This window comes from Molossus molossus, unplaced genomic scaffold (genome assembly GCF_014108415.1).
Source record: "Molossus molossus isolate mMolMol1 unplaced genomic scaffold, mMolMol1.p scaffold_m16_p_13, whole genome shotgun sequence".
Lineage (NCBI taxonomy): Eukaryota > Metazoa > Chordata > Mammalia > Chiroptera > Molossidae > Molossus > Molossus molossus.
In genome coordinates, this window is record NW_023425348.1 from 18,501,351 (window position 1) to 18,573,439 (window position 72,089).

Genomic DNA, 72,089 nt, shown 5'->3' on the forward strand with positions numbered 1-72,089 from the left:
GTATTTTTAGAGAAAGAGGAAGGCATAGGGAAAGAGAGACAGAAACATCGATATGAGAGTGAAAATCAATCAGCTGCCTCTTGCATATCCCTCACCAGGAATCGAACCTAAAACCCAGGCACATGCCACTAGCAGGAATTGAACTGACAACCTTTTGGTGCATGGGATGACACCCAACCAACTGAGCCACACCAGCCAGGGTGGGGTAAAGACTTAAAAATAAAATAAAAGTCCTCCAGATGTTGCCAATAACATTGTTGGCTATATGACAAAATGATTAAAGGAATAAACTTTTACTTCTGACTAAGATGGTAGAGTAAACCTTATGCTCACCTCCTCCCATGACCACATTAAAATTACAACTAAATTATTAAACAACCACCATGAAAATCCCAGAGTTGAACAGAACTCCTATAACTAAGGATATAAACAAGAAGCCATGTTGAGACTGGTTGAAGGGGTTAGGGAAACAAATGGGCTGGTTCCATACCCAGATATAACCATTAAGAATTGTGAAGAACGTCTTGGCTGCAGAAGTCTCCACCAAGAGCAAAGGGATGCAGCCCCATGGGCTTCCCCATTGGAAGCACTTGTGCTGGGAAGAGGAGTGCCCATAACAGCTGGGTGTGAAAATCAGCAGAAATTCTGTCTAGGTGAGACAGAGAGCTGCCATGGACCCAAGTGTCTTGTTAAAGGGCCTGAACACAGGGTCACTCATTCCCAGACATTCATCCTGAACTCCAGAGAAGGGACAGGAGCTCAAAAAGTACCAGGGACCTACAGGGAAGCACTGCATTGTCTGGCTGAAGTGGCAGCTCTCTCTAGGACTAAAGTGCTGATATGCACCATTGTTTCTTTGTTGAACCTTCCCTATACCCAGCCTACAGGCACAGGCAAGCCCCAAATCTGAGTCTCCATTAATCTAGCTAACACTGCTCTCACCCCACCCTGGTGATTCCCTGAGACTTCATGTCACCCAATTCATGTGCCTGACTTGAACCTTTTTCAGAGGCTAATCCACATAAGCAGCAGGCCTGGAACCATGCTGCAGACTTTACTGAAATCTCTCAAAGGTCTGCAAACCCTAAACAAGCAGTAGCTAGCCTCATCATGCCCTGTGCCTCTTGCTAAGTGGCCCCATACCCGGGATTCACAGCATAACTACACATAGGTATCTATAAGCCCAACACAGGCAGCTACCAACTGCAGATAATACTGTAGCTCCACTATGTGGTCCAGGTAGGACACAGTCGTGGCTGACGTTGGCCTGCACTAGAACCCCTCCTAAGAGACCCCAGAACTAGCACACCTGGTAGCCAGCTTCAGATCACACCAGAGCACCACCAAATTAGCACCACAAACAATATACCCAAAGGGTGGACTCAGCAGGCACCAGAGCCCCACTAAAGCTAGTCCTGCTCCATGGGGTGAGGGCCTATACAACAGCTAGGTTACCATAGTCCTCATAGCCAGTCAGCCTGAGGGTTAATCCCACCCACAAATGTGCCAAGAGCAATCAAGGCTCAACTGCAACAGGAGGGCACACACTACCTACACAAGGGACAACCCTGGAGCACCTGGCTCAGGTGACTAGGGAAATTGTGTCACTGGGCCCCAGAGGACACCTACTACATAAGGCCACTCAGCCAAGACTGGGAGACATAACAAAATTACGTAATACATTGAAACACAGACAGAGAGGCAGCCAAAATGAGGAGACAAAGAAAGATGTCCCAAAATGAAAGAAAAGGCCAAAACTCCAGAAAAAGAACTAAAAATAATAGCAAGCACTCTACCAGATACAGAGTTCAAAACACTGGTTATAAGGATGCTCAATGAACATGAGGGAAGAATAGATGATTTCAGTGAAAACTTTAACAGAGAGATAGGAAACATAAAAGAAGAGATAGAAAACATAACCATCCAGAAATGAAAAATAGTATAATTGAAATGAAGAATATATCAGATGGAATCAACAGCATTTAGATGACGAGAGGATCAAATCAGCAACTTGGAAAACACCTAATTGGAACAGCAAATAGGAAAAAAAAAAAATTAGGATAGTTTAAAGCACCTCTGGAACATCAGTGATAACAACATTCACATCATAGGCATACAAAAAGAAGAGACAAAGCAATAAATTGAAAACCTATTTAAAGAAATAATTATGAAAAATTTTCCTAACCAGGTGAAGGAAATAGACATACAAGTCCAGGAAGTGCAGACAGTCCCAAACAAGATGAACCCAGAGAGGCCTACACCAAGACACAGCATAGTTAAAATGGCAAAGGTTAAAGGCAAGAGAGATATTTAAAAGCAGTAAGAGAAGGACAGTGAGTTACCTACAAGGGAGCTCCTACAAGACTGTCAGCTGATTTCTTTCTTTTTCTTTTTGTTAGATAGAGTGGGAGGGAGAGAGAGGAAGAGAGAGAGAGAGAAACATTGACATGAAAGGGACACATCAAATGGCTGCCTCCCGCACAACCCAATCAGGGCTGAGAACAAACTGCAACCAAAGTACGTGCCCCTAGTGGGAACTGAACTTGGGTCTCTCTGGACCACAAGCTCTAACTGCTGAGCCAAACTGGCCAGGGCTCAGCTGATTTCTTAACAGAAACGTTGCAGGCCAGAAGGGATTGGCATGAAATATTCAAAGTGATGAAAGCAAGGACCTACAACCAAGATTAATGTACCCAGTAAGACTATCATTTAGAATTGAAGAAGAGATAAAGACCTTTCCAGACAAGAAAAAGCTAAAGAAGTTTATCATCACCAAACCAGTATTACATGAAATGATAAAGGGTCTTCTTGAAGAAGAAGAAGAAGAAGAAGAAGAAGAAGAAGAAGAAGAAGAAGAAGAAGGAGGAGGAGGAGGAGGAGGAGGAGGAGGAGGAGGAGGAGGAGAAAAATATGAATATAAAATATTGCAAAGAAAAACATTCTCACTGACAAAGGCAAACACATTAAAAGCAATAGATCAAACAACACTAAACTAGAACAAAGGTTAAAAGGCAAAAGTATGAAAATAATGTTTAGTCACAACAGTAAATTAATGGATACACACACACACAAACACACAAAAGTAGAAAAATAATGACAAAACATAAATGTGGAGTGAGTAAAAATGATAGTGATTTTAGAATGTGTTTGAACTTAAGCTGCCATTCACTTAAAACAGACTGCTATAAACATAGTGTGATGTATATGAAGCACATGGTAACAACAAACCAAAAATCTACAAGAAATAAAGGGAAAAGAATTTGAACACAACACTCCAGAAAGTCATCAACATACAGGAGACAAGATCAAGAGAATAAGAAACGATCAGAGAATTACAAAAACAAGCAGAAAACAATTAATAAAATGGCAATACCTACATACCTATCAATAATTACTTTATTTACTTATTTGTTGAAATTCTGTTTTTTTAACTCATCTTTATTGCTGAATGTATTACAGTTGTTCCCCCCTTTTACCCCACTGACCCCCTCCTCCCCAATCCCACCCCCCTCCTGCCTTCCTTATACTATTGTTGATGTCCATTGGTTATGCATATATGCATAGAAGTTCTTTGGTTTATCTCATTCCGCCCTCCCTCCCCCCTTCCCTTTGGAGGTTCATCAGTCTAACAACCAATTTATACTTCTTAATTCCTTCATCTTTTTCACTCATCCTCCCAGCCCCCGCCCATCTGGCAGGCAACGAAAAATTCTCTGTTTCTGTTCTGCTTGCTCATTTTGTTTCTAGATTCAATTGTTGATAGATATGTTTTAATTGCCATTTTATTATTCATATTTTTGTTCTTCTCCTTCAAGAAGACCCTTCAACATTTCATAAAATATTGGTTTGGCGGTGATGAATCCCTTTAGCTTTTTCTTGTCTGGGAAACTCTTGATATGTCCATTGATTCTAAATGATATCTTTGCAGGATAGAGTAATCTTGGTTGTAGGTTCTTGCTTTTCATCACCTTGAATATCTCTTGCCACTACTTTACAGCCTGCAAAGTTTCTTTTGAGAAGTCAGCTGACAGTCTTATGGGAACTCCTTTGTAGGTAACAAACTGCTTTTCTCTTGCTGCTTTTAAGATTCTCTCTTTGTATTTGACCTTTGGCATTTTGATGATGATGTGTCTTGGTGTGGATCTCTTTGGGTTCATCTTGTTGGGGACTCTCTGTGCTTCCTGGACTTGTATGTCTGTTTCCTTCATCAAGTGAGAAAAATTTTCTGTCATTATTGTCTCAAACAGGTTTTCAATATCTTGTTCTCTCTCTTCTCCTTCTGGCACCCCTATGATGAGAATGTTGGCATGCTTGAAGCTGTCCCAGAGGCTCCTTATACTACCCTCATTTTTTGGATTTTTTTTTTTTTTTATGTTCTGATTGGGTGATTTTTGCTTCCTTATATTCCAAATCGATGGTTTGCTTCTTGGCTTTACCTACTCTACTATTGATTCCCTGTAAATGATTTTTTATTTCAAGTTAGTGCCTCCTTCATTCCTGGCTGGTTCTTTTTTATGTCGTTGATATTCTCACTAAGTTCCTTGGAGGTCTCCTTAAGTTCCTTGAATGTCTCACCAAGTTTCTTGAGGAACCTTATAATCAGTGGTTTGAACTCTGCATCTGATCGATTGCTTATCTCCATTTTGTTTTAAATTTTTCCTGGAGTTTTGTTCTCTTATTTCATTTGGGACAATTTTTTTTGTCTTTTAATTTTGGCTGCTTCCCTGTGATTATTTCTATGTATCAGGTAGAGTTGCTATGTCTCTTAGGCTTCATAGGGTGGCCTAGTGTTGTAGGTGTCGTGTAGGATCCAGTGGCACAGCCGCCCTGATAACCCCAGCTGGGCCCTCGAGGGGCACCACTGGTGTGGACTGTGCACCCTCTGTTGTAATTGAATCTTGATTGTTGTTGGCACATAATGGGAGGGATTTATTCAGGCTGATCAGCTGCAAGGGCTGGCTATGCCCACTAGCCAATAACCTCTGACTACCTTGGAGGATCAGCTGTGTAGGGGCCCACCACATGGGGCAAGACTGACTTCAGCATGTCTCTGGTACCCACTGAGTCCACTCATTGAGTGTGTCACTTGTGGGATGGTTGGGTGGTGGTGTTTTGATGTGGTCTGAAGCTGTCCCCTGGGTGTGCTGGCTCTGGGGCAAGGTCAGCCACTACATGTGTTCTAATCCAGTGCCACCAGGCACAAGCTACAAAGTGATCTGCAGATGGCTGCTTCTTGTGCTGGGCTTGGAGGTGCCCAAGAAATGCCAAGCTGTGAACCAAGGTTGGTTGCTTCTAGTGCCAGGCCTGAGGGCACTTAATGAGAGGTATGGGGCTCACTGAGACCAGATGCTGCTTGTTTGAGAGATTTTAGGGAACTCTGAAGCAGGATCCAAGACAGGTGAATCCTATGGTGAAGCCTTTGGAAAGGGCTTGGATGGGCCTGAAAGTAGGGTGGGGCAGAGCCTCAGGGAATCACCAGGGCGGGGCAAGCAGTGTGAGCCAGGTTGCTGGTGTCCCAGATATGGCAGCCAACTGCCACCCCAGGGAAGGGCTCACCAAAGGATCATTAGTCTCCACCAGTACATCTGTCTAGAAGAAAGCCGCCTCTATAGCCCTCGTCCCGAGGCCAAACAGCTCAGTTCTTGTCTGTGTGTCTCTGGCGCCCCTCAAGCTGCCACCCCTCTGAGGTTAGAGGGAGCAAGTCTGGGTAAGTCTGTGCATGGGCTCTTTAAGAGGAACTGCCTGGGCCTCTAGCAGCCTCATCCTCCCTCTGCCTCAGTTCCCACTGGTTTTACAGCCAGAAGTTATGGGGATTCTCTTCCTGGCACTGGAGCCCTGAGCTGGGGGCCTGGTGTGGGACGGGGACCCCTCACTGCTCTAAGAGGACCTTCCCAGCTGAGGTGTCCTCCTGATTTTATCTCCACACGTGGTTGCGGGACCAGCCCCTCCGCACCTCCTACTAGTCTCAGTGTGGCAGCTGCTTTAATTTCGTAGTTGTAGGACTTCCATTCAGCTCAATGTCAGGCAATTCTGAATGATGGTTATGTTGTAGTTTAGTTATAATTTTGATGTGGTTGTGGGAGAAGGTGAGTACCGTGTTTACCTACGCTGCCATCAGTCCCAATTCTCTGTTTTTAATGTTCAGGTGTTATACACACAACAACAAAAAGAACATAAATTACAGTAAAATATAGACAGCATTTGGAAAAATGTTGTAACTCAGATGCACTGATGCCTAAAGGCCCTATGATAACAGAAAAGTACAGTTCAGGAACATCTATCTCATTCCTAGTCTCTCTCTCTTTCTTTTTAAAATGTTTTTATTGATTTTTTAGAGAGAGATAGAAACATCCGTGAGAGAGAAACATCAGTTGGCTGCCTCCTGCATGCCCCCTACTGGGGATCGAGCCCACAACCTGGGCATGTACCCTGACCAGGAATCAAATCAGGACCTCTCAGTCAATGGGATGATGCTCAATCCACTGAGCCTCACTGGCTGGGCCCTAGTCTTTTTTTAGATTTTGTTTTCCTCACTCAAGGACATTTTTGCATTTATCTTCAGATAGAGTGGGAGGCAGAGAAGGAGGAAGAGAGAGAGAGAAACATTGATGTGAGAGAGAGACATCGAGTGGTTGCCACTCACACAACCCCAACCGGGGCCAGGGACAAACTGCAACCTAGGTATGTGCCCTTAGCGGGAACCAAACCTGGGACTCTCTAGTCTGCAGGCCAACACTCTAACCACTGAGCCAAACTGGCCAGAGCTCTAGTCTCTTTTTAAAATAAGTAGGTACAACCTATGAGACATTAGTTATTTCTCTAAATGGGTCAATTAGAGAAATGTATACATTTTAGTCTCTACTTCCCATGAAAGAAAACAAACCAGGCATCTCATGTATGACACAGTACTGTTGCTCCCCTACGTCACATGGCTGTCTCAACACTGAAATGTGACAGGGTCACATGATCACTCAAGTCTTCCTGAGAATGAAATTTTTCCCAACTAACCCTCCCAACTAACACTACTGAAGGAACAAAGTCAGGCAGAGATTTCAAGTATGCACCTGATCTAAGCTGTTCCTCATGAAAATGTAAAAGAAGAAAAACTCAATATAACTAAAGTGATGGGGGCTATTTTAAAGTTAAAATGTATCTATTCGTCTACTGATGGACACTTGGGCTGTTTCCAGATATTACCTATTGTAAATAGTGCTGCTATGAACATGGGGGTACATATATTTTTTCTGATTGGTGTTTCAGGCTTCTTGGGGTATATTCCTACAAGTGGGATCACTGGGTCAAATGGAAGTTCAATTTTTATTTTTTTGAGGTAACACCATATTGTTTTCCATAGTGGCTGCACCAGCCTGCATTCCCACCAGCAGTGCACTAAAGTCCCCTTTTCTCCACACCTGACAACCCTCAGAAGAGGGGGTGGTGGGGGGTGGGAAGAGATGAACCACAGAACTTATGTGCATGTATGCATAACCAATGGACATGGACAATAAAGCCAGGGACGGGGCGGGAGGGTTGGGGAGGAGGGTGTCAATGGGGTAAAAAAGGAGAAACATCTGTAACAAAAATAAAATTAAAAAGAAAAATAAATAAATAAATAAAGTTAAAATGTAGCCCTTGTAATGTTTAACAAGTCTAAATTTAATTTTGATATCAGTTATAAATGTAAGAGAAAGACGCTGAGGACTCACCTTCAGGATGAAAGACTGCTCTCAAATATTACTCACTCTGCCAGCTCAGAGAGGGACTTACTTCAGAGATAGAAAGCCTTGGTGTTATAAATCAATCTAAATTATTCTGAGTTGGCCAGAGTGGTGTTTAATAATTAAATGTAAATGGATTAAATGCTCCATTCAAAGATGAATGGATAAAGATGTGATACATATATATAATAAATATTATTCAGCCATAAAAAAGAATGAAATCTTAAAACATGGATGGACCTAGAGGGTATTATGGTGAGTGAAATATGTCAAACAGAGAAAGACAAATACCACATGATTTCACTTATATGAAGAATCTAAAGAGCAAAATAAGCAAACAAAACAGAAAGAAACTCGTAGATAACAGATGGTGGCCAGATAGGAGGGTGTTAGGGACTGGGTGAAAAAGTTAAGGAGTTACATGCATTAGCAGTTACAGCATAGTCATGGGGATGCAAAATACAGCATAGGGAATATAGTCAACAATATTGTAATAACTATGTCTGGTGTCAGATGGGTATTAGACTTAACAGGGGAATTACCTCATAAGTTGTATAAATGTCTAACCACTATGCTATACACATGAAACTAATATAATATTGACTGTCAACTATAATTGAACAAAATTTTTAAATTAAAAATCATTAAAACCACATGTGTTATAAAAAAAATAATAATGAATAAAGTAATTTATTTTAAAAAAATGAACATTGAACAAGTGGTGTTTTTGAACACCAGCATGGCCATTAACTGTTTCTTCCCTCTATAAATGGACATTAAAATGGTGCATTTCTTATTTGCTTTTTGTGAGGATTCAATGACATAGTGATAACATCTTCTTTAGCAAACGTGATCTAGGTAAAACACCTGTGTTTATATCTATCACTCTACTTATTTTACTACATTGTAACCAGCAATTTTTCCCACTAACTGAGTTTTTTGTGGTCAGGGCTTTGCCTGACTTTTCTCTGAATTCCCTGACAGCACCCAGCAATGCCACTGCACGTGGTAAGTGAAGCGAGGGTCTCCAGTCTTATTCACCAGAAGTTGGTGACAACCTTCCTCAGGCTCTTGGGAGCCAAGTCCTCCAGCTCTTTCAGGCCTTCCAGACATCATATCTTTTCCCCCTGAAATATGTAGAATCTAAGACAGCAAATAAGGACGTCAGGCATGGCTTAGTGAATCCCTATTATTGGAATAAGCAGATTTGTCCGTCCTACATTCTTCCTTCTTTACAGTTTGATTTGGCTTGGATGTCACAAAGTCCTCTGACCAAGAAGGCCCCTGAGCTGACCACAGCAAAGGCTTCAACAGAGGAGTCTACCACAGTTTCTGTCTCCATTATCTTTTCAGCTGGCCCAACTTGCTCCATATTTGAATACAAATCATTACCGAAGTTTAAAAGTACTCAGGTGAGACGAGGGGGATAACACTCCAGCATTCTGCTATTTTCTTTATGTTTTATTCTTGCATTTGCTTGTGAGTATACACAAATTTAAAGAATATCCTCGTGCTGTTGGATAAGGGACATTTTAAATCACTTTAACTGCTGTCTCTCAACCAACACCACCACTGCAGAGGCTACCTCTTCAGACTGCTGCCATCATTGGGCTTTCACTTTCCGATGAAGAGATGATGCAATACAAACTCTGCCTGGTTTGGTAGGAACACAACTATAATTAAATAGAACAGTATCAATTCTATGCACCACACACAAGTAGTATCTGAGATCTCTTTTTCAGCATTCAGACCAGACAACAATCCCGATACACTGGAGGGGAAAGGGAAATGAGCAGTGGTTCTCGGCTTCGGCTGAACTTTGGAATCTCCTGGAGAGCTCTAAGGACTCCTCAATCCCAGCAATTCTCTTTTCATTGGTCGGAGGCATGATCTGGACTCAGGGATTTTAAAAGCTCCCAAGTGATTTTAATGTGCAGTCAAGGTTCAGAACTGCTGTTACAGTTTCTCACCGAATTGAATTAGGTGTGAGAAGACGGCACCTTGACCTGAATACTGTATGCTATCTCTTATATGTGAAACCTTAAAAAAGCCAAGCTCATAGAAACAGAGACCAGAATGGTGGTGGTCAGCAGCAGGAGGGTGGGGGAAGCAGGGAGATGTTGGTCAAAGCACACTAACGTCCAGTTATGAGATGGATGAGTCTGGGGACCTAATGTACAGCATGGTGACTATAGTTAACAACACTGTATTATATGCTTGAAAGTTGCAAAGAGTAGCTCTTAAATGTTCTTACCATAAAAAATAAATGGTGAGGTGTTTGCTAGCTATGACAGCAATCATTTTGCAGTATATAAATGTATCAAATCAACATATTGTACCCCTTAAATTTATATAATGATATGTTGATTATATCTCAGCAAAGCTAAAAACATATATGTGTGTATATATACATGTATATATATGTGTATATATATATATATATATTTTTTTTTTTTTTTAACTGTATTTTCTTCCTCTTAAGATTTTCCTGGATGAGTTGACATTATCATATTAATATAGGTGTTGCTTTAGGACCAGGCTGGAGAAAAAAAGCCATTTGTGAGAACTTGACTTCAGTTCTAGGAAGGCATGTAATGACTGTGTATCCGGTGCTCAAAGGAGAAATACCAAGATCACACACTTGGAGAACCTAGGCCTCCTGCTGCCTCAGGACAATCAAGGCAGGGCTCTTCAGGCCAGAGCCAGCTTCTCTCCTGAGGTCCCCAGGGGGGCTTTTAGTAAGAGTCCTGGCAAACAAGATTCTCTAATATGAGCTTCAAAATGAGGTGCATGTATCCTAGGGATCACAGGACAAAATCCATTGGGGTGCAGAAAGAAACAAATTCATAAGAAAAAAAGAAATTAGGATTTACTTATATTTAATATGTGGACTGAGATGACCAAATGTCCCGGTTGGCCCCTGACTGAAGGATTTACTGGAATGCAGGATTTTTAACGCCAAATCCAGACAAGTCCAAGGCAAATCAAAACTAATTGATCACACTAATGTGGACTAACTTGGTCACAAATGACTCATGGTTCTGAGAGTGTCCCAGGGACCAGAGAAGAGTTCTTCACAGGAGGAGGTATGAGGATAGAGATGCCCTCTCTTAGTTCATTGACTTCTGGAGCTGAGGTTTACAGGAAGATTATTAGTGTGATTCATTTTATGGGCACAATTCCTTTAAATAACACAATCTTTATAACAGTAAGAGACTCTTTTGCACTGAAAAGAGACTCACTGACTTTCTCATGAAAAAAGACTCCAAAGAACTATCAAACTTAAATATAAATTACATATTTTTTAAAATGCAAATATAATTATACTAAATTTGCTGATCTTTTTTGGTTGATAAGTTGACTATCCAAAATATGTTAGTTACCTCCAGATATTTTAAAAACAATAAACACAATTTTAATTTAATCTGGCTCATCAAGGTAAAGATAACATTTTAATGATAACTTCTAGAAACCCATGCAATGAAAGAAAAGATTAAGAAAGTGGAAGTTTAGGGGATGTTTAAGAATGTTTGTTTTTATGAGATATTTTTGCTAAAAAGAGTATAGGTGTATGACACCCATAAAAACTCTCAGATCTTCACACTGTTTTTTAAAAAAGTAGTAGCTGACTTTTTAACTTGTTTAAAATTTTCTAAATAACTTAAGTGGCTTTGACTCAATGTGTTAAACATATGAAAAGGTGACACATTCCGTCAATTGTAAGAATAGTTGACTTCAGCTAAGGTGAAAATTTACCAGCCAAATTTTAAAACATAACCTTTGCATAATTGATGGAAGGAATTTTAAAATGATTTTTGTAATATTTAGCACAACCAATGATACACTATTCTCATTTGGACCTGAATGGCCTTGTGTTGCATCTTTTTCAGCTATGACAACCATTCAAAATACTGATATCAATTGAACTTAGACCCAGATCTTCAAATTGGTGTATCACAAAGATTTTTAAAGTAATTAGATATATTTGATAACATTCCTTCTTCTAAATATTATTTATCATTAATAAGGTCAAAGGATTTTTCTACCATTAATAAATGAAATAGTTAAAATATTTTCTTCCCCTTCCTTTTCTTTTTCTATTTTAAATCAGAGAATAAAAATAGTTAAATACTGAAAAAATAAATAAAAAATAAAAGAAATAAATAAAAATATTACTGTATTTTATATTCACTTTATATTTTTAAATTTCTATTATTGTGAGTATTTTATACTAGATATTATATTAATAGAGTAGTTCAGAGATACAATTTATAATCATCACCAGGGCCTACTCACCATCACTAGCAACAAAGATTTAAAAAGTCATCATTTGAAATGCTGTCTTAAGTTTTTATATCTAAAAATTAAGTCTGAATATATATAATTCAAGATATTTACATTGGGGTTTTAGTCAGATACTGAGAAATTTGGGTCAAAATAAACCCAAAGCAGAAAAAAAAATTTTTTTAAGGCAAATTTCTTCTGAGTTTTATATGAAATGGCAAAATACAATTTTTAATAATAAGTAAAAATTGTACAAATACTAAAAATAAAAAAATCACTGAGGTAGAAAACTGTTTCAAAGCAGAAATGTATAATAATTCATGATGCCTGCCAGCCCAGAGTTGGTGCTCAATAACATGTTCAGTCAATAAATCCCTTCTCAATTTTCTCAATTTTCATAGTTGTTGTCACATATTGTAAAATTTCCTTTGTTAAGGCTGAATAATATTTCATTACATGTATATACTACATTTTTTTAATGTTTTGAGAACATTATTCTGTGAAGTAAGCTATTCCCAGAAGGACAAAAACTACATGATTCTAATTATATGATGCATCTAAAATAGTCAAACTCACAGAAGCAAAGAATAGAATGGTGGTTACCAGGGGTAGGGGTAAGGGGTGCCAGACAACAGGTACAAAACTTCAGTTATGCAAGATGAGTAAGTTCTTCTGATCTGATGGACAACATTGTGCCTATAGCTAAAAGTACTATATTGTACTTGAAATGTGATAAGTGTTCTTACCAACATTCAGAAATTTTTAATTTAAAAAAATGTGAAGCCCTTCCATGGCAATGATAGTTATGAATGGAAAGCTGACAAGTGGATTGAGAACATCAGTTTATGAATGTTTTCTACCCAAGCAAACATTCAGGAAAAAAAAACAAATCTGAGAAAATCATGTATCTCTAACTCTAGCAAAGGAGAAATCATGATAATCAATTGCAATCATCCATATCAGCATTTCCTAAATGGAGTGTAATAGAGAATCTCCCAAATCAACTCAATTCAATGACGAATTATAGAGTGCCTCATATTTGACTCACAAATGAAGTACGTTAATATGAAATAAGTGTCTATGATTTCTGATTTCTAAAAATTCATGTTTACCTTTAGTACATGTCTTTAAACGTCCACATGGAGATGGGTGCAGGCTAATGATCAGAGAATGTGAGCCACTCTGTGTGATTTCATTCTTTAGTAGGTATCCAGCTTCTTCATCTCACCACAAGCTTATCTCTTTCTTGCTCTCCTATTCCTTGATGGAAAGTACATACTCAGGCATTGACATCTGGTAAAGCACCAATCTATGCTAAGCTGGTCACCCTCCTCACGTTGCTGATCAAGTGGTCCACACTTCTTTAATATCTTTAAAATAACTTTTCCTATAGTCCAGCCTCAGCAAAGCTAGGGAGGCCCCATCCAGGTGGCTCAGTTGGTTGGAGGGTTGTTTCATACACTGAAAGGTTTTGGGTTTGATTCCCAGTCAGGGCACATACCTGGGTTGTGGGTTTGAACTCTGGTCTAGGTGAATAGGTATGGGAGGCAACCAATCAATGTTTCTCTCTCTCTCTCTTCTTTCCTCTCTCTCTAAAAATCAATAAACACATCCCCAGGTAAGTATTTAAAAATGAAAAAGCTAGGGAGAAAATAGTCTTAAGTCCCTTTTCTTCCATGTTTTTTTGTTTGTTTGTTTGTTTTTTTCTGGATTATGATCAACATGGAGAATAAGCAAAAAAAGAAAATTCTGACCATCTAAAGTGAGCTAAATAACTGATGTACTATCATCCAGAAATCTGAAAACAAGACATGAAAGAATAAGGTGGATTATTAAAAAATAATATTAATTACCTAGTAAAGATTAATGAAGACAATGAGCTCAGAAGCTCTTAGTAAACTCAGAAAATCACCAGGAAAAGGAGATCTCTCCAAACCATTATTCAGATTAAGGACTAGTGTTAGAGGGAACTGGCTGGAACTGGCTGGCTTAATTTTCCATTTCATTGTGATGTCTGGCCCAAAGAGATGGCTTCCTTTGAGCATAGTGTTCTATAATGTCACATGCCCTTGGGTTCTGACTGATGGACTCTAAGAGCCTGCTGTGGAAATGCCAATGATTGAATTTATCCCTGTAAAGTCAGGGTCATGAGAAGTTACTCATGTAACATGACCAACAGGAAGAGCAATAGGGTTAAAAAATTTTCCTTCCTCTCCTCAAACCCCTGCTCTCCTGGAGACCCACCTACTGGCCTCATATATTCTGCATGGGAGAACTGGGCTGCAGCACAGTGGGTCTGGCTTTATCTTCCTTTGCAGATCAAGTTGCAAAATCAACAAGACTGGTGTAAGCTCATTCCTATAATGACACTGCCAAGACATGGGACTGCAAGCTAAGCGGGGTTGGGGTTAATTTGATAAGAAATAAAACACTTTGGCACAGAAAAGTCTGAGCAAGTCTTTATTGCAAATGTTTCCAACTTAGCAGAAAACACCTTGAAAGAAACCTAGATGGACTGCTGCAACCAAAATATTTTACCTCAAGATAACAAGAAAAAAAGACACCATTTAAATCTTAGTAAATACGTAAAGTACTTTATTCCTTCCCCAGTTTTTGCCAATTTACACTCTCTTATGGAAATTGCTTCTGCGTCCTCTCAAACTGTCAAACACTAAGATAAAAAAAATCTTGCATAGTGTTTTTTCTAAAAAAACAAGGCTTTTAATCATCACCAGGGCCTACTCACCATCACTAGCAACAAAGATTAAAAAATCATCATCTGAGATGCTCTCTTAAGCTTTTACATCTAAAAATTAAGTCTGAATAAATATAATTCAAGGTATTTGTATTGGGGTTATAGTCAGATACTGAGAAATTTGGATCAAAATAAACCCAAAGCAGAAAAAAAATTTTTTAAAGCAAATTTCTCCAGAGTTTTACATGAAATGGCAAAAATAATAATAAAAAAAAAGTGTCAAAGAAACCATCATTTCCCAGAAAAGTACATCATTTCTACATGGATTCCACCAACAATGTGTCTGCCTAACAGTGACAATGACGGCACTAGTGGATGGCTGCACCAGTTTCCAAAGCACATAGCCACTGTCAGGAGCCCAGCACCCCCAGTGACAACTGTGTCCAGGCCCCTGCAAATCTGATGTTTCTCCAGCAAAAAGAAGAAAGAAAATGAGAATGAAATCTACCTGTACTCTGGCTGAAGCTCCTGGGAAGTATGGTGCTTGGGGAAACATACTTGGCTTCACATACTGGTGGCTTACGGAGGCCTTTTTAAAAAATACATCTTTATTGTTGAAAGTATTACAGATATCCCGCCTTTTGTCCCCCATTGATCTCCTCTGCCCTGCTCCACCCCCCATCCTTCACCGCACTATTGTCTGTACATACATATATATCTATATGTATATATGAATATGAGGCTTTTAAGACACTGCAGAGCACAGGTGACAGCATGCAACAAGGCTGCAGGCACCCGGCCTCCACTGGTCTTGGCTGACACAGCACCATGGAGGGTCTGGACACGGGAACAAATAGCCTGACACTCTCCTCATCCTGTTTAGAAGAGCTCAGCTTTCCTTGCAAGTATTCTCAAAGAGAGTACCAAAACCACCTATTAAGACAATTTTATTGTCCTGGCTGGTTTGGCTCAGAGGTTAGAATGTCAGCCTTGATTCTGGTCAAGGGCACATGCCTGGGCTGCAGGTTCAATCCTGGCCCCAGTCGGGGTCTTTCGGGAAGCAACTAGTCAATGTTTCTCTCCCTCTCCCTCTCTCCCCCCTCCCTCCCTTTCACTCTCTCTTAAAAAAAAATCAATAGAAAAATATCTTGGGGTCAGGAGTCACAAAACAAACAAATAAAAAGACAATTTTTCTTAAGTTTATTGAGCTAAACCATTCTTTAGCTCCTCTACTATCCCCTAAAACCCAACCTTTCCCTCCCCCCGACATTTCCCTTTGCACCTTATACACACACCCCATATACACACACCATGTGCCCATCACTCCTCTGTCCCTCTGACCAGGCCCCAACCCACTCTGGAGATCCTTTTTCTCCCCCACCCCCACTCACCATCCCCTGGGCCCTGGGCCCTGAGACTCTGCTGCATAGACTGTAAATCCGGCCAACACTGAGAATGGAAAACAAAGGAGCAACTGTGGAACTGACAGCTCAAGAACTGGGGCATTGGGTCTGCCTTTGAAGGCTCTGGCAAGGCCAGTTTTCCTGCAGGGCACCCCATATAGTCAAGACGACAGAGTGCAGTGCCCAAATGAAGCTGGCTCAGCAGGGCTGCTCCAGAAGCAGTAGACACTCCAGAGAGGGGCCTTCTCCAGGAATGAAAGCACCTGGACTACAGATTTGCAACACTTGCCATCAAATATTCTGCCTGAAATCCTTATAAATCCTTCCCCAAAGGGAACAGAAATGGGGGCAGGGGAAATAAGAACAGGAGAGGAAGAGAGAAAGGAAGGAAGGGAGGGAAACAAAGAAGGAGATGGGGAGGAAGGGAGGAAGGATGTCAGTTTACAATTCTAGTTTGCAGTAAAAAGTGTAGTTACGAAAAGGCTACCCCATACAGATATAAATCTGAGGTTCAGTCTCAGTTTCAGGGAGCAGGATTCTCAGGTGGGAGCCAGGCCTAAAAGCCTTCCACAGAGAGCGTGTGGTTGAGCGCGTAGGCGTCACTATCCTCTTCCTCCAAGAGCAGCTTGTCGATGGTCAGGGAATTGATGGCTGGAAGGACTGGCTCAGGGACAGAGATGGGGAGCTGGACAAACTGGGGCCCGGGCAGAGCTGGGGCTGGAGGCTGGTATTGCAGTGTGGAGGTGGGCAGTGTGGACAGAGGTTGAGGCCACGGGAAGTAGGTGAGGGGTGCCTGGTGCTCTGGGCCCTCCAGCTGAGGCCCCACTGTGGGTGTGGTGGCGCTTCTCGTCTGTGAACGGGGAGACACAGGATCGGGGTTAGCAGCCCTGAAGTAACCACTGTGCACCCTTGTCCTCCAGGGGATCTGTTTCTCCTCAACTAGGCTCTTTCCTGCTGTCTCACTCCAGGGGGCTCCCTTCCACCTACTCAAAGTCTCCTTGAAGGGAGAAGCCAGACACAATTCTGTATCCCTGACTGCGTGACTCACAAGCTCTACGTCCTTGCTACTTCCCCATCTGAAACCTATTTCATTGAATATAAAATGCATTCCAATTTCAGAGATTTTAAAATCAATGAAAATACTGCATGTTAAACAATAAGCCTGTCCCATAGCATAGTAGCTGTGTCACAAAGGTAGCCACAGTCCTACCCAGAGATAAAGACAGCCTTGTCTCCACACAGCAGCTTTAGCATTCTGAGGACCCCTTGGGCTAACATAACACGCTCCACTCACCTCTCATGACCTCATCATCCTCTGTCTCTGAGCTGGGCCCCTATGGCCATTGCAGGGACCTCCAAAGGTCAGGGCCGTGCCCCCAGGTATTCTACAAACATCACCCCTCACCGCCCTACAAACCCGAGGTCAAGCCTCAGAGACAGACAGGGCCTGCATCTTACTTTCTCCCGCTGTTGAGGAAACAGGTGGAAGAGGAATGTCTGTGCATGGAATGATGTGTGAGGGGTCAAATCTCACCCTTCCACCCCCGACTTCCCTGTCATACTTCTCTCCAGCTGCCACCATGTCTTGAGACAAAATTATTATATTTATTTAGGAAGAACTTATGTCAATCACCTGGGGACCCTGTTACAACAAAGATTTCAGTAAAGGAGCTCAGGGGTGGGGCCTGGATTCTTCATGTCTAATCAGATCCCAGGTGATGTCAATGTGGCTGATCCAGGGATCACAGATTAAGCAGCAAAGCTTAAGGGCTTTTCCTATGGAATGGGAGCTGGAAATTGTCTCAGAGACCTTCCGGCTTCCCTAAAAGGCTTTACTACTTTCACTATTTCAAAAATCTAATGAAAACCCTTCATTTTAGAGTTATAAACCTGTGCAGGTCAACTGTAACTGGAGGCTTTTTCTCAGGGATAGAATTTCATCAACCAGCACCATAACAGCTCTTATCTCCTGCTGATCAAGAGTGCCCACTGGGTATCTCTAACCAGCTTTGATGAGTCAATTTACAATACAGCAAAACAAATAAATTATATCTTAATAAATATAGTTTGTTTGATACACAGAAACTTTCAAAGCAGGAGGTTGGAATGATGAAAGGATAAATAATAAAAATAATCCTTGGTCATGAAATGGTAGGGAACCATTAAGTCTGCCACCCCTACCCACAACCAAGGCCACTGATATGCAAATAAGTTAGTTGCCTGGGAGAGGTGTTGAATTAACTCCTTTCTATCCACCGCCATTCAGGCCTCACAACGGGTGGCCACATGGGTATGGGGTGGGAGGGCTCCTGGATGAGGCTTGAAAGGCAGGATGACACTGAACGCCTGAGGGAAATGCAGGGGTCTTGGAGAACCAAAGCAAGCTTCATGGTCAAGGGTGGGCTCTGTGACTACTCATGAGGCTCCGGCTCCACTTCCCAGTTTTCCTGGGACTAAAGTTGGACAGAGCTGCAAGCAGAGGCCTTTGCTTCCCTGAACACTCAGGGGATTTCCATTGCTTTGATCAAACAGGTACCATTCACATCAAACTATCTCTATACCTTCCTCCATTCCTGGGGAGCAGGCCATTCCTTTCCTATCTGGCACTTGAAGGCAGCCCTTGGTTAATGGTGTTGGTCGACTTTGAAACAATTTTAATAACTAGTGTTTAGAGTGCAGTCTGCATGCCAGGAACTATGCTGAGACCTCTACATGCATCATCCCATTGATCCTGACATCAACTCTCTTGTTAGTATTCCCATTGTACTGATGAGGACACCGAGTAGTAGACAAATTAACTCACTGAGCCCAGAGTCAGGGATTTGAACCCAAGCACTCTGATACTAGAAGCATTAATTCAAAAAATTACCCTGCAGGTGGGTCAGATGCTATCAAAAGTACAGTTTTCTAAAAGTGTTTATCACATGTTGCTCAGCCTAGAAATCTCTGGTAAATCCCATTGTTAAGTGAATGATCACCCATTAACTTACCTGAATAGAAAGAAAAAGCTGGCTCTGGCAAGAGACACCATGAGGATCTCACATGGTACCCCATTCACTAAAAAAATTTAACTTGTAACCAAGACTCACTGCTTCCAGAGCAGCAGGGCTGCTTCAGGACAGAGAAGCAGAATGTCCCGACCCCGAGGAGCATTGGGCAAGGGAGGCTATAAGCCCTCTTTGTGGAAGATATTCTAGGTCAATGGGAATAAGAGCAGGCCTTCTGGGAGGATGAGGTGAGCTTAGATGACCTAATTATCCTGGGAATCAATAGCAAGAAAGATCAAGACTCAGGAAGCCAGCCCACGTCCTAAAACGTTGCCCGAGGCATGAGCCTTTGTGTGACATACCGTGACATTAGTGATGAGTGGCTGGGAAGCGTAGGTCAGCACGGAGGAGGGCCCCACAACTGTGTAGCTGGGGCCCACAGGCTGCACATACATGTCTGCTGAGTAAGGGCAGCTGACAGCTTCATGGGACACATACTCGGAGTAGGGTGTCCACGGGGCCAGGGGCTGGAGGGTGGCAGGGGCAGGCTGAGAGAGCCAGCCGGCACACAGGGCCCCCTCCTCCGTCATGGTGGAGGTGGAGACCTCCATGTCAAGGCAGGAAGGACCTGTGGAAAGAAGGAAGTTACGGAGCTGCAGGTGCCACAGATGAGGGGCCTGGAGGAGACCAGGGTGGTTGGGAGCTCTTACCCACTGTGGTGTAAGTGGCCAGGGGCTGATGGGGCAGCACCACCTGGAGGGAGAAGAAGATCAGCATCAGTGTTCAGCCATCTCCAGCTACCCACTGTGGAAAATTTGCCCCGAGGGCCCGGGGCAAGACAGTATAGGGGAGAATCTGCCTTGTTAGAACAAAACACACACCCTCATCCCAATCTACAATTTTGAGGGATTCCTGTTTCCATTTAGCAAGAAGGCTGTGCGCCTAGGGAACTGGTGTCATCCTCTTCCCGAAGTCCATTCTCCAGCAGCCGTAATCACGGCAGTGGGTTGCCTTGGTGCCCTAAAGCGCACCCCTGGGGCGAGGGAGCACAGTCCTGCTCACACCCCGCCCCACACTCCGCAGCAGAGCCTCACCGCAGTCGGCGTGACGGTCGCCCCGCTGCTGGCATGGCCACGCTTCCTCCGCAGCAGTTCCTTCACCGGCTCCTTCACGCGCACCCCCTGGTAGGGCCGCGGGGGGGCCGGGGCTTGCTCTGGACCTGTGGCTGTGAAGAACGGTGTCACTTGTGCTCCTCTCCCTTCTCAGACAAGTCCCCCCTCCAAGTGCCCGCTCTCCTCAAGGGCCTGTCTGCTCACCTAAGTTGTGTCTGAGCGCAGAGGACCCCATGACAGGTCCTAGGATATTTCTCCCAGTGTTGACACTCCTGCTCCCAGCCCCTATGGCCCCCTCCTCCCAGACATTCCTGAGAAGCTCCTGAGTCTAGCACTGAAGCGCGCCACAGGGTGATCTCTTTGGGGATCCCTTTTCCCGCCACTGCGCACACTCACTGTGACCGAAACCCACTCCAGCCAGAAGGTCTATCTAGACTTCTCTACGTGTTCTTTGCCGGTCTCACCTCCTCATCTCTACTTGGGATTTCCCCTGGTCAGGACTCCTCACTCCTCTCAACTCTTTGATTCTTCCTGACCCACGACTAGTGCAGCCTTCCTGGCGGAGCCTGCAGCCCACAGAATGTTTCTTCCTCCTGTCTCTCAAACACTTCCAAGCCTGCCAGTGTCCATCACAGGGGGCAGTAGAGGAAGGCAATCAGAGCGGGGACTCTGAGTCACATGGCACAGGCTTCTAGCTTTCCTCTGCAACATTCTAGCTGTGTGCTCCTGGGCAAGTTACTATACCTCTCTGTGCCTCTTAACCTGCAATTTCTTATGAAAGGAATGTATTCAGGAGTCAATGACATAGTAAATGGGAAGCATAGTGTATGCTTAGCATAAAATCAGATAGAGTAAGCATTCAATAAATGTTTAGTCTGCTATGTAATAAGTAGTTATCTTTTTTGGTGTAAATTTCTGATGCCCCTAACTAGATTATAAACTTCTCAAGATCAGATCTCTATACCTTCCCAAGTGGTATTTCATAATAAGCTTAGTAAGTAATTTGTTGATTAACTGATGGGATGATTATTTAAAATGTGCTGTCTTCCATCCATCCTCTCTGCACCTCTCCTGGACCTTCACAACAGACTGGAGCAAATGGTTCCCACGTTCTCCTTGCTTCCCAGGACACACGACAAATCCCCATCTATGTGATCTATGTGTCCTGGGGTGTCCAGCCTTGCTGCTGAGAGAAGGTTCCCTTTGCTTTTTGCCACCAAAGCTGGGGAACCAAAGCATGGAACTAGAACACAGGGCTCCTTCTGTCCTGGCAAACCAAAAGCAGCCATCACTGGGCAGTGACAACCTGCTTGCTCAGACAGTCTACAGCAAGGGTGACATGTAGCACTGGCCCTTAGGACTCACATGGGGAGTTCATTATCATCCACCGATAAGGGCCCCAGGAACTGGGCTCCAAATCAAAGCCCGGAAGCCTGGGTATCTATTAAACCCGGATCCACAGCACTGTGCTGGCTGAACTTTGCTCAGCAAATACCCAGTTGATAAGATCCCACGGCTAACTCAACACCAGACCTCCATCTGTGCTCCAGGCACACACATGGCCTGGCCTCGAAGCTCAGCAGGCAGAGAAGGCAACAGGAAGTGGGAAGGGGTGTGCAAAAGCCCCAGAAACACATGGTGCAGAGTCAGAGAACCCCAAACTTAGATGCATATGCGGTGGCTTCTTACCCTTGCCAAGTAGCCAAATCCAAAAAACAGATACCTAGGCCCCACACTGAGGAAGCCTTACTCTGGGGATCTAATGTGGGTGTAGGAATTTAGGACTTTATGAAAATCCCTCAGGAAATTCAGAAACTGTGCTGAGATGAGAACCACTAATACTTCATTTATTACAAGAAACTTCCTCAGTATCCTGATAGGAGATTAATGATTCTCTTTTTAATTTCCCCTGTCATAACAAGGGATCGCTACTGGTATTCATCTGTTCTTTCAGATAACCCTAGGCAGGAGGAATACAGCACTGAACAAGAAAGGTGTGGCCTCTGCCCACAAGCATCTTGCAGTCCAGTGGGAGAGACAAGCACAGATAAAACATTTACAACTTGTCAATTTCTACTGACGTGGGAATGTATAGCAGAGGGAGCTAGCCTGTTACCTGTGCCCCAGGTCCACCTGTGCACCATCACCTTTGTTCCAAGTAGCAGTGACAGTGGACCTCAGAGCCCAAAATGCCTGTCTTCAGGTGATTTATTTAACATCCCTGGGCCTCAATTTTCTCATCTGTGAAATGAGATAATAATTCCTGTCTCACACAATAGTTGTGAAGATAACTAAAATAATACATGGGAAACTCCCAAAGCCATATCCAGCGTATAGTAAATACTCAAAACATGTTCTTTTTTTCCCCCTCCCTCCACCCACGTCTACTCTCTTCTGGGGAACTGCACCATTTTTCCTCACATTACCTTCCAATAAAACTCACAATTTATAATTGATTAATGGCTTCTTCATCTATAAAATGAGGATCATAATGATATGTACCTTGTAGGGTAATTTGAGAATTACATGTAAATACTTAGAATAGGGTTTACACTGAATAGCATCAAATCAGTGTGAGCTAATACAGGGTGGGGCAAAAGCAAGCTTACAGTCCTGAGCATGCAAAACACAGAGTATATTCTTGTATTGTTACGTATTAATTATTGTACTATTTTCTATATGAACAACTGTAAGCCTCCTTTTGCTCCGCCCTGTATATTCACTGGTAGTAGTAATAGTAGCAGCCTTTTCCAACATCTGTAGACAGGTACCAGGTCCCTACTGAGTCTGAATGAACATCCCTTTCCTTCAACTATTTCTTAACAACATGTTTTAAATTCCTCCAACCATCTTTCTACCTGCATTACTCCTGCACAAGTTCCATTTTCCACTTCGCCTAATGAGGGGTGATGCCCAGTGCTGCCCACAGACCCCAGGTGTAGCCTGACATGGCAGAGAACAGGGGCACCTGCCCTCCCACACCCTGCTTACTCATTCTCACAGCCACATCAGCTTTGTTCATACCCATATCACTCTACCTAAACTTGTCTCCAATTGGGTGCCCAGCTATTCTTAGGCAAAATGTGCAACCTGAGGCATTGTGGACTCAGAACAAACTCAGGACACAGTGTTAGTGGGGGTCTGAGCACTGTGGTCACACTCTAAATTTATTTGGGGACGAGAAAGGCTTGATCCCACAGGCACACATCTCAGACCAGATCAAAGAAAGGTATATAGCTAGCCCCCTACATTTCTGGGGAAGAACCGAGGGCAAGCCGGATCCCACTGTCTCCCAAGAATAGACACTTCTAACACTTGGCTGCAAAGTGGCCAGGTGGGCATTTCCAGGATCTTGTCAAGCGAAGGCTTTCTGCCTCCTGTTGTTTTAGAATCAATGAACAAAGAGGGCTTAGGGGAGGTGCTAGGAGCAGAGGGCATCACCCTCTGATGTCTGGAGTTCCTGGAACCCGCAGTGTCAACAGGTGTGCCCTGGCACAGCCACCATATGGAGAGCAGTACCTATTGCGGTAGCAGAACTCCCACAGCTCCCAAGGATCTCCTGACTGCCCACCCGTGAGTCCACCACCAGCTGCCAAAGGATCCTGTAACTGACTCCAGGTGAACAGGCAACAGTGAGGGTGCTTCTGAAAAATCTTTGCAAAGTGACCATGAAATATCAGACTCTGAAGCCTCAAGACAATTCCCACAGGAGCCCAACGGCCAAGTGCATTTGCAAGGTGAAAACTTGCAGTTGGTGCGTTTCCCACCAACCTCATAAAGCAACAATAAACATGTCTAATTCCACAATAAACATTGTAATCCTTCCTGCCACCAGCATGAGAAATGAGGCCACAAACACATATTTGGAAGAGGAAAAGAACTCTGTCCGAAAGCATGATTGCCTTGCCTTGGGGCTTCTGGGTTCTTGCATTGAGCTAGCTTTAAAACAACTATGCTAGGATATTTAAAAGAAAAAGTAAAAGGTGATAAAAATAATTTCTTAAAGTAATAATAAGTAAAAGAAGAGCCAAAGAAAATGAAACAGGAGATTGAAATAATATTACACAAAAGATGAAAATCCAATTTCCCAAAGCAGGGTTGACCAGAGATTTCACGAGCCGCCCGTCAAATCGCAGCTGCAGGTTGTACGCCCTCAGCGCCTGCAGCTTTCTCCCCATTCACCCTGTGTTCTGAAGGCCCTTTGAGTCTCCTTGGACATCCAGGTATCCGTCACCGAGAAAAATCTTTTCACCTAAACACAGCCTCTTGGTCCCCATCGGGACTCCTTGTTCAGGCTAAGTTCAGCCATACTGCCTTTTCACCAGTCACCAGTGAAGTTTTGGGGGGAAAAAACTCATTTACAGAAAAACCTATAAATTTGGCTCCAACAAGGGCTTCCCTTTTCCAAAAAGAGCAACAAAAAAATATGAAGGTATAAAAAGTCAGCGGAAGACATTTCAGTTCCCCCTGCCACACACCCAGACATGCTCCACATCACAAAAATAAGAGTGGTGCAGCTGCTATTCCACTGGAGCGCACACACCATGACACTTGGAGCCCACTGGTCCCCACAGACAGCGATCTGGCTACACGTAGGCTTGCCTTGCACCAAGCTTAGGGAACATGTGGATTCTACTGATTTAAATATACAGGGCCTCCAGTGCCTTGAGAAAGGCACAAAAAATATCACTGAGGAAATATGCAAAATTGTCAGCACTTGTTTATTTAGTGACCCCATGCAAACCACATTTATGCCAACACGAGGAAGCTGCTCTAGCTAAGAAAGTAGGTCTCTCCTAATGGCTCCAAGCAAAGCTGACACCCAGGCATTGGTTCCTGTAACTTCTTCCCTGGGAGGTTTTCAAGGAGCCCTCTTCAGAGAGGTGTTCCCTAGAACAGCTTTCGAGATGCTCTTGAAAGAATACTGTCCTCACAGCCATTGTCCTGTTACAGATTTCCCAAGTGCCACCAGAGCCAGGCACCAGTTGGGACTGCTGCTAGGCCCACATTTCCCTCACCAGGGAACCAGAATAAGGAACCTCGCCCACCCACCTTGACAATCTAGCTCTCTAAAACCGATTTCCATTCACAGCTGACCCTTTGAACTTCAAGGCTGCAGCCAGGCAAGGCCATTTTGAAAGACAAAACCCTCCTTTCCTGAAAGGACACGTGGTCCACTATTAATCACTCCAAGTAACCACAGTAAATATTTTTCTTTTTCTTTTTTTGCTGATGAATCTTCAGTATTATTTTTATCAAAAGACCCATTAAGAAGAAATACAAATAATTTTCTCTTTACTTGTAGCAAAACCAAAAACAAATAACTGAACAATAGGAATTCAAGCCTAGGGCTAACAAACTTGCCCCAGCTTCTAAATGAAAACAAAGTCAGAAAAGTTGTGGACACTTTTCACTTTAATGTGAAGAAGCCTATTTGTGTTCTGGCCTAAGATAGCTGAGGACTCCTGGGAAAGTTCAGCCCAGGTTGGTGAAGGATTATTCAGATCCTTGATGGAAACACTAATGTGAGTGTTCTTCTTATAATGAAGGTCTGAGTGTCAAAGTTTTCAGATTTGTTCTTTCCATTCATGGACAATGGCTGATTTTTATCCAAACAGGAAGAAAGAACTTGGGCTTTGGCCAGAATTGGACTTGACACGCTACAGAAAAGGTTTTCCCGCCCAATTTACACTAGATTGTAGTTTAATTTTTTTTTTTTTTCAATGTAGGCCAACAAAGAGATCCCATATGCATGTCAGTGTGGGCTTTCTATTCACTAATGTTTGAACTGAGAGGCTCCTACAGCCAGGAGATATGAACACTATATATTCTAGCAATCTGGATAACACCCAGGGCAGGGGGAAAAGGTGGTTTTAAAGGTGTTTCTCAAACATATGGGAGAGTGGAACCTCAACTGAATTCCAGTTTGATCTAACTTTAAGACTACTGGGACAGCCAAAGAGGAGTAAGTCATGACATCTTGATGTCTCCATCAGAAGATCTCAAAGACAAAACTGACTCCATTTCTCTGGTCTGATCAGAGAAAGGAAGTGCATTCGCCTCCCTGTGTCTCCATTCTAAGAGGAATATTTCCACCAGCTCCCACAGAGCTCACTCGTCAACCACAGGCAGGTCCCTGGGAATGATTAAGGAGGGCCTCAGACACTGAAGTCCCCAAGAACTTTAAGCTGGCCACAGGGAACATGCAGATAGAGAGGAGACAGGGGAAGCTCCTAAAGCACATTTGGGGTGACTGCAAAGGATTGTTCAGTCTTAGAACCACAGAGCCCCAGACTAGGAGCCAAGTGATCCCTATATAAAGGAAGCCACAACCAGCCTGGAGTGGACACCCAGGGTGATTGCATTGCTGAAATCATGTTGGGCTTGAATAAAGAGCCCACTTACCCACAGCTCACTCTCATCTACCAAGCTTCTGCCTATGGTGTCCTCACTCTTCAGCCTCTGGGTTACATGAATTGTCCCAAATGTCCTGAATATCACCCCCATTTATGACCTTGGGTGGGGTCCACCATGCCAGAGCCTTCAGACTCTTTCCTCACATGCACACACATCCTTCCACTGGGAGTTGTCAACGCCTTTCATACCATGTACCCATCCTCCTTCTAAAGCTCCTGAAGACCAAGAAGACAAGGAAGGCTGTTGTGTTCTGCTCTCTACTCCCAGAGACAGTGTCAGTGTAATGCCTCTTCTCTGTGGAGACTCAAGTGTGTTGAATGAATGCATGTCAAGGGACCATGTGTTTCCTGATCACGACCCTAACTCAAAGCAACTCAGAAATAACCACACTCACCTTTGTGATGTTCATTGCCTCAAAAAGTCTTTGACACAAATGATTTCACAGAGGCCTCATCACAACTTCTGAAATAGACCAGAGAGGTCTTCCTCTCACCCTCTTTTTTACTAATGAAAAAAATGATGCTCAGAGATGTTAAATGACTTGCCCTAGGACGGCACTTGTAAATAACAGTGTCATCAACCAAACCCAGGACCTCCAATTCTAAGCATAATCTGTTTCTGCTTCCCTGCCTGCTTCCTCCCTACCCAGTCAAGTCACATTTATTTTTGTGGGTAACACTGGAGGTCAGTTACAGAACGATTCCCTGTCCAATTCTAACCCTCCTTCCTCCAGTAGGAATCTGAGCTCTGACCATCCTAATTCAGTCTCCTTTGATGGACAAGTCTCCCAAGAAATAATGTTTCTCACCAAAGGAGAACAGAAAACTCTATGAGAAGCTTACCAGAAGTCTGCTCACATGAGCAATGACGAGAACTGAGATACCCAAACAATTCCCCGCAAAGTTTTATTTTTGGTATTTTCGACTGAAATGACAGTGGATAGGTCCACCTGAGAAACCAGATGCACCTGCCTGCCTTTTACAGAAACTGGGATCACCAGAGCAGAAAGGGCTCCTATAGCAGATGCAACATGTCCCAGGGTAGGGGCAAGACCAGGGATTCCTGGCAGAGCATTCATTAAACAAGAACTTACTGAGCAGAGTAAACTATGCCATCATAGAGTCTAGTGGGGTATATAGACTTAATCAAATAATTGCTCGAGTAAACCTACAATTACGAACTATGACAGAGCTGCATCTACCTCAGAGTTGAAGGGTTCTGGCTTGTTTGGCTTTTCGGGCTGATTTCCACCTCCACTTGATTCAGTAGGGTTTGAATGAGCAGCAAGCTGGGAGCCCCCGTCTGTAGGGGCTGTACAAAGAGAAAAGAGGCATGCACATTCTGTCTCCAATGCAGAGAGACTGCTCTGGGGCCAGCCTCAGCCCACATCAAGATATATAAAGTAGCCCCAGATATTCAGGGTCCTTCCCCAGCCTATGGATCCTGGATAAACTAAAAAATGCTTCCACCAGCTGGCCCTATCCTCTGGAAGACCAGTCCAAGGAACTCAGATTCTAAGATGGAAACGAGCTGGCTTAAGAGATTCTATACTGGACATCCTGAAATTCAAATTTGCAGGGACTTTTGACTCAAACTATCACTACCCTCAATAAATCAGAGCCCATCTAAGGGAGGATGTATTTCAATTGAGAGGGAAAGAAGCATCTAATGCAACCCTAAAATCTTTGTCATTGAGAAGTGATATGGTACAGTTTGGGACTCAAGCAGACCTAGTTTGGAACAGCTACTACATAGCTTATCACTGCGTGACCCTTGGCAAATCACTTAACGTGTATGTGCCTCAGTTTCCACCTTTGCAAAATAAGATAATATTCATCTAATGGAATTATCATGAAAAATGTATAAAATTAACACAGTTAAACACCCAGTACATAACAAGTGCTCAACAAGTGGCTGCTTCTCCCTTGATCTCAGCCAACAATCTGTGGCCCATCACTCACCAAAGAAGTACCCCTGGTACAGTAGCCCTAACTTGCCCCTCTCCTGCTACATATGATACTAGATGTCCCTATCCTCAGTACACTCATGGCCCTCTGCTGCCAGCAAAGCCTGTCTCAACCTGCCTTCATTGTTCTCTTGGAAGTCATCCCTCAGATACCTGGGCCTGGTGTCCCCAAACAGCAGGGCAGCCCCACTTAGATGTGTGTGGGGGGCAATGATGCTTCAGAGAGACTAGTCAAATACCTCACCTTCAAACAGAACAAGCCTGGACAGGAGACATAAAAATTCTGACATCAGCCTCTCATAAAGATACCATAAGCTAAACGGAAGGACTTCTTTCTTCAGAAGCCACCAGAGAGTTCATTTTGTGGTAGATTTGAGCTTCTAAATAATGACCCCAAGAAGGAGCATGTTGGAGATATTTGAATGGCAAAGTAAGGTGGCATGGCCTTATCCTGACATCAGGTGTGGCTCCTCAAGGAACATGTATGTATCTCCAAAAGGATAGAGACATAACCATGATTAAGGCCATAGTCATGGATACTTCTTCAAAGGGCTCTTCAGTGATCAGAGAGGGGACTTGTATCACCCATTAAGGCAAGGTAGACTTCTGGTTGACGCATCAGCTTTATCAACAGCAGCACGGATCATAAAAGGGAAGAAAGGGCCCACGCTGAGAGTACAAAACCATATCAGGGGTGAACCAACCCAAGGTGCCTACCCAAATTCTATAGCAAGTCTGCACCTGAGTGAGTAGGTGGAATAGATGAGACTGATACTTCTTTCCTTATTAGATCAAGATCTGTATTATGAATCTAGTATTGCCAGTCTTATACAAAACGGGAAAATTATGGTTAGGCAGCTGGAGAAGAGGAAATTCATTTGTTTGTCCCTTGATTTAGGCAACATTTAGTTTGGAATTTTCAAGACCAGAGATTTTTTAATCCTCACCCAAAGATTTTTTTAGTTGGTTTTTTAGAGAGAGAGAGAGAGAGAGAGAGAGAGAGAGAGAGAAACATATCACTGTGAGAGAGAAACACCAATCGGCTTTGTCCTATAAGTGCCCCAACTGGGGATCAAACCTGCAATCTTTTTGGCACATGAGATAATGCTCCAAGTAATTGACCACCCTACCAGGGCAAGACCAAAGAGATTCTTACAAAAGAAATAAATGTTTCCTGAGACCCTCAGATATGGACCACTTTCTTGGAGAAAAGACTCTTCAAACCCAACATCAGCTGTGCACTTTGTGTCCAACCCAACTACTCAAGCCTCAAAACTCGTAGTAGCTTGGGGTACATCCTATGAAAGTGAATGTCGCCCTGATCATTGATTCATGTTGTGATATATAACTGCCAGTCAAGGTGAGATTTTTTACTAGGTCTTTGGTTTACTAACCAATGGCCCCATGATGTGGGGGGATTTTCTTGTGAAGGACACTGCAGAAGTTGTTAGAATATGAAGCCTGGGAAAGAAGTCACTAGGTCAGTTTTTGAGGGATGTATCCCCCTCCTAATTTACAAGATACCCACATAGACTGAAAACATTATCTTCACAGCTTCAAAGCTTCATGGAGACCAATTTGACGTGCTTCACACTAATTCACTTTTCTCGAGGAATGAAGTCCTTACCCTGGAAGTAACCAAGGACCTGTGACCAGCTGTTAGGGATCATATTGAAGGAATGGAGGATTAGTCCAGGTCAGGGCTGTCAATCTGAGTACCCTAAAGAACCCTGGAACACAGCAAAGGTACCTGCAGTGGACAATAAAGAGAAGGAAGCAGAGGAATGAGCAATCTGAGCTCTGATGTCCCCGCAAATCTGCTCCATTTTCATTGTTTGTGTGGGAGCTCTGCAGTAGACTTTGTTTGAATAAAGCAATTCATGACAAAAGTGTTGTAGACATCAACCTAGATAGCCTTGGATTTTCTTCCCAGTGCTCCTACTTTATGTCCTAAGAGGCCTCTTCACTCTCAGTATCTATGCAAAATGTCTGATTATTATTTATTCTCGAGACTTCATATCTAATGCTATATACTCCATGACACCTTTCTTAATTCTATCTTTGCTTCCCTCCTGCTGAAGATAATTTATTTCATTAGTTGAATTCTCTATTTAGAAATAATGATATTGTTGGATGGATGCCTGCTTACATGGGATGGTAAAGGGATGGTTGATTTTCCTTGTACGCCTTTCTTTCCTGAATTGATGTTGCTTTACTTCAGCATTGAAACTAGCTCCTATTTTTGACCCTCTTCCCTCTCTTTTTTTCTTTCTTTTCCATATCCCCAGCATTTCTTAGTTCTGGAAAGTTATAACAATCTTTGGGTTCTTTCTCTCTTCCAATAAAATTTATGATTTTTCTAGGGGATTAAAAAGTAATTTAATTTTTCTTAAGTGTGTTCAAGTCCTTTTTGCTCCCAACATCTGGTCTCAGAATGACTTTGGTTTATAAAGCTTTGGCTACTTGTTCTTCTCAGAAAGTGATACTAATGAAACCATTACTAAGAAAGAGGCAGCACATTGGCGTTTCAGTTTTCGGTATCATTTGTGCTATTTTTTGCATACTCAAGTGATTATAAACATCTCAGTTCAATCTTTTAAAGTAAAAAAACAAATACTAGTTTGCCAGTCAGTACGAGCCTTCACCACCACCACACCTTAGTAGGTTGCTAGGAAATGGTGGCTTAAGTTACAAGTTCGGTCACAGAATGGCCCACTTAACCATTAGCATCAGCCCTGATCACTAACCTCACCATGAATTACAAGACTTACTGGAAATGTGTGTCCTGCAATTTTACAAGAATCCGGAACTCAGAGGCTACACAGTAATAATCTAGAATCCGCTGCAACATCTTTGTCCTTGGAGGTAGAAGTGAGAGAGAATGGGAATATAACAATAGTATCTAATATTTATTGAGTATTGACTTAATGCCAAACACTGTAGTGAACACTGACCACACCCTGTGAAGAATCACGTTCCCACTGTATATGCAAGGAAATGACCACAGAGCAAGGTGGATGGACTTTCCAGTATTATACAACCAGTGAGGCGTAAATCTAGGATTTAAACTCAGGTCTGCCTACCCCAGAGGCTAACTGTAAATTACAGAAGGCAAAGAAATATCAAAGGTATCACTCTCTAATTCAAAATTAAACCCTACTTTTTATATCTTGCATGTGTCCATGCGTGCACACACACACACACACACACACACACGCACATGAAGGGATAACCCGGCTCATCCAAAGTCTTACCAGTTCAGAAAGAAGAAAGTGCCAAGGAGGCAGAAGACTTGGCTCCCAGTACAGTTCCCACAGGACTCTCCATTAGTTCTGCCCAGAAACAGGCCAGCTGGGTTATTTTGGGGAGATTCTAGGCCCCTCTCTCCCTTTGAGCCCTGTGTTGCAGCTAAAATATCTGTAAAGAGCCCCTTAGAGGAGGTATAGCAGAAGGGCATAGACCAGATTTCCTTCTAAAAGTAAGTTGAAACATATGTATCAAAAATAAGTTTTCAACATATTGAAGGGTATTTACATCTTTTCCATTTTCTTTCTTCTAAAGTGCATCAAACATCCTTTTACATTTTTTTATCATATCAATATAGATGCATACCTGGAAAAGTACATTAAAATATATATGGAGTTCAATATAATTATTATTAACTAGATAAATAGTTCAAGGGACAAAATACTGAGAATCCCAGAAAGTTCCCTCATATTCCCTCCTAAATATCTCTCTCTCTGCTCTCCAAAATTTATAAATATTATGGTTTCTAACATTGTATACTACTTTCTTTTTTTATTATTTTTAAACTTTACATAAAGAGAATAACCCAGTAAATAATTGCTTGTGTTTGCATTATTTGGCTTAAATTGTTGGATTCATTTATCTTTTTACATGTAGTTGTATTTAACTTTTTAAAAAAATTCTCACCCGAGGATTTTTTTTTATTTATCTTTGGATAGAATGGGGGGAGGGGAGAGAAACACATTGATTGGTTGCCTTCCACATGACCTTGACCAGGGCTGGGAACTGAACCGCAACTGAGGTACCTGACTTTGACCAAAATTAAACCCAGGACTCTTTGGTCCGCCAGTCGATGCTCTAACCACTGAGAAAACTGGCCAACGCTGTATTTAACATGTTTATTGTTGTATAGTGTTCACTGATTTATTATTTGGAGTGGATGGCTATTTGTGTGGCTACTGGTTTGTGGTTATTGTGAATAATAATGCTATAAATATTCTTATGCATACATATTCTTGTATACACTAAAGCATTTCTGCTAGATATTGCCAGACTATATGTTATGTTCAAAGTCAGTTAATAATGCCAATGTTTTCTAAAATGTTTGAAGGAATGTTTGATCCACATTCTTACTAAATTTAAATTATCAAAATTTTTACTTTTAGCCTAGATGATGTGGCTCAGTGGATGGAGTGTCATTCTGTACACCAAGAGGTCACCAGTTTGATTCCTGGTCAGGGCACATGCCCAGGTTGCAGGCTTGATCCCCTGTGGGGGTTGTGCAGAAGGCTGCTGATCAATGTTCCTCTCACATCAATGTTTCTATCTCTCCCTCTTCTTTCCTCTTTCTAAAATCAATAAAAACATATTTTTATTAAAAATTATTTTTAAACATTTTGGTGAATGTGAGGAGGAATCTCATTATTATTTTACTGACACTAATATAACTTTATATAATTATTGTCCATTTTATGAAGTACCTTTTCAAATTCCTTGAAATTTTTTTATTAGATCATCTTATTGATTTGTAATTGACTGTAGCTTAAATTTTTCATTGATTTGAAAGCATTTCTTACATACTGTGATAGGAGCCCTTTTTTGTTTATGTATAATGAAAATATCTTTCCCCACCCAAAAATTCAAGGTATGAATTTGGGAGGTCTGTGAATTTACCAAGAACACCCTCCTCTAAGCCCTGTATGTGAGACAATAACCATGCGAGGAAACAGCACAGCTTAGCAAGACAATATTTGGGGACTGGCTCAGATGGTTTTAGCTGTTTGAGTGAATTACTAACCTAATCTTTACACTTTAGCTTTCTCATCCGTGAAACCGAGCTTAAAATCAGAACCTACCCCATGGAGTTTATATTAGGATTGAGATAACACATTCGAAGTGTGGCAAAGACCTACAGCTGCCACACCCAATATCAGCCCTCTCCTTACTAATAACCCTGCATTGCAGTGGGTAGCAATGGGTCCAGGTAAACAATTACACTATTCTCCCTTGTGGACAGGAGTGGCCACTAGATGTTAGCAGAAGTTTCTTGTTGGGGGAGGGGCAATGATAGAGAGGCATGATCTTTTTAGCCTTTCCCTTTTCTTCTTCTTACTTGTCCAGGCCAGTCGTTCTCACATTGACTACATGTCAGAATCACCTGGGAAGCATTTGAAAATCTAATTCCCAGGGCAATTTAAAGAGAACCCCTGGTTGGGACCTAAGCATCAGTCTTCCTTCCTTTCTTTCTTTCTTTCTTTCTTTCTTTCTTTCTTTCTTTCTTTCTTTCTTTCTTTCTTTCTTCTTTCTTTTCTTTTTTTTTTTTTTTAATTTTTTTTTTCTTTATTGATTTTAGAGAGAGAGAGACAAAGATAGAAACATCAATGAGAGAGAACATCGACTGGCTGCTTCTTGCACGCTCCCCACCGGGGACTGAGCCCACAAACCGAGCATGTGTCCCGACTGGGAATGGAACTGGTGACCTCTTGGTGCGTTGAGTCAATGCTCAACCACTGAGTCACCCCAGCCAGGGCAACATGTATTTATTTTTATAACCACTCATGAAAGCTCAGCAATTAGAGCTGGGAAAGGATTTCAGTCAAGTTCAGTCTCCTTGCCCTGAGCCAAGAAAAGGCAAGTTTATGTTATAGCCGAAACACTTGGACCCAGAGCAATGAGGAGGCTTGCCTAAGGCCCCACACTTACTACACATGGACTAGAAAGTAGTATCCAGGTGTTCTGCCTGCAAGAATAGTGCTTGGTCCACAGCTTCATACAACCAGAACCACAGGGTTCAGAGAAGGCCTCTCCATCCCATGCAGGTCCACTCTTAGCAAGCAGTTGTTCTACAAAAATGAGAAGACTGGAACATTACTAAATATTTCATAAAGGTGAAAATTATGTTAATGATCATAATCAATTGGCCAACTTTGATTTGTTTGGCTCAAAGTGAGAAATTGATGACCATCTTTATTTTGTGGGAAAATAAACTTTAGAAATATAAATCAGAGGGAAAAAATAAAGCCTAAAGCTTTACTTTGACAAAGTTTAAAAGCAAAATTTTACAGGAGTTCTATTGAAGTGAATTAAATGTCCAGATATTTAGCTAATAATTGTAGACAACCTTCGTTCTTTTTTATTCCTCACAACAAAACAGATTTGCAGCTTTGAACTGAAAGAGAGCTTCCAAAATCTCTGACTCGGGGACTTTCCAGGTGTAGAAGGAGACATAGTTGGCATTTTTCTTTAGTAAATATGTAAAGAAGGAAATCAAATACCCACCTTCAAAATCATCTGCTCTTTTACCAATTAATCTGCGTGCTTATTAGACGTATGTCATTTGTGGAATCCCTGTATATCTTTTAGATCCTTCTTGTCTTTATCAACAAAAACCTCTGAATCAATAAATAAACTTGGTAAGATATAAAGGTGATTACTAGGCTTATTAAATAAGCAAACGTGGTAACAATAGAAATATTAAGAGGCACCCCACAGATCTAAATTACTTCCTGTTGTAAGTTTACTTGAACTTATGCAGAGAAAGAATTCCAAAAAGTATATGTATATTACAGGTTTTTTCTTATCCTTAACTGCATTTTTAACTGCCCCAAAATATTTGCCCATTTAGTGGAAACCTGGAGAAAACCCAGTGGTCTTTGTTAATGAGAATTTTGAGACCCTAATTTATCTGCCTCGCGAACCTCTGCACCATTCAAATTATCTAAAAGCAAAGCACATCCATATCATAATATTTGGTAATAACCATTCCCTGTTCCTCAGTTGCCTCCTCGAGCACTACAGCAAAGAAATGCCAAGGCTATGACTATGGGACAAGACAACCAGACAATTCAAAGAAAATCAGTCAGGCCTGCCTTTCATCATCACACAGATCTTTCCCTAATGGAAGAAACAATAAAAAACAACAACAGTTGTTCAATTCATTCATATTCTGACAGGTGGTACTGAGTGCATTACACACAATTTCATTGCTTTTAAAGAGGAAGTCAACCAAATCTAATTTAGGCATTGTGCAAATCACTTCAACAACTGGCTGCAAGCTTGATCTCCATCGGTGCTGGCATTGTGCAAGCCCAGGATACTGAGTGACCCAAGAAAGTGAATACCAAAAGAATTACCCAGATCATTTTAGACCCGAGGGTGGCAAATTTTTCTGCAAAGGGCCCCGTAGTAAATAGTTCAGGCTTTGCAGGCCGCATGATCTCTGTGGCAACTGCTCAACTTTCCTGTTGTAGCAAAAGTGGCCCCAAACAATACGCAAACAAACAGACATGGCTGTGCTCCTGTAACAATGTGTTTACAATCACAGGTGTTTGGCACTCCGGCCATTGTATGCAGACCCCTGTTTTAGAGCCTTGGAAAGCTGTTGTAAGGGCCTCTCACTCAAGGATATTTTGATTGTGCCTTTTTAAACTGTTCTAATCAAACTGTGGGAAAAGATGAAGGAATTTGTTGTAACCCTGATCATTCAAGATGGGCCCAGGGAGGTGTCTCAGGAAGAAGAGTGCTGTCATCACTGTCATTACTTATCAAGAAACTTGAGGACACTTTACATTCTCTCATTTTTCTCTGACAGAAACCTTGTAAGGCAGCAATTAGAGCCCCCATTTTCTAGGCCTTTAAGAACATGCGGTTGAATAATTCAGTTGCAGAGCCAGCTTTCAAACCCAGACTCGTCCCACTCCATTGCTCCAGCCGTTTCTGCGGCACTGGTTGTAGATGGCCTGACAAGGCTTCTTGTCGGGTGGATGTTAGTGCTTCACATCCACAAGGGACCCGCAGGGCCAAGTGCAGAAGCCAGGGGGAGAATGTGCAGGTGGAGTGATTTCTCTGTCCAGTGGATCAGTCCAGCAAAGCTCAAGTCTACGGATGAGGCTTGAAGATTTTCACTTCTGTGTGCCAGCACTTCTGAGCTGATCTGCACCAGAGCCTGTGTTCACATTTAGTCCACAAATGGGGGTCAGGGACCCGGTAGAGAGGAGACAACAATTACAAAATGAATGTTTTCTTAACCCTTTCCAGAACCTCATAGTACAGTCATTTCAGCTTAGGCCTCAAGGGTGTTTTCTGAAAAAAGAAAGTGCCTCTTCAGCACTCTTGATGTCTGATTTCAAGCCTGCCATTCCCTCAGGTGATTCGAAGTAGGCTGACAAATGCTGCCCTGTTTTTACTGCTTTTCCCACAGGGTTGAGTCACCCAGGTGCCCCGTGCCCTAGACAAGGGCCTTACTTGGATTCAGGGTGCGAGGATGGGTCCAGTGCCCAGAGCCTTTTCTAAGTTTCTTTAAGGGGCCAAAGACACTTAAAGAGACTCTTTGCTGTGTGCAAATAACCGGACAACGTTCACCCGGTTGTTCCACTGCCAAGCTTGCAATGATGGGGTCTTGTGCCCCTGACTTGATTTTAATTACTAACCGGGGTATGCGCAGAAAACATGCCCCAGCATTCCCTTCTGAAAAAAAATCTAGTCTCTTAGGGGGAATTAAAGAAGAAAAAAATGCAGTGCGTAACCAAGAGGGGAGACTAGGGACACAAGGAAGCAGCCCCTGTCTCAGGCACTGAAGCAAAACCAGGCAGTCAACAGCACCGCGGGCGGCTCAGCGCACTAAGAGGAGCTCTGCGGAACAGCACCATCTTTACCGCATGTCTCCTGTGAGAAACCTAACATTTAAAAATAAAAGGAGAGTGACTTGCTCAGAGTAGATGGGAACAAAAGCAGAAGTCCCTCCAGGGCTCACATAAAACCCACTGAAGGGCCCTGAGCGTGAGCGCACAGGGACCCAGCAGGCCGGCGCCCGAGGCATTCCCTGGGGCTGGCCACCCTGGTCCCTGCAGGCTCTGGTCTTGCTCTGTCCTCCACACTGCAGTTATACACCGCCCATACTAGGACGTCCCCAATTATCTTGGAAGGGTTCCACAACTTCCAAAGCCAAATTAGAAGTCATTTCTTTATATTTAAAAAATTTGCATCTTGTCAATATCAAATGATGATGAGACTTCACAATCTGAGAAATTTTGAAATCACTCCTCCATATTACACATTAACCAGCTCAATTCCAGAGAGTTTACACAAGAAATAAAGGAACAATGAATTGGTGATAAAGTGACTGTAAGTTATGTTTTAATCAATGAAGTTATATTTTCAGAACTTTAAGGGCTCCAATAAATATCTATTTGTAAAATAAATACACTCCTTAATTTATCTTTTTCTGTAAATCTAGATTCTCTTATATTAAATTTGTTTGAGGTAGGGCGTACCTGAATTCATTAAAAGGCATTTTAGAGACCAATAGAGAAATTTTTTGGTAATATTTCTTTCTTGAGGAAGTACAGAACTGAGCCCCAATAAGGCTCAACTCTCATGAGGCCATTGAGTTGACTTTGTTATTTTGAGAAAGAAATGTTGTAGATATCTCTGTATGATTTTAATTATTAATAACAGGAGTCTCTGTTCAGTCCCACATAATGGAAAATAAACTTCACAGTTGTTCCATCCAACTCCAGGGATAAACATGAGGGTAAAGAGACACCTGCTGCCCTTTTGTGCTGGGCCACACCAGCCTTGCCACAGAAAGGGAAGAATGATAAGAGGCAGGACAATGAAGCAAGTAAACCCACACTTGACAAAGGCCACCTTCCACGTCGTCCCCAGGCACTCAGAGCAAATCACCACGTTGGCAGGCAGAAAGCTAAGCGACTCAGAGAGAAGCAGGCCCACGGAACTGAACCACGGGCTGAAGAGTAGCTGTTTATCAAAGAAAGTCATGGAAAGAACTCCACAGCTTTCCCCTCCCAGCCCCAAACCAGTATCACAGTTGACTTTGTTGTGTGAATCATAAACTGCCCCTTCCTCACCACAGTGATTCATGCGCAGCAGCGAAGGCATGGCGAGCTTGGAACAGTATTTCGTTCCCCTCCAACCTGGAAAATCAGCATCACTGCTGACGGGCTGGTTTCTCCACCAGGCTCTGTCTCCCCCACCTCTCTCTTCCCTGCTCTCCTGGCTGGGAACGCTGACCCCTCTGCCCCGTCCCACCACCACCTCCCCGGTTTCAGGCTAATTGGTAGCCCCCAGCCCCTCCCACGCTGCTATGGCTCTGACAGCCACAGCCAACCCACTTACATTTTTGCCAGAGCATGGCCTGTGACAGGATGTTGCCTTTTCTCTTTGAAGCAGACAGTTTGGCTTCTTTAATGTGAGACCTGGGTGTGCTTTCCTCCAGTGTAGCCACTGCTTGCTCAGAGGCCGTTTCCTCGCGTTTTAAAGGCCCGGGTTCCCGCCGCGCTGCAGCGCAGCGTCATCACATCCTCCCACCTCGGGCACCTGTGTGCTACGTCTCCGGTGAGGCTGCCTGTCACCCACTGCGCACACCCAGAGGCCCCGCTACAGACACTTGACTGGGGACCAGCCAGCTGGATCGACAACAACCCAGCACAGAGGCCACCGTCCGGTCCTTCAGGCATGGCCAGAGTGTGTGATGTGTGGGTGAGTGGGAAAGTGTGCATGAGTGTGGACATGTGTCAAGTCTTGTGCCTCCCCACACAAACAATGAGCCCAAGACCCCGTGGAAAACTCTGGGTTTTCTATGGTCCCCGTTCAGGCTGCTACACCAGGATGTCAGCAGGACCCAGTCCACCATGGGCCCCGCTTGACAGGAAATGCTATTCCCAGGGGTCACTGGTTCTCACTTATAGGAGGAAACACCTGTAGTCCCTTCAAGCCTCACTAAACAACCTCCTCATTCTTTTAGCATTGCTTTTCTGTTTATCCCATTTTAAAACACAACAGCCTCTCTCCTTGCCCCCTAGCCACCACCATAATGGCAAGTTTTAATCATGCTTAAATATGGGGGACACTGGTTCTGACCGTCGTATGCCCACAGAGGAAGAGGCCAACTCACTCAGGAAAGAAGACACCATGCTCTTCGACTAGTGCTGGTTACTCAGAGGGAATTTGTGGGCACAGTATGAGCTCAGCCTTTGTCCCAGGGCCCACCCACCTGTTAGCATAAAGCTTCTAGAAGGAAAGTAAGGGGGTTCATCGTCAGATAGTGTTTAGGGTGTTAGGCCACAGACTCCTCCTGAGTTTGGAAGCCTTCTGCCACTGTGTATGTGAAGTCCATAAGCTCAGGCCCCAGTGACCCACAGTTTGAAGTCAAAACCACCTGGTGAGTCTTACACAACCTACACTGAATCATGCCCTTCTCCCTTTACAAAACTTCCACCTGCTCCCTTCTCTACAGAGCCTGAGGCACATAAGACCTCTCACAGTCTTGCCCTTGTCTGTCTTTCCAGCCCATCACCCACCACCACCCTTCCTACCCCACCACTTGTCCTCAGTGACGTCTAAGCTGCTCTCTGCATATCCATGCAATTCCCTGCCTTTGACCTTGCTACCCTCTCTTGCCAGGTTCCTCTTTCCCAGCTCCTCACCTGAAAATCACCTCTTCATTTTTCAACATCCAGCTCAAACAGCACCTTTTTCAGTGAAAAATTTTCTGACCCACCAAACCTCCTGGCCCAGAAAATATTAGCCCTCTTTCCTCAGCTCTTGGAGCACTTTATTATATGGCAGCAAATTTTGCATGACTCTGTAGGTTCAAGGCGGTTTCTCTTTGTCTCCTGCTCTTCACAGGACCTGGCACATACCTGTCCCTCAATAAACATTCAGTTAATGAAGTAATGAATTTAATAAATTACTGTTACTAATGGGTTGGTTTGTGGCAGTTCTTGAGAAACATTTTCCACATAAATGCCTCACTGAAAACAGAAGTCTACTCCTGGCTGAGTTTTGAGCCCTCGCTCCAAAGCCTCTGGATTTTAGGACATGGAGCACCCCATGCTTTCAGTGGCCTGACAGGGAGCAGTGTCACGAGGCCTTGGGCCACACTGAGAAGCGTCCACTGGAAACAGACACATCCATCAGGCCTGACTCAGGCCTTGGTTCTCATCAAGGCTCTGCCACTCACTGGCTGTGCCCCCTTAACCAAGTCAGGTAACTCTTCTGAGTCTCAGTTTTTTTGTTTATGAAATGAAGAAACAGCTTCATTTCATAATGAATATTTTTTCATTGATTTTCAGGTAGAGTGGGTGGAAGGAAGGGAGAGAGAGAGAGAAACATCGATGTGAGAGACACACATCTACTGGCTACCTCCCGCACGACCCCAACGAGGGCTGGGGATGGAATCACAACCGAGGTACATGCCCTTGACCAGAATCAAACTCTCGACTCTAACTGCTGAGCCAAACTGGCCAGGGCAGAACTTCTGAAAATTCATCTTTGTTTCTCTTCACAGGCTTAGCTAGCATAATGATCTCCATGAAGTAATAATAATAATAACTATGTACTATGCACCAAACCCCATGTTAAGCCTTAATTACATTATCTCGTTGCCACAGCTCTGAGGAAACTTCTATCCATATTGTTCAGAGAAACAAAGAGATGTTTGGGAAATCTGATTTACCCAGTGTCACAGGGCTATTAGGTATAGGTTGGGTGTCAGACCCAAGTTCATATGACTAGAGGCAGAGTTTTAAATAACTACACTAATAGATGTTCATTAAATTGAAATCAGTGAAAGACAAATGTCAGCCATGTTTAATAGTAGTAATATAGAACCACTGATACTAAAACTTGGAGCAGAGCAATAGATGTTTATATCACCTGGGATAAATTCTTGTCCTCTGGAAAGAGAGGAGGAAGAGGACAATCCCAGAGTGCTCTGACAAGTCAAATCTTGTACAGTGGCAGAGAAGAAAATGTCAGCTGGCAAGTCTACCACCATGGCCAGCTATACACCCTGCACTTCTGACATCCTTGATGCTCAGAAAGTAGATTTCAGTTCAGTGCTTCCAACGAAGACCCTAGATATCAATGATCAAATATGGGCAGATACTTGGGAACCAAGACTAGATCAAAATGGCAGATATTTGCTGAAAAGATATTTTCTGTGGCTCAGAATCTAAAGTCAAACTACATGGCATAGTTTAAAAGAAGACAAGGTGTCTACATTTATGCAATATCTCAAGAAGCAGAGAAACAAACAAAAATCTGTTAATGCCATCCATATGTCTCCAAATATAGTTGTGCTCACATTTTTAAAAATTCTATATACCAAAATTAAAACTTCTAAAATAATTCAGTAAAGAGCACTGATCCATATTGCAAAAAGAATGCTAAGCTTTGCAAAAAGAATTCACACAGACTTCATTTCTTCCTTCACTCAACAAATATTTACTCAGTGCTCATTATGTTCTGTCATCTATATTAAGCCTTGTTTTTCCCTTTTCATTTGGGCTTTAACCATCCTCTTTGTCCAAGGCACTTTATCCTCAATGGTCCATGAAAGATCCCTCTCTTATTTATTCATTCATTCTTTTGTTCATTTATCATTCATTCATTCACTTTCTTCTACACCTTCTTGTACATATTTTTTTCCTGTCTCCACTCACCTTCAAGAGTCAACTATCATTTCATTCCAGCAATTATTCTCATTTGGTTGATGTCAATCCTTTTATTTGTAAATAAAATACATTTGTATCCTGTTCTTATAGAATGTGTATTGTTTTGCACTCCTGGATTTTTAATTGATGTAAGTGGTATAGTATTTGAGAGCTCATACTGTTTCCTATTTCATCACTACATTGTAAGATCCATCCACAGTGCTATGCATATATTCCATCTGTCACTTTAAAGGCTTGAAAGTATTTCACAGAATGCAAGTGCTGCGTTTTACTTAACCAGATTGTTTCTAACTCTCCCTCCACAAAGCAAAGGATCAAAAAACATGCTGATACATATCCTTGTACAGAGGCATGTGAAAATTTCCTTGGGGTTGTATGCCCAGAGGTAGAATGGCTAGGTCAAAAAATATGTATATATGTGAGATGCCTAAATACAACCAGATTGTTCTCCAGGCTCCCTGCAACAGTTCATGAGGCTTCCATATATCTATTTCACCGCCAGACTCGGCATCACCCAGCTTTCTAATTATTGCCAACCTAAAAGATGTAGTGATAGTTTGCTGTGGTTTTATTTTACATTACTAATAGTAATAAATGTGAGCATCTCTTCATATACTTGATAACCTTCTGAATTTTCTCTTTTCTAAAATTTCTGTTCATTCCTTTGTCGATTTCTCTACTGTTGCTGTATTTTTCTTATTGATTAGCAGGTTTGTATATTCTACATGTAAAATTCTAGGTATTATCAGTTTTACTCAATGCAAATTTCTTCTCTTAATCTGTTACCTGTTAACTTCATTCATGGTGTCCTTTTTAAAAATAGATATGCTTACCTTATGTATATAGACCTGCCTTTGAATTCTATTTTATTTCATTGATCTCATTGTCTTTTCTTGTACTAACCCTTTACAAGTTTCATTATTATTTATTACAGTGCATCTTAAAATTTTAGAATAAGTTTATCAAGTCCCTCAAAAAAATAATTCAACCAGAATTTTGATTGGTTTTTATTTAATTTATTGATTGCTTTAAGGAGGGTTGGTATTGTTGTGAGCAATTCGGCCCATCGAAGCATGGGATGGCTCTCCCTCTATTGAGATCATATTCTATGTTCCTTATTATTAGAGTTTTAAAATTTTCCCCACAGAAGTCTAGAATAGTCTTAGATAAATTAATTTTTAATTATTTTATTACTTAATTGCTTGTCTACTTTTGACATTGTGAATAGCATCTTACTTTTTATTATATTTTCTAGTTGGTGTAAAATATTCTAATATTTGTGAGTTTATTTTATTTTGGCAAACTTATTGTACTCTCTTATTAGTTTTAACAGTTTGTCTGCTAGTTATGATGATCTTTCTAGGGAGAAGACCATCTCTTCTGAAAACACTGGCCGTTTTATCTTTTCCTTTCCAGTCTTACATCTCTATTTCTTTCTTCTCCTTACAGTTTTGGTCAGTCCTATGACAAACTACAATGGTGTTAGTGGTTATTTTCATCTTGTCCTTGTCTTGAAGAAATGATGAAGTTAGATGCCTAAAATATTTAGAAAATATGAAATATGTGAGATTAAAACTGCTCATGAGCAAACAGTAGAGGTAACGAAAATCTAGCACCCAGACACATTATAATACGATTTAAAAACAACTAATACAAAGAGGAAATTCTAAAAGCCCGCTGAGGGAAAGTGTATTGATAGCTGAGGAACAGAAATGCATTGATGTATGCTTCTCAAAGATGCACACAGACGATTAAGAAATATTTTTAAAGTATTGAAGAAAAGAACATCAAACCTATAATTTTAAATACAGTCAAAGTATAATTTAAATATTGCAACGTAACAAATATTCTCAAACGTACAAGATCTCAAGATAAAATTGTTCTTTGAGGAAGTACTGAAATAAAAAAGGTAATCAGGAAGATGTTACAAAAATATGGGGAAAAAGGTGGTCAAATGTCTGGATAAAGTTTATTATAGGAATTTTCTTAAAGCTGAAAAAAGAAAAAAATACATCTACAAGACCTCAAAACAAAATGTATAAAAAATATTAATATTGATTGCACAAGTCCAGGAACTCATTCATAGTTTATTTTATTTTATTTTATTTTATTTGTGCAGGCATTCAACATGTGGCCCTAAAGGAGATCAAAGGAAAATGAAAATGTAGCAATGTTTTTGTTTTACAAATGGGAAAAACAGCTATTGATCAATGTAAGCAATCAATAGGAAAAAATAAATGTAAGTATGAGGTAAGGAGCAACTACCACTTTTGTTCTTATGAGAACAAAAATAGAATATTCAATTTTTAAACCAGCTGAAGAAAACTGGATCTTTCTATTAAAAACAGAAAAGGGGCATTAAAGATATATATAGTGAATGAAAAATAGAAATAAGGTCACAGGGTAAGTTCAAATAGTACAGTATAATGAGTATAAAAAGATAAAACCCACCAATGAAAAGATACAGATTCCTGGATTGAATTTAAAATTTTAATAAGATCCAACAATATGTTGACTCTTAGCTATAGTTAAACCAAAAAAATCTCAGGTAATTTTCAAATAAAAGACTGATGTAATTAGTTTTTGGTATGTGAATCCTCACCCTAGGATACTTTCTCCATTGATTTCTAGATAGAGTGGAAGGGAGAGCGGGAGAGAGAGAAACATCAATGTGAGAGAGACACATCGATTGGTTGCCTCCAGCACAACCCTGACTGGGGCCAGGAATCGAACCTGCAAATGAGGTGTAACAAACATGCCCTTGTCCGGGAATCAAACCTGTGACCCTTCAGTCTTCGGACTGAGGCTCTAAGCGCTGAGCCTAAAGGGTCAGGGCTGATGTAATTTTTAATTTCAAAACTAGATAAGATCAATATAAAAAAAGACTATTACAGGCCCATTTAATTTATGAAAACAGATTTAAAAATCCTAAAGAAAATATTATTTTGCCAAATTCAATGGTGTACTATGAAATAATGTCTGATGAAATAATAATAATAATACATTGTAATAAAGTAGAATTTATCCCAGGAATTAAAAGATAATTTTATTCTTAGAAATTTTATCAATTCACTACATTAAACTATAGAATAAAATGTACTAAATTACCTCAATCAGTGTCTAAACACTTGATAAATTTCAACATCTATTTGTAATTTTTTTTAATACCTCTTAGAAAATTAGGATAAGAAGGAAACTTCCTAGCTTGGTAAAGTTTAGATACCAAAAATCTACAGTGATGTATATAACAAAACAATTATAGATAAATTCCCTTTAAGAATAAGTTATTCTGTTGCATTTATGTGATTAATTTCTAAACATTTTGCACACAGTTTTCAGAAACATTATTAAACACAAAAAATAAAATATATAGATTATATTATACAATTGTGCCAAGTTCTATTCTAGGTTTTAGGGATACAGCAATAAACAAAATGGAAAATTGTTAGCATCATATAGGAAAATAGCTGGTGTTGAGTAGATAGAAAATCCATTTGACCTTTCAATGAATGATTTACCATAAATGAAGATATGGACAGACTAGAGCATAGAAAAATTGATGGCCTATAGGTTGATCAACCCCTAGACTATAAAGATTGCCTCTGGCTCAGAAATTCAGACAAATTTGTAAAGTCAAGTATCTTGAGAAAGATTTCTTGACCAAAGAGGTGGGGTAGGAGAGAGGGGAGAACCTGGGGAATTGTATTTATTTATTTTTATTTTAAATTTAAATTTACTGAGGTGACATTGGTTAATAGGATCATATAGGTTTCAGGTGTGGATTTCTATGTTACAAAATCTGTATGTTGCACTGTGTGCCCACCCCCGAAAGTCAAGTCATCTTCTATCACCATATATTAGGCCCCTTAATCCCCCAACCCCTCAGCCCCCTGGGTAATTGTAAAGGGGGACCCTGTGTGTACATATACATTTTCCTTGTCAGACAGTCCACACAGTTCATGAGAATACCAAGGTTAAGAACCACTGTTTTTTTAGAGAAATACTATGATACCAAATTTTTACATAAATTACATAAAATTTTTACAAATGTTTACAGCTAGAACAAGAATGGTCCCCTAGTGGTGTGGACAGAATATAAAACTCTATTGTTGCCCACAGTCAATCTCTCATATTTTCTTCACACACTAAATCAGCTAAACCCTTTTCTAATCTGTCTTGAAGGTGAAGATCACTTCATTTTTCCTTAGAATTCGCCTTTGGATAGGCAGCAGGGCAGAGTGAAGAGGCTGAGTTTGAGGTCAAAGAGCCTGGTTTGGAATCTGGCTGCACTGCTAACTCGAGGTCTTGGGTGACTTGTTTAAACTCTCCTACTTTTAGTTTCCTCCCTTTCCAAATCAAAATAATAATAACAATAATAATGATGATGTTGATAATAATAGTTGTTGTTTGGGTGATTAAATGTGATAGTCTAGTGTAGAGTCCTCTACATTCACTAATTTTCATTGTTTCATTCCAATCAAGAAACTACATAACTAAATACCCTTTGATAATTTTGTTCTCAAAATTTATGTGTGAGGGTCCCTATCCCTTCAAGCTTTGCCAATTTGTACTTTTCCAAGACAAAAGCAGGTCCTGCCCGGCCAGTGTGGCTCCATGGTTGAGTGTTGACCCTTGCACCAAGAGGTCACCCGTTCGATTCCCGGTCAGGGTACATGGCCAGGTTGTGGGCTCAATCTCCATTGGGGGGCATGCAGGAGGTGGCCAATCGATGTTCTCTCTCATTGATGTTTCTATCTCTCCCTCTCCCTTCTTCTCTTTCTAAAATCAATAAAGAAAGAAAAAGAAAAAAAAGAAAAGAAAAGCAGGTCCTGCTGCCCCCTGAAAGAAGTGGTAGGATCAAGACCATACCTCTTCATCCCCAGTTCCCACTTGCCATCTGTGAATATGGCTGACAGCTGCATCACAGGCCCTAATCTAAGAACAGACTTAATGGTTGGGATTTCCAGCTTTATTGTGCCTCAATAGAGATTATGACTAGGAATAATTAAAAATGAAATCACATTTATTCTGATAAAGTAGAGATTGCACAGACCCAAACCAGAGTGGCCTGGATGGGCGCCAGTGCTCAGAAGCTGGGGCTTTTTGTATGTACCAGCTCTGTGGCAGGCTGGAGGATGCCCAGCTCTCTTTATGGCTATCTTTGAATGCCATCTGATACTAGTCAGATGAAGTCTAGTCATATACTCAACTCTCTTTAACACAGGCAGCTGGAAAGTGTCCATGTCCCCATTTTGCCAATGAGAAAACCAAGGACAGGTGTCTTTAATGATTATCTGTAGCCTAAGACTGCCATAAACAATCCTGGAATATAGTTTAAAAGGAAATAATTAGGGGTTATTACCTTTAATGCCCTTGTTACCATGGAGCTTTTGAAAACAGCCTTTGCAATGAACATGGGGGTACATATATTCTTTTTGATTGGTGTTTCAGGCTTCTTGGGGTATATTCCTACAAGTGGGATCACTGGGTCAAATGGAAGTTCAATTTTTAATTTTTTGCGGTAACACCATATTGTTTTCCATAGTGGCTGCACCAGTCTGCATTCCCACCAGCAATGTACTAGGGTCCCCTTTTCTCCACACCCTCACCAACACTTGTTGTTTGATGATTTGTTGATGGCAGCCATTCTGACAGATGTGAGGTGATACCTTACTGTTGTTTTAATTTGCATCTCTCTGATGATTAGTGATGTTGAGCATTTCTTCATATGTCTCTTAGCCATTTGTATGTCCTGTTTGGAGAGGTGTCTATTTAATTCCTCTGCCCATTTTTTTTTTTTAATTGGGTTCTTTGTCTTCCTTCTGTTGAGCTATATGAGCACTCTATATATATTAGAAATTAACCCCTTATCTGATACATCATTGGCAATAATGTTCTCCCATACAGTGGGTTGCCTTTCCATTTTGATGATTGTTTCTTTTGCTGTGCAGAAGCTTTTTAGTTTGATGTAGTCCCATGTGTTCATTTTTTCCTTTGTTTCTGTTGCCTTAGGTGATGTATCAGTGAAAATTCTGCTGCGTATGATGTCTGAAATTTTGTTGCCTACATTTTCTTCTAGGATTTTTATGGATTCATGAGTCACATTTAAGTCTATTTGCAATAGCTAAGATCTGGAAACAGCCCAGATGTCCATCAGTAGACGAATGGATAAAAAAGCTGTGGTACATATACACAATGGAGTACTATGCAGCTATAATAAAGAAAGATCTCTTATCCTTTGAGATGACATGGAGGAGGAAAGTATTATCCTAAATGAAACGAGCCAAACAGAGAAAGACAAATATCATATGATCTCGCTTATTTGTGGAATATAATGAACATAACAGTCTGAGGAATGGGGTAGTCTAAGAGATGTGGAAGTGTGGTACAGACTGATAATCCCCTGAAGAGGGAGTGGTGGTGGAGAGATAAACCACAGAACTTATATGCATGTATGCATGAACAGTGGACATGGACAACAAAGCTGGGGACAGGGCGGGGAGGAAGGGGGAGGGGAGAATCAGTGGGGGAAAAAGAAGAAACATCTGTAACAAAAATAAATTAATTAATTTTAAAAAATAATAGTCATGAGGATGTAAAGCACAGCATGGGGAATATAGTTAATAATATTGCAATGAATATGCATTGTGTCAGATGGGTACTAGACTTATAGTGATTAGTTTGTAAGATATATAAATGTCTAATCACTATGTTTTATTCCTGAAACTAATATATATAATATTGTATGTCAACTTTAATTGAAAAATAAATACATATATTTTAAAATAAAATTAAAAAAAGAAAGAAAACAGCCTTTGCAAAAGAATGTGTCTCTAGGCCATTTTACCCACCATGCGGTCCTTCCAAGGCAAAGAGGGTTTCTGTTTGTTTGTTGTTTGTTTGCTTGTTTTACTTTGCCAGTATTTGGCACCACACCTTGGATAACAGTCTTGATTTGGTGGTTTCACCTTCGAGTCACCAATAGTACCTTCCTGCACAACTGCAGAGGTCACGGCCACCTTGGAGAAATACATTCTGTGAGAGTTCTACAAGTGCCTTTGAGAGCTCTGTGCTGGGAATTAATTTAGATGTTAGGGATACCAAGGTGTGGGAGACACAACCCCTGTGCTCAAGCAATTATCATTGGTATAAAAAATCTGATTTTTTTTTTAACATTGATGTGAGAGACACATTGATTAGTTGCCTTCTACACTCAGCCCAGGGGGATCAAACCTGCAACCCTTTGGTGCGAAGGCTGTTGCTCTAAGCACTGCTCAGGGTTGAATTTTTTAAATAATGAAAAGTCCCACAAGAATTCCTAGAGAGTAGTTCCCATCCAAATTACACAAGATAATTATTATAAAGAGATATTCCTGAGCCCTATTCTCAAATAACTCGACTCTGTAGGTCTGGAGTAATCCATGACTCAGTTGTCTAGTCGGTTATTTTTAGTAAAAATTTTAAAAAAGAAAAGCCCCGGCCAGGTGACTCCATTGATTGGAGCTTTATCCCGTACGCCAAAAGGTTGTAGGTTTGATTCCTAGGGCACATATGTAGGTTGTGGGTTAGGTTGTGGGTTTGATACCTAAGTTGTGGGTTTGATATGGGGGCATGTATAGGAGGCAATTAATTAATGTCTCTCTCTCTCTCCACCCCACCCCCCTTCTCTCTAACAATCAATAAACATATCCTCGGGTGAGGATTACAAAAAGAAGAAGAAATTCAGGTGACATCACATTGAGATTTAGGAAGCGTTAACCTAGGCAATCAAGAACTAGTTGCCCCTTTTTTCTCATCGTCTCTTTTCCTATCTGTCCTCTTCCGACTCTTATTCATTGGAATGCCCCTAGAAAGCCCTGATTAAGAAGAAAAATAATCTTCAGTTTAAGTGTATCGTGGAAGATCCTTCATTTAGCTAAGCACATAACCATTATTTCCCACACACAGGAGGGGTTTGGCACCATAAATGCTCTGCACACAGAGACAATCCTTTCCTTGTGGTCTTCCCACCCCCCCATCCACCCTGGCCACGGAATAGTGATCAGGTGACTCTGTGACCTGGCACCCACTCAGTATGCCCATGACTCAGACCACTCAGCATAACTGCTTCTCTGTATAGCATTCAAAGACACCCAAGCCATGAGAGCTACCAAAACAACAGACATCAGGGATGCTATTGGCCCCTGTTCCACTTGAGCTACAGGCTCAAAGGAATAAAGTGAAGGGAGTTTGTCCAGTGATTGAGGTAATGCCTGTCAATCATCCTTCCTTCTAAAAATGCAACAAAGAACCTCCTCTCTTCCTCTTCCTGAAATACCAAGCCTTCCAGAGACTCAGGATTTTTACAAGATGTGGTTCATGATTTTCTAAACACTATGGAAATTGGAATTTCAAAGAAGTCAAAGTCCATTTCCTCGTGAATCAAAAATTTAGTTTACTGCAAAAAGGAGAAGGCCCCAGCACATCAGGACAAGTCTATTTGCATGTGTGCCATGCTCCTGGGCAGCTTTCAGTCACGGGTGGAGCTGGACCGCAGCTGTGCTGCTTTTTTTGAACAGCCACTTCTCTAATTTGGAGGGAGAGCAACTTGAACAAATGACGAAGAAATGGAGGATATGAAAAGGAGACAGAAATATAAGTGGAAGAAGGAGAAAATGGCAAGAAAGGGAGAAAGACAACTCAGAATTTTAGACATTTTGAAGGTTCAAAGGATAAAAATATCTACCTCCAAAGACAAAGCAGTTAATTCAATCAAGCAGTAACTATGTGAGCTATGTGCAACCATTGTAACAGCAGAGAGAGACTAGTGAGCCAAACTTGGACTCCCTGAGTCCAGAGACAAAGCCAGTGTCTAACAGTCACCAGTACCTGAGTGTCCATGATCTCTTGGTCCAGGCAATGATCTGGCCACCAAAGTACGCAATGCCCAGCACGTGGTAGAGATTGCACGTAGAGCCACGATTGCTACTATTGTCATCATTTTTAACAGTGAATACAAGAAATTTGACTTGAACTCAGTGTCACCACTATTATCTACAGGAGAAAATACAAAGTAAAAAACAAAAACAGGGTCAGGATTCAACTCAGACCACTTACCTCTCTGGAACAAGGCAGCTGTTTTGTACCAGAGAGGTGACCTTCACAGGCAGATGCAGACTCCAGGGCAAAGTTTCAGACAACTGCTAAGCAGTCCCAGACCCATCCCAGCTTGAGTATCGAATGTCCAATGTATAAATGATGCCAAACCATGGACTGCAGAAACCTTGGCAGATGGCCCCTTCTGGTGCTGGAAGTATGAATTCCTTAGGGAAGCACCTCAGGTTTCTTTTACATCTAGATAATTCCACACAGTGCCAATTGCAGTGTATGTGCTCCATAAAATCTCATGGATCCATTAATCATTAGCTCTTTTTTATTGTCTTATTATATATCAGACAACCATATTAGACATCAGTAACTGCACCTGAAGTTGAAAGCAATTTCCCCAGCCCAGCTAGTTCAACTGTAGTTACTAAGCCCCAGGACCTTATTCAGGATGCTAATTGATCAGTATAATGACAGTTACCACAATAGCCTCAAACACATGCTGTTACTAATACATTCATTTCCCGTTGCTCCAAACTTTCTGTAGGTTTTGAAATACAGGCAGGAAATTTAACCAGGATTTTCCAGAGAAATGTCACATGAGCCCCAAGGAAGAGCAGATTTTTTCCAAACTTTGTAGGAGAATCTAACTCTCTTTTCTCCTTTCAGCCTCTTGGATTCATGTTCTATAGAACCCAGAATCTCTGCTGGCCAGGACTCCTTCCTTTGAACCATCCTAAGGCCTGTGAGCAGAGTTGTGTCTGAGGCCTCTGTCATGCCCAAGGAGCAGGAGCAGGCTGGGCCTTGACTCTGTTCCATTTGGAAAGGATAGATAGTATGGAGTCATTGGAAGTTTTTAACCGAGGAGCCACAAGGTCAAAGTCATGCTCCTTTCAAATGTGGCTTTGACAACAGTGTGGAGCAACATTGGAGTCAGGAGAAATAGGAGGTAGAGAGTCTTCCTAGCAATTGCCCCAGCAAGAATTACCTAGACTTGAACCTCAAGTGGGGACCATAGATGACCCCACGCCACCTGGCTGTCATTGTGTTCCATTCACAGGGCACAGTGTCTTCTATTCTCAGAATATGTCATATGATTGGCACTCAAGAAATATTTGTTGAAGTAAGGAAAAGTGAATGAACCTGGAATAAGCCCTTCATTTTAGAGATAGGAAACCAGGACCAGAGGGATGAAATTACTGCACATGGTCATCTAGCTAGGCAAGGGCAGCGATGGGCCTAGAACGGAACCTCCTGACTCCCTATTCCAGTGATTTGCAAGCTTTACAGTGCATCAGAATCAGGACTCCCAGAGTCTCTGACTTGGTAGGTCTGGGACTGGCCTGAAGAATTTGCATGTCTAACAAGTTCTGAGGTGATGCAGATACTGTTGGTCCAGGATTGCATTTGAGAAGCCTGCCTCATCCAGTTCTCCCTCTACCACACCTACCCTTCACTTCCAGGAAGCAGAGCTGGGCTGTCTCTTTCATCCCCCATTGCTTGGCTCTGAAATTTTCAGAGAATAAGTACTCCAGCCTACTCCAGCTTGTGCATGTCATCTAGCTGGGTGACTAAGAGCCCAGACTCACAGCCACTGCCTGGGTTGATCCTGCCTCCACCAACTTTGGACAAGTTACTTATCTAATCTGGATGCATATATTATAAAATTTTTGTAAATATTAGATTCATTAATATGTGTAAAACACTACAACAGGGCCAGGAAGATAGTAAGCATGTAAACAGGATCACTTTTACCATTACAATATCGTGGATGGGTTTGTGCCTGGGCCCCAGGGAAGTCCTGCGGTGCTGCTTGGGAAGAGAGGCATGAGGACAGGTAACAGAGGGATGATAGATTGCATGATGTAGTCATAAGTGAATACAACACAAAGCCACCTTGGGCCGGTGCTATCTTGACCTCACCAGGGTTCCTCCAAGTCTAGGTTAGCATGGTCCTCTCCTGTTATTTTTCAGGAACCAGTTTACTAAATAACAAATAACAGTGAGTCACATAATCTAATATAAGCAGTTATATGCTCCCATCAGTCAGAGGCTGAGATGCCAGCTTGGACTGATTAGACTGACCAAAGCAAATGATAGACATCAAGCTTATGAACACCTGCTTTTGTCCAACTCTCCAAATGCCTTCAGACAGCATCAGCAGCTGAATGGATCTCAGTTCCCACGGATGTCTGAGAAGCACATGCTGAAACCAAAAAGTACCCGAGTGTGGCCACCTAGAGAACTGTACATTGGAAGATCTTCTTTAGCCCTAACTCTTGGATGCACCATCAGACTCCTAACAGAATTTCTTCATTAGTCACCCCTATCTTTGGGAAACAGCTGGGCAGGGTTGCAGAAAGACGCTCCCAAAATGTTACAGTTAGACCAGAGTGTCTGAGGCATAGCATAGGAAAAAACACTCAAGGAGGGAAGGATGATGAACTGAGCAGTAGGACCTCCCCACGCTCCACCTCGCACTGCCACTTTGTCCTCCCTGGGAGCTCCACCGCCCTTGGGAAGCTTCCTCCAACCTCGAACTTGAATGCTTCCCTTAGTAACACTCAGCACAGTTGACACAGGCAAAAATCAGTTAAAAATTGGATCTCTGGAATTAGATCTAGGTACAAATCCTGGCTCTACCATTTATTTATTTATTTTTCTTTATTTTCTTTATTGATTTTAGAGACAGAGGAAGGGACAGGGAAAGAGAGATAGAAACATCGATGAGAGAGAACATCTATTGGCTGCCTCCTGCAAGCCCCTCATTGAGGATTGGGCCCACAATCTGAGCGTGTGCCCTTACTGGGAATCGAACTGGTGACCTCTTGGTGCATGGGTTAATGCTCAACCACTGAGCCACACATGGGCTCTACCATTTAAAACAATATTACCTTGAGCAGGTCACTTAATACTGTGCATCCCAATTCCCCCATCTGTTAAATAATTCCTCACCAGGCTGTTGTCAGGATTCAATCAAATAGTGGATGAAAGGAGCACCACAATACCAGCAATAGTAGATGCCCAGCAAATATTGACCATTACATTACTAACACAGCCCGAGACCACGCCAGGAACGAGCCCTGGGCACCCCAGGTGTGGGGAGGAAGTCCGGCCAACAAAGCCCAGCTCGCTGCAACCAGCTCCTGAAGGTGCACAAATCCTGCCGTCCCCATGCACTACGTTCAAGGTAAGGACAGCCTTGCAGTCCACGGCCACTGCCTCCTCATTTCTACTGTTTAACCCCACTTGGGCCCATCCCAACTCCCTCCTTCGACCCTGTGCCCCAGCCCCATACCTGGTCCCAAAGGCAGTCTCCACCCCAAGGAACTGACACCAGGAAGGGTGTCATCTTGTCATACTCCCACTCACTGGAATGCAGTTATACCTGCGTTGGCCCAACAGTCTAAGCTCAGTAGGAGGGCCCCAGCACAGTTATAAAAACCATTCCTTTGCCCTGGCCAGTCTGGCTCAGCGGTTGGAGCATCAGCCTGTGGACCAGAGAGTCCCGGGTTCAGTTCCCACTAGGGGCACGTACCAAAAAAAAAAAAAAGAAAAAAAAATTCCTTTGACATAAATGTCAATGGGAGTCTAGGAGGCATCCTGCCCCCAGGACCCGTTCCCCTTGGAAGTTGTTTCATTAGATCTTCATTCCCCCAGCTCAGGGAATGTCTCAGGTAGTGAGGCCATGAGCGACTAAATGAGAAGGCTGAGCAACCCAAACACAGAGAGTTTCCAGGAGCTGGGGGGTGGGGTGGGGTGAGGTGCACACAGTCCTCAAGCACAACCAGGAAATAAGGAAGGAACTGGCCTGGCCAGGTGGTTTGGGCCAGGCTTCCCAGGAACTGCTCCTGCCATCTTCCAGGTGCCCAGAGGCTCCACGCCAGATAAGGTCAGGCTAGGTGCCAGGGGAGGCTGGCTTGGGATCCCCTGTGGCTTCCTGCCTGGACAAACACGCCTGCAGCCCTGGTGGACTCTCAGCCCCTCTGGGCCCCTCTGGTGGCAGTCACACCAGCCATTGTTCTTCCTCTGGCAGCTTTGGAGCTCTGGCTCCCCATCCCTGCCCTCAGAAACCCCCACAGGTCTTGGTGGCTTTTTACATGCTGAGCAAGTCTTGAGGCTTTCTGCTGACACCCCAGTAAGCACCATAGAGCCGGGGTGCTCAACAAGCCCCTTCTCTGTTTGGGGACATCCCTTCAAACAGGAACCAATGCAGCATTTTCTGAAAAGGCTATGGTATTGACAAAGATTCTCAACTCCTTTCTGCCTTAAGAATCCGCCCCCCCTTTTTTTTAATGAATTATGAGGCAGATCTTCCAAAATATAAAACAGATAGAAGAGGACCGACACCAGTGAAAACAGGGAGGGGCACATAGGCAATCTCTGGGTCTCTGCCCTCCATCCAGGCAGCCCCACAAGCACCTCCAGAGAATAGCCACAGTTAGAAATGCTCGGCCCGAGACATTCCCCTTTCAGTTCACCACGCAGACTGATGTTTCCAGCCAGAAGATGCCTGTCTTCTCTCAGCCTGGCTGGGACCTGATGCTGCCATTGCAGGTCCAGTTTCAGTCCCTCTGCCCTTCCCCCTCCTCCCACCTGCTGCCCAGGGTGGTGGCAGGTGTCCATCAAGTGTCAACTTGTACCTGGGACTTGAGGGCAATGCAGAGCCAAGTCTACCCTTCAAAACAGTTGAACTCCTGCACAAGCAGATTGTCTTGGTGCCAAGGAGCAAAGAGTTGGGTTTCTGATGGGTGTGACTTTAGAATTGGCCCCTTTTGTTATATGTAACTTCTCAGAACTGCCTCGGCACTAGGTGATGTTCTAAAAATCAGAGCATGCTGAATTCTGGAGTGACCAGTCAGAATTACAGAAGACCCACTGCACCCCCCCAGAGTCTTCCAAATCAAACCCACATTTCTCTCCAGCCAAGTCCACCCACATGGCCCTATTCTGCTGCAGTTCTAGCAGGTGCGGCAAAAAAGTGATCACTAGTTAAGATGGGAACATTCACTGTTCCTCGTTCTTTGCTAAAAGCTACGGCGCTTTTTTATTATTAGTCAACTGTCCCTGAAAAAGTCAAGACAAATTGAAACCATGAATGTAGAGCCCACCACAATGGTCACTGCTTGTACCACCCCAGCCCTGAACTGCCCTCCCCATGTTTGTTTGTCTACCCACTTCCCAGGATCCTTCAAAGCCCTGTCCAAGACTGACATCTGTGAAGCTACGTCTCCTACTGCTCCTTTTGGAGTGTTTATGATCCCATCCTCACATTTTAATAATTAGTCGCATACTGCTTGAATTTTCAATGAACATTTCAGTATTTTTGTTCATTTCCATAACTCCATTGTTAGTTTCTTGTGGGCAAGGACCAAGCCTTCCTAGAATTCTCCCATGATGTCTAGCACCGTGTTTTATTTTATGATTTGCAAATGTTCAATTAACATTAGTCGACTTACTCATGCCATTGGCCACATACTCCATATGTAAAATACAAACACTCTTTGAAGATTGCTGCCATAGATCTGTTTCATTCAAAGAAACAAAACTAGGGTTGAAAAAAAACATAAGAGGAACACATATTTTAATCTACTAATTTCTTAGTTCATTTAATATTTTTCCTAAGCAAACATTTATAGTTTACTCTGTATGAACACACATCTTCTGTCTCCCTATACCCACTCTTCTGCCCTCCAATGCACTTTCCAGAATGCAGCCAAAAGATTTATTTTTCATGCAAATCTGTCATTTTCTTCCACTGCTTTAAACCCCTCAGAAGCTTCCAATTGCCCATAAGCCCTAGTCCAAATTCCCCACCTGATTTCCTTGCCCTCAGGGATCCAGACTGGCTGCCTCCCCAACCTTGTGCTCTCTAGGGTCCCACACATTCAGTTTGAAGTTCTTAAAACTTCTCTGTCAGGCTCTCTCTCAACTCCAGGACTCACACAAGCTCTTTCTCTGTCTACAGTGTTCTTCCCACTCTTTTCTTCCCTCCCTTGCATCCCTTCCCCTGGCTGATTCTAGTTCAACCTTCAATTTTCAGAGTAAACATCTGTCACCCCGAGAGGACTTACCTGAGCCCCAGAACTGAGATTAGAGAAACTGCCAGGTGCTCACACAGCATCCTTTCTGTGCATCCTCTTCACTAGTGGCATTCTCACTTATTTGTCTTTTCTCTGAGATCCTGAGGTTAAGGACAGTGTCCCTCTTATTCATTGATGCATCCACAGTACCAAAAATTGTGCTAGTTGAATAGGACTGAAATGTCCTCACATTTTAGCCAATGTTCAGGACATCTTCCTCATATACAATGCTTCAGGCCATGAAGACATTACCCTTTAAGTGAGTGCTTTTGAGATAGAGTTTATAATTAAAGGGCATAGATTGTTGTTATTAACAAATGTTGTGCCAATACATTTAACTCGAAAAAGAAATACTGTACAGAAGAGTTCCATGGCCTCTAATTTAGTCAAATTTAACTTAACAAATCAAAATACTCCCCTACCACAAGTTTATTTTCTGCCTCTGCCCTGTCCACCAGCCTCACTGTGGTCTGTGGCTTGGGGGCAGAAGAGGAAGGAAGCAGGGAGTTATGACCACCATCATCACCACCGCCGCCAATCACTACCACCAGCCCTACCCAGTATGGTGTGGCCAATTTAAGTAAACCTGTCCTCTCTACTGGAAGAAAGGTTCTAACACTACTGATGGTCTGTGAATCTGAGACAGCGTCAGTCAGTTCACAAGAGATGGCTTTATGGGTTCACAGACTAGCCAACCATTTATGGAGTGTGGTTTCAGAAGGCACCCCTGCCCTCCATCCATACTTACGCACCTCCTGACCAAAATGTCCTGGTTAGAACTTGCTCCTTCTGCTTAAAGAAGTGGTTCTCAAACTTCAGTGCACATCAGAACCACCTGGAAGACAATAAAACAGATTGCTGGTCCCCACCCCAAAGAGTCTGATTCAGGTCCCAAAATTTGCATTCCTGAGTTCCCAGGCAAAGCTGACATTACTGGTCCAGGGACCACACACACTGAGAACCTGTCACTTAAACTGAGAGTGGTTTTCAGCCCTGGTTGTGCATGAGAGTCACCTGTGGAGCTTTTCATCCGCCCAGAGTTTGAGCGGGGCCTGGGCTTCCGTGTTTATCAGTGTACCACTGGCCCAGCTGAAGCATGGCCAAGGCTGGAAACCGCATGCAGGTGTTGAGCCGGTTTAAAGGCAATGGCCCTTCTACAGGGCTCACACTTTAAGTGGAATCAGTGATTTACATGCTAGTGTTAATGAGTTTCCAAGTTTTCTGAGAGATTTTACTGGAGGGCAAGGGAGTGAGTACTGAAGAGCCTAGACAGAGGGGCACATATGGATGAGGCACACCAAGGGAAGGGAAACTGAGGCAGCCCCAAACCATCTTCACTCACTTTACCAAGAGGGATGGAGAAGTCCTTTGTGAGAGGAGCCAGTTCTTGGACACTCACCCCTTCAGTTGTAAGTCTCATTGCCTGAGGCCAAGACTGTGAAGAGGGGCAACATGAAAACTCGGCTGGTCAGATGTCCTGACTGAAGACTGGATCTGCTTGTCCCAGGCAGGGGCCAGCCCTGCTGCGACCGCACTTGTGCCTCACTGTCCAGGAAGACACTGGAGACCACTGGCATGTGGAGTTGGTCATGGCATTCCCCTTGCGCACAGGATCCGAGTGGGACTTCGAACTCCATTTCTTTTATTAGGAAAAATGACACATGGCTTTAGCTGAGCATATCCAGGCACACGTTTATCTGACTGCCTTTTAACCGTAGGTGAAGTTGAGGGGGACAGTTTTTCTAGTTTCTTCTCCCAAATGCCAGCTTTTAGTTCTCACTGCCTCTTGAGAAGGTAAGACTGTTATCATGGGGTGCTCTCTGTGTCCCAGCCTGTTGCCAGTGGACATGGGCTTCTTGGAGTTCATGGGGAAAAGAATTTCCTGAAGCCTCCTAAGGAGGATGAGGTACTATGGAAAGCTTTATTGATGAGGTAGCATTAGGGAGTCCCCCTTCAAGGTCCCATCTCTGTCCATCCCACCATAGAAAAAGTCTCTAACTCCTCCCTCTCTTGCCCTCCAACCCAGCATGTCTGGATGTTTCTTGATCATTCCAAGCACTTTCCCACTTTAATTCCCCAGCTCCCAGCCAGCCACCCTCCAGGCTCCAAGACATGCACAGACCTACACGCCAACCCCCGGGTGAAACCTGAGGGTCTCCCATGACACCCACATCAACCAGCCTGGGGAGCACTGAGAAGGCTGAGGAATAAAGCTTCCCTTTGTTCCGAGAAAGCTCTGGAGGTCTAAGATAAAAGACCTGGCTGAGAACAGAAGCCTTCTTCCAGGAGGTAGAGTTGAACCCTCCCTCCCCTTGAGGGTGAACTTCGTAACTAACCCTAGCATGCAGAGCATATAAAGGGGGAAAATGGCTATGGTAGAGAAACCTGGCAGATACCTTAACCAAGAGGCCAGGGCTGACAAGACCAGTGAAGAGTCCTGTTAATGCCCTGCATTCCTGATATGACACTGTGGGGCACTTCACCTCAGTGACATTCTTCCCCCCAAAACCACAACCCCAGTGTAGTAATGAGAAAAAAACATCAAACCGCAATTCTGAGACATTCTATAAAATCCCTAAGCAGTACTCTTCCAAACTTTCAAAGGTATAAAAGCAAAGAAAGACTGAGAAATTGCCACAGATTGGAGGAGGTTGGAACACAATGGCTAAAGGCAACAGGGTGTCCTGAAGAGGAACTTGGAACAGAAATAAGACATTAATGAAAAACTCATGAAATCCAAATAAAGTCCATATCTAGTTGATAGAATTATACCAATGTTAATTTCTTAGTTTTGATAAATATACCATAGTTATATAAGATCTTACATAAGGGGAAGCTGGATGAAGGGTATCCAGGAATTCTGTGTACTTTATTTTTGCAACACTTCTGTAAATCTAAAATTACTTCAAAGTAAAAAGCTAAAAAATAGCCTTGGCCAGTGTGCCCAATTGGCTAGGCGTCATTCCATGCGCCTAGAGGTTGCCAGCTCGACCCGGCCAGGCCGCCTGCCGCGTCGGAGCTCCATCCCCAGCGAGGGGCTGCAGGCCAGCCGAGGTTCGGCTCTCACATTGTTTCTCTCTCCCCTTCTCCATTTCTCTCTCTCTAAAAATCAATACAAATATATTTTTTTTAAAGCTGAAAAATAAAAGACTATACATGAGGTGGACAAAGTCTTTAATGCTAAAAATGTGTCAACTAGTAATGAATATGGCATTACTCTTTGGATGAAAGATCTATCTTTTCAAATGTAAGATTAAAATATGTACATTATTAAACTTGAATTAAATGTCAAAAAACCATTGCATCACTATCTTTTTCTCCATATTCACTAAATTACGCTGAGCATCGGCCACGCACTGCCCGGGCTGTGGGCCTGCTCCCCAGCGGGGCGGGCGGCCGACCCATGTTCTCCATCATCGATGTTCCTCTCCCTCTCCCTTCCTCTCTCTCTAAAATAAATCAGAGAAAAAACATTTTAAAAATAAAAAATAAAAACATAAATTACACTACAAGCTGGATGAGAGATTTTCTGTCTTGTTCATGACTCTATCCCCATTGCCTACCTCGGAGTATGTGTTGAGTGAATGAATGGGATAGAGGAAGTAAGCCGCCTTTTTAATCGAGCCACCATCTTAGAAATGACAGGACCCCTTCGCTTCCTGCTTCTGTAAGTGGCTTACGGCTTTCGCGCCCAAAGAATGCCCCGCCCACCGCTTTCCCGCCCAAAGAATGCCCCGCCCACCGCTTTCGCGCCCAAAGAATGCCCCGCCCAGTCTGCCATAAAGCTGGCGCCCCTACAACTCGGGCCCAGAATTTGGAGACTGCCCCCTCTGGGTCCGCATGCGTGAATAAAGGAACCTCTTCGCTTCCTCAGTGTTCGGTCTGAGTCCTCTCCGTAACGAATGAACAAATGAATGAATGAATAATGCTATTCTGGGCTTTGTAAACAGATAATTAGATAAACTCAATCCCTGAATTCTTGGATGTCACAATCTAATAAAATATATTTAAATATTTTATATATAAAACATTTATATTTTTATTAGGCATTTTTTATACATGAATCTGAGAAATCTAAGATTTATATATACAATCTAAGAATATTTATATAAAATATACACACATATAACCAGATAGAGCACAATAACAATATTAAGCCAATCTGAGGAAAAGTGAATTTATGTCTATAGGGATTTTGGCCTATTTTTGTTTTCTGCCTTATCCTCAGCTCCTAGAATAGGCTTGGCATTAGCTGACACTCAACAAATATTTGTTCAATGGATAAACGGATCAGCTTCATGTACAAGCCAAGAGGATGCCTTCCAGTTCCTCTCAGGTGAGTGTGTAGGAAGAGAGGCTTATTGCAGAGAAGGTCTCAGTCTCCCAAGCCCCAAGGAAAGTTGGCATGTGCTGTGTTTGTGCTAAATGTTCCCTGAGGTGCCTCAGGTTCCTCCCACTCTGCCTTCCATGGCCATCCAGAATCCACATTGTGCACAAAGTTCTGACTGTGCTTTTACCAAGGACAAAAACAGAAATACCCCATCGGAAATGTCCCCACACAGGCATTTCCACATTGCAATTTGTGCTGACATGGTGAAGAAATTCAACGGAACTGAGCACCCCTTTGCAGAGTGGCACTTCACTTGAGAGCCCCCAGGCAAGAATGTTAGAATGCGTCCCTTCAGCCTCCTGAATAACAAATGCACATCTTTCCAGAGAAGGACTTCTTTTGTGGGGTCCCCAAGTGGTATTTTTGTTACTCTGCATATAAGGTTTCATTGGAGCATGGCTCTGGACACAACATGAATAACTTCTCTGCTTCAGAAACCCTCAAAGTATAGCCTCAAGTTACAAAGATGAAATACAATTGTGTGCATAAAAATCTGTCTGGGAAGCCAAAGGTAATTAACTGCTTTTTATGCTTCAGAATAGCAACCTCAAACATTTCTATTGTTCTCTTCCAGGCACTCCCATTATTATGGACCAAAATTGAAATGAAGCGTCTATGACACTAAAACAATGAAGAAAAGGGAAATGATTTTAATGGGCTAATGTCTCCTTTACTGACATTGTTACCATTGTTGTTCATGGGGAAATGGAGAGAACCCAGTGAAAAAAAATTCATATCTGAGACAGATCTGATCCAACAGCTACAGAGGAGACGATTTGAGAAGCACCATTGTAAGTCTCTGTTAGGTGACTTTGACCAACTTGCTTAATCTTATTTTTAGTTTTTATCATCTATAAAAAAATGATATATAAAAGTGAATGTGAGAATGGACTGAAATAATTAATACAGTCCTTATCACAGTGACTGGCACACAGATACATTTTTCTGAAATGGTTGATTTCTATCGTTATTAGCTCTACTTCCAAAACTCTCCCATCAGCCCACCCAGCCAAAACTAACTTACTTACTCTCTCATCACAATTGAAATTGTCAGTTTTAATTTTTAGCAGTCACTTCCTCGTTTCTGAAAACTTGAATAAAGATGTCATCTGAGTGGGGTGATAAAGAGAGCTTGTTATTTATCAGAATAGCTGGCCAGTCATTTAAAAAGGTTTTAAGGGAATGGGATATGGGATGGTGTACTGGTTAGATTATGATAATAGCAATGGCGGTGATGCTGCTGCTGATGGTGATGATGGTGTTGATAATGGTGATAGTGGTGGTGATGACAGTGATAATATTGTTACTCATGATGGCAATGATAATGGTGATGATGGTGGTGATAGTGATGGGAGAGTATTGGAAGTAGAGCTAATAATGATAGAAATCAACCATTTCAGAAAGATGTATCTGTGTACCAGTCACTGTGATAAGGACTGTATTAATTATTTCAGCCCATTCTCACATGCACTTTTATATATCACTTTCATAGATGATAAAAACTAAAAATAAGATTAAGCAACTTGCTCAAAGTCACCCAACAGAGACTTACAATGGTGCTCTAGTTGAGCACCCTAAGTTTCTAGAGTTGGGAAGCAGTTTCGAGGTCCTTGGGAAGGTAGAAGTGTACCGTGAAAGAAGTGGAAAGCAAGGCATCTTCTGATTCAACCCCTTGGCTTCAGTCCCTTCTGCTCATGTCACTATGACAGTGACTTCTCATAGGGTAACAGACCCCAAATTGATGTCTCTACCACCTCTGATGAAGAAATACATAGAAAGAAACAAAGACACATCTTTGTGCACATGGCAAAAGCTGCTGGGTGAAGAATGTTCTTTTACATGGAATTTTCTTTCCTTTCCTGGGCAAGGAGGACAGGTTACCCATGCTGGGTACAGTGTCCCTAAGAAAACTTAGAACTTGGAGAAAAAGACCAGGAGATGATTGAGACATAATTAGTGATATATTCTATTCATCACATAGTCTCATTGTCAACACGGAACAATTTCATGTGCTACCACATTATTACTGCATGGTATTACCTTGTCATCTTAATCTATTGTTTCATCCACTTGCTCTTTCCAACTAGACTGCTAACTCTTCATGGATGGAGATCATAATCCTGCTTCTTTCACGTCACCATGTCCCTGCACAGTGCTGGGCATTTTGTAGATGCCTCATAAATATGTGCAGTCTGATTTATTGAAGCACCTCCACTGTAGGCAGGGTCAGCTACTGGGGACTTTGAAGGACACAAATATGTCAGAACAATGTGAATCCAGAGAGTTTGAAGAGATTCTCCAGCTGAACTATAAGACAAAGATGACCCTCTTAATACTTTTCTGCAAGCATCAGGCAAGCTTTTCTGAGGTTGGAGATCTATAACAGATTCAAGACACTTCTCCAGGAAGTAGATTCAGCTCAGTGTGAAGAATGGCCCAATTCCCCCCGTGCCAAGGAGTTCTCCTGTTCAGGGAGCAAGGAGGGTTACTTAAGATGATGGATGTGAGTATGCTTTACAAATACACATTAAAAAACAACAGCAACACATCAAATACACATGATCACATTCATCTCACATGGCAGTTAAGAGCACAGACATGGAGCCAGATTGTCTGCATTTGAATGCCTGCTGAGATAGTAACTAGCTGAATAGCTCTGAACAATTAAAAAAAAATTTTTTTTTCTTTATTGATTACTAGAGAGAGAGGGAGAGACAAATAGAAACATCAATGAGAGAGAACATCGATTGGCCATCTCCTGCATGCCCCCACTGGGGATCAGGTACATAACCTGGGCATGTGCCTTGACCAGAAATCAAACTGGCGGCCTCTTGGTGCATGGGTAGACACTCAACCACTGAGCCACACTGGCTGGGCAGCTTTGAACAATTTACTTAACCACTCTGTGCCTCAGTTTTTCATCTGCAAGATGGTATAATACTACCTATCTCATAAGCTTGTGAGGATTAAATATACATAAAACACTTAGAAGAGTTCCTGGAATATAGCAAATGCTATATATAGGTTAGATGTTATTATTGCTATTATTGTTATTTATTTATTATTATTAAAGCATTCTTCAGATATAAGGTAACTTTACCACTCTTCACAATGTATGATATTTCACTTTCTTTCAACAAAGTGATGAGATGGATTTTATTAATATCTTCACTTTAGATAAGAGAAAAATTAAGTTCAAAAGACTTAAGTGCTTGTTAACAATCCTATGCTCACTTTGCTACACCATTCTTGTCTCTTGATAATGGGGCAGATAATGCCTGGTGTGGGGCAAGGGCAAATGGCTCAGCGGGGCCCTGCTGGCCCAAATAAGCTGTTTTCTTGGAGAGCATCTAAGTATCACCTCTCTTTTTTGGCTGACCGCCACATGATTCATTTCATACTGTGTCAATCCCTGTCTTACCACTGCTCACTCTTCAAATATAGTCCCTAGCTTCAAAATGAACCTTTATTTTTGTTATTCTATTTAGCATAGTGATCATTTTGTCATTATAGCTCACCTTGAATACTCTAAGTGTTTTTCCCTGGGGGAAAAATCTGGCATCTGCTGCCAGGCTCAGATATAGCCTCTTGAGTTGGGCCAGAAATGAGCAGGAAGCCAGGGCTTTGGGAACTGGGCACTGGGCTACAGGCACCTGGGAACCAGGAAGCTGGCATCCTCCCTCCCAGGACTATTAGCTACTCAAAAGCTGGTATGTTTGCTGATGGCATCTGCTCTGTATGGGCATTCAAAAACCACTGCAAACCTGGATCACGGCACTGGGAAGTTCAAGGTTGAATCAGACACAGGCAGTGCACTCATGAGACTCACAGCCCAGGGAGGATGCAGACCCGCATATGGGAAACTCTAATTCTGGGGCCAGTCTACCCCATTTCAAATGCTGCTCTTCCTCCTACTAACTTCACATCTCAGGCAAGTTGCTTAACTTCTTTGTGCCTCAGTTTCTCGGCTATAAATTTTGGATAACAGTTACACATACCTTGTAGGGATTCAGTGAAGTTATACATATAAAACTCATAGAACAATATCTGTACATGATAAGAATTTAATAAAAGTTAGTTATCATTATTACTAAGCATATAATTATCATATTATATATTTTATATATTATTAAATATATAGTATTAGTATTTACTACATATAGTATACTGTACATATACTATATATAGTTATACCATATGTGTATACAATGCATATACTATATAGCTTATGTGTAGCATATTATTATATATACTATTATTAAAATAACTACATTATTATTAAAATGTTCTGTAATAACACCAAGGAAAGAGTGACTATATCTGACAAGGTAGGTCCAAGAAAGATATAGTTATAAAAAAAATGAGTCACTTTTGTTGAAAGCTCAAAAAGCATAATCCTTTATAAGCATTATCAAATGTAACCCTCATACAGTCACGTGAGTGGGTAGTATTTGCCATACTTTGCAAACTAGCCTCAGAGAGGGTAGAAACTTGCACAGCAGCCCATGGCTTTCAGAGTACAAAGTCATAACCATCATGCTTTATTCTACAGGACACACGGCTTTCAGTGCAGATCAGAGGGCAGAACAAATGCAGTTTGTGGGAATCAGGATGGGGAGGGGCATGCAGGCTTCCACAGCCAGGAGACCAGGCTGGGGCCAAGGGGTTCTATTGGGGCAAGTGAACACATGCTAAAGCCCCTTCACCTAGATTAGGGACAGGCTCACATAACACTGTCCTGAGCCTTCCTGTCCTGAGCCTCCAAGCTCATGTTGTAGGCCATATGGGTGTCCCAGATGGCAAATGGAAATGGTTGTGCAGCATCACTAGATCTGGGACCACATCTGATTGATGGGGTGTAGGAGGCAAGAAATCATCCCCCTTCTTCTCATTTCTCTCTCTCTCTCTCTCTCTCTCTCTCTCTCTCTCATTCTCCTACTTCCTTTTTTATCTTGGTTGCTGAGATACAACTTATCATGACCTATTCAGAGTCCCACATGCCTGGCTCACTGGCTCTGGGGAAAGACTCTTTGAGGGCAGAGGCTGCTGAGCACCTCAGAGAAAGTTTCCAGCAGGAGTGAGTGGATGAACGGGCTCCCTGCTGGGAGAACCAGGAGCAGCTAGTGACTGGCCAGGCCAGGCCTGCATCCTCCAGAAGCTGTCTACATCCTCACCTCCACCACCGGAGAGAGGATTTCAGACAAACAAGGATGGGTGCACAGCTAGGACACAGTCAAAACAGAGCAACTCTGCTTTCAGTCATGGCTGGGAGGCACAAGAGAGGCTGGACAACCTGGGAACTCTCCCCTCGCCAGGAAATTTGACTCTAGGAGAAATGATGAACCACTAATGACAGCTCTGGCCGGTTTGACTCAGCAGTTAGAGCATCTGCCCTCAGACCAAGGAGTCACGGGTTTGACTCCGGTACCTTGGTTGTGGTTCAGTCCCTGGCCCTGGTCGGGGTTGTGCGGGAGGCAGCATACGATGTCTTTCATATCGCTGTCTCTCTCTCTCCTTCCCTCCCTCCCTCCCATTCTGTCTGAAGATAAATAAAAAAAATATCCTCGGGTGAGGATTATATACATAAAAAAACCCTAATGACATCGTCATGCATGCATGCATTTATCAAGAACACACTATGTGCAGGCACTAAGTAACTATAGTGATCAATAGAATCCCTACATTCTCCAGAGGGAGGCTTTCGAGTAAACAGATACGGAGACAATGGAATGGATGTTTGATAGAGGAAACATGGGTGCTAGGAGAGCACAAGAGGGGCACCCAACAGCCAAGGGAGGGTGTGGGGGTGGGTGTAGTGACTTCTGCATTGAGTTATGAAAAGTAAGTGAGAATTAGAGCTAACCGAGGGAAGAAGAAAAATAAGGTATTTTAGAAGGAGGAGGGTCTATGCAGATGTGTGTCAGTTGTGACAGGAAATGAAAGCATTCCCATTCAACAGCCAACATTGTCCCTGAGAGTGATGGAGGAGGTGGTGGAAGAGAGAAAGGGTTTAAAATCACTGCTTTAGCAGATGAAAGGAGCTGACTAAATACATTCATGAGGCGCACAGGTCTCTCCATGTCAGAGTCCTCTTCCTAATGGGGGACCCAGTTGGATCTGATCATTTCCTCCTTTCTGGCTTTACAGAAGAAATGCTGTGTGTAAGGGTAGGGAAAAAGCAGTTTTATAAACAACTTTATGTAAATTATTTCATTTTCTCAACCTCATTTTACAGATAAAGAAGCTGATATACAGGGACGAGCGACACGCTGTCACGTCCTCCAGGGGCTTGGCTGGTATAAGTGAGGGACTCCAGCCCTGGCCGGTTTGGCTCAGCGGTTAGAGCGTCGGCCTGCGGTCCTGAGAGACCCGGGTTCGGTTCCCGCTAAGGGCACGTACCTCGGTTGCGTTTGTCCCCGGCCCTGGTCGGTTGTGCGGGTGGCAGCCACTCGATGTGTTCCTTTTGCATCGATGTTTCTCTCTCTCTCTCTGTTCCTCTCTCTCCCTCCCACTCTACCTGAACAAAAAATGGAAAAATGTCTTCGGGTGAGGATAAAAAAAAAAAGAAGTGAGGGACTCCAACACAGATCGCCCAACTCTGAACCTGAGTCAGGAGACAGCGCTGGTCTCAGGTCTGCTATAACCTGCAGTGGGATCTTGAATTAGTCACTTAACTTGTCTAGGCCTCAAGTTCCTTATTTGTAAATGAATCGATGAGTCTTTCTGAAACCCTTTCTTACTCTCAGTTTGAAGTGTCTTAAAAGGGAACTTGCAACAGTACTATCCCTCACCCCTAAGTGTTCCTTGATCAGAGATTCAAGAATTGCCACTTGGGAGCCAATGCATAGCCCTCTAACCCAGAAATGAGGCTTTAATGAGAAATATAATTAGATGGCTTTTCCTACATTTCCATAACCCCATAAGGGTTGAAAATTGTCCTACATAAACAAATTTGCCTTAATAATTTATTGACCCAGAATCCATATAAGAAAGAGTGGTGTGTAACGAGTAGAAAAGCCCAAAAGTATTCTCTACAACCTACCAGCTGTGTGCCCTTGGTCAAGGCTTCTCCGCCTCACAGACTTGGTTTGTTCTTCTGCAAGCTGAGGTGGTTGGACTAGGTGATCATTAAAGTCCATCAAATGTCTCCAACAAACCTTACCTCGTACAAGCAACTGCCTTCTCCATATAGCTACTTCTGGTAAGCATTTTTAAATGAATATGCTATTGGCCCATAGACTACATTTTGAATAGTAAGAGTGTAGAGCATATTGCATGCACTTGTTTGTTTATTGTCTCTCTCCCAACTAAAATGTAAGTTCCACAAGGGCCAGAATGTCATCTGTTTTGTTTACTTCTATATTCCCTAGCACTGACATCATGGATCAGCACAGAATAGACATAAAATACATTTCACTGCGTGAATGTATGAGGGACTCATGAGTGCATGGAGCAGGAATGGTGCGAACTCAGAAAGCCATCTAATAAACTCCAAGGAGTTGAACTGGAATCCAATGGGATGATTTCTTGCAGCGGACAGAAATGCAACAAGCCAGAGAAGGCAGCAGAGATGAATCAGTAAAGCTGAATCTAGTCATTAGATTGAGGAATTTCAGGTCCACTCAGTTTACTGAATCCAAATCTGCATTTCTAAACGAGAGCCTCCAGGGTGTGAATTCGAGGCAGGTTTGAGAAGCCTGGCTTCAATGTCGACCTCCTGAATTTCCACACAGCAGCAGACTCCAGACACCACCAGCCACGCACATTCACAATCCCTTTTGATCCTCAGAATAAGCATACAATAAAGATATCCTTTTTTACCCACATTACAGATGAGGAAATTGAGGCCCATGGTCACAGTCACAAACTCATGAGTGGCAGAGCTGGGATTTGTTCCCAAACCTATTTGCTTCAAATATAACGTTCACGGATAATTCCGTGGAAATCCATCCTAAGGGCCCGAGAAAGGAGTGGCCTGGACAGGGCGCTGACAGCGAAGCGCTGCTGGCATGCCTGTCCCAGTGAACACGAGAGGCAGCTCCTGCGATGGAAGGAGGAGGGCAAATGTGAACAGGTGTAATCGATGCTCTGCAGGGAGATATAAACAGGGCCTGCTGAGAGCATTGCAGAGTTGGCCCTGAACCCATTTCGGAAACAAGTCCTTCCGATGCTATTACAGGGGCAGTGGAGGTGGCCCCAGCCAGGACGTGCAGTCCCCTCTGAGCACCGCCCCTCCCCCACCCAGCAGCTGTGGTGCTGCTCTGCTGTTCCCTTCCTTCCGAGAAATGTCAGTGTGGGAGCAAACCAAGAGCTCACTGTCTTTCATGTGCCAATTAGTCATGTACCACTTGTAACAGCTCTTGTGTGTGATTTATGTGTGTGTGTGTGTATGCTGTATGTTATTTAACATTTCCTTTATTTGTGGTCGATCTCCCCTCCTGATTTTCATTAAGTTCCATGTGGACCAGGGCTGTCTTGTATTTAGTTGGATTCCCCAGAGCACAGAGCAGACGCACCGTGTGTGTTTAATGAGGTAATGAGGTTTTGGTGATGGATCGCCCCTTCCAGAGTGCAAAGGCAGCCCCGCCTTTCCCAGGTCCCTGGGCGCCCTCCAGGGAGAGCAGCCAGGGTGGGAGCAGCCAGTCCTGATTGCTCAGTGGATCTAGCCCTGTGGGCCGGCCCACTGGTCCCAGTTGACCTCCCCACCCTGGGACCTCCCCATCCTGGGCTCAGGGAATCCCTGTGGGCCTCACCCTGCACTTTCATCTTCGTGGGAAACGGCATCACCACCACACGTGGGTGTGGTGTGAAGATACAAGGTGGGGTTCTTGCCTGGGCAGCTGTTAGCTATGTTGTTTTTCTGCCCCTTCCTGAGGAGATAAGATCTAGACAGGCTTGTGGTTCTCTCCCACCGACCCTCAAAGGCAACAAGCAACCAAGTTCCTATTTCTTAGGTGCCTCCTCAGAATTGCACCCCATTTCTGTATTTGTAGTGAGACCCAGGTCACAACACTGGAAAGGAAGGTCAATGCCTCTGAGCTTCCCTTTCTTCTCAGATCTCCAGGCAAAACCCATTTGCAAAGGCTGCCAGCTCAGTGCCTCACAGGGAGCTGCAAGCATGAGGCCGCTGGAGATGCTGCCGCCTTCCCGCCCTGGGCATGAGGCCACTGGGGGACCTGGGGAGAAGGGAGCAGACTACTCTGGAAAGACAAAAGAATACAAATATGCTTGTATCCTTTGAGATGGAAAATAGCTAAAAAGCATAAATGGCTATGCACACAAACTCTGTTTCCTACCTGGCTCTGAAATCAGATTCCAACTTCAAGGTGCCCATATCATGGACTAACTCCTCTGGGACTCAGGTTGAAGCAGAGGTGGAGACCACCTACCTCACTTTTAGCGCAGAGTGCAGAATTAGCCCTCAGGACCAGAGGGCTGAGGGTTCGATTCCAGGTCAAGGGCATGTACCTGCGTTGCAGGTTCAACACCTGGCCCTGGTCAGGATTGTGCAGGAGGCAACCAATCAATGTGTCTCTCTTACATTGACAGTTCTCTGTCCCTTCCACTTTGTCTAAAAAAAAAAAAAAAAAAAAATCAGTGAACAAATATTCTCGGGTGAGAATTAACAACAACAAAAAAAGAAGATAAAAAGAATTATGCCCTGCTTTGCCAGTGTGGCTCATTTGGTTGGAGCATAGTCCTGTACACTGAACGGTCATAGGTTTGATTCCCATCAGAGCACATACTTAGGGTGAGGGTTCGATCCCTGCCCCAGTCAGTGTGCATGTGGGAGAGGCAAGTGATCAATGTTTCTCACATCAATGTTTCTCTCTCTCTCCCCTCCCCCATCCCTTGCCTTCTCTCTAAAAATCAATGAACATGTCCACAGGTAAGGATTAAAACAAAAAACAAAAGAAACAAACCCTGACAAATTTCTTAAAAAAAGAATCATGCCCTCCTGACCTTAGGTCCAGAGGTCAGGCCTGGGTTGAAAGAGAGAGAGAGATTGGGATTCTTTATCCATCTCCTGGTATGAAAAATGTTGGGACAAGGAGGCAGGTATGGCTTGTGGCCCCATGTGACCATGGGTGGCCTCTCCAAATGGCAGCCCAGCAGCTTCCTAAGACACATCCACATGGAACAAGGAAGAGAATCTGGCCTTCAAAGTGAGAGTCCCCTGGTCACAGAGGTGGAAGGGACAGATGTGTAGTCCTGAGTTGGGAGGA

The 72,089-nt window shown here is 42.7% G+C and overlaps 1 protein-coding gene across 2 annotated transcripts; it reads right to left on the reverse strand.

Annotated features, from left to right (window-relative positions):
- Positions 1 to 15,929: 15,929 nt before the first annotated feature.
- On the reverse strand, positions 15,930 to 39,210 carry POU2AF1 (POU class 2 homeobox associating factor 1). Of its 2 annotated transcripts, none has more exons than XM_036260083.1 (5): positions 38,966 to 39,210; positions 20,182 to 20,312; positions 19,798 to 19,840; positions 19,450 to 19,715; positions 15,930 to 16,950 (listed from the first exon to the last, which is right to left on the reverse strand). In XM_036260083.1, the coding sequence occupies exons 1-5, from the start codon at positions 38,979 to 38,981 to the stop codon at positions 16,657 to 16,659; spliced, it is 750 nt and encodes a 249-aa protein (XP_036115976.1). In that variant the 5' UTR covers positions 38,982 to 39,210; the 3' UTR covers positions 15,930 to 16,656. The 2 variants fall into 2 exon arrangements, with proteins under 2 accessions (XP_036115976.1, XP_036115975.1); XM_036260082.1 differs by lacking the exon at positions 38,966 to 39,210 and adding an exon at positions 38,698 to 38,802.
- Positions 39,211 to 72,089: the final 32,879 nt, after the last annotated feature.

Bases quoted from the DNA above. Each gene is read 5' to 3' on its own strand.
- POU2AF1 (XM_036260082.1), bottom strand. From the start codon at position 38,728: ATGCCTTCGCTGCTGCGCATGAATCACTGTG. The intron at 20,313-38,697 runs GTGAGGAAGGGG...CGTTCTTCACAG, and splicing joins GCTGCGCATGAATCACTGTG to CCACAGGTCCAGAGCAAGCC. The intron at 19,841-20,181 runs GTGAGGCTCTGC...TTCTCCCTCCAG, and splicing joins CGACCGTCACGCCGACTGCG to GTGGTGCTGCCCCATCAGCC.